Source organism: Triplophysa rosa, unplaced genomic scaffold (genome assembly GCF_024868665.1).
Source record: "Triplophysa rosa unplaced genomic scaffold, Trosa_1v2 scaffold193_ERROPOS471461, whole genome shotgun sequence".
NCBI lineage: Eukaryota > Metazoa > Chordata > Actinopteri > Cypriniformes > Nemacheilidae > Triplophysa > Triplophysa rosa.
Genome location: NW_026634209.1, coordinates 1 through 72,089, shown reverse-complemented (window position 1 = coordinate 72,089; position 72,089 = coordinate 1). Strand labels below are relative to the sequence as shown.

General features: G+C 37.1%; 4 protein-coding genes across 6 annotated transcripts; all 4 read left to right on the top strand.

Annotated features, from left to right (window-relative positions):
- The first annotated feature begins 7,297 nt into the window (after positions 1–7,297).
- Positions 7,298–9,690, top strand: LOC130549906 (C-reactive protein-like). Of its 2 annotated transcripts, XR_008962297.1 has the most exons (3): positions 7,298–7,697; positions 8,698–8,768; positions 9,265–9,340. XR_008962297.1 is itself a non-coding variant. In XM_057327251.1 (2 exons), exons 1-2 carry the CDS (start codon positions 8,702–8,704, stop codon positions 9,588–9,590), a joined length of 393 nt encoding a protein of 130 aa, XP_057183234.1. In that variant the 5' UTR covers positions 8,565–8,701; the 3' UTR covers positions 9,591–9,690. The 2 variants fall into 2 exon arrangements, 1 of the variants encoding a protein (XP_057183234.1); XM_057327251.1 differs by lacking the exon at positions 7,298–7,697 and having other exon boundaries at positions 8,565–8,768; positions 9,265–9,690.
- A 6,585-nt stretch (positions 9,691–16,275) lies between these two features.
- Positions 16,276–19,049, top strand: crp1 (C-reactive protein 1). Its single transcript, XM_057327250.1, has 3 exons — positions 16,276–16,364; positions 16,987–17,059; positions 17,129–19,049. Exons 2-3 carry the CDS (start codon positions 16,999–17,001, stop codon positions 17,743–17,745), a joined length of 678 nt encoding a protein of 225 aa, XP_057183233.1. The 5' UTR covers positions 16,276–16,364; positions 16,987–16,998; the 3' UTR covers positions 17,746–19,049.
- A 19,955-nt stretch (positions 19,050–39,004) lies between these two features.
- Positions 39,005–46,535, top strand: prr35 (proline rich 35). 2 transcript variants are annotated; one of them, XM_057327244.1, is made up of 3 exons: positions 39,005–39,058; positions 42,624–44,188; positions 44,775–46,535. In XM_057327244.1, exons 2-3 carry the CDS (start codon positions 42,837–42,839, stop codon positions 45,442–45,444), a joined length of 2,022 nt encoding a protein of 673 aa, XP_057183227.1. In that variant the 5' UTR covers positions 39,005–39,058; positions 42,624–42,836; the 3' UTR covers positions 45,445–46,535. The 2 variants fall into 2 exon arrangements, with proteins under 2 accessions (XP_057183227.1, XP_057183228.1); XM_057327245.1 differs by lacking the exon at positions 39,005–39,058 and having other exon boundaries at positions 42,430–44,188.
- An 18,529-nt stretch (positions 46,536–65,064) lies between these two features.
- Positions 65,065–70,183, top strand: metrn (meteorin, glial cell differentiation regulator). The gene is made up of 4 exons (XM_057327243.1): positions 65,065–65,407; positions 66,054–66,487; positions 68,089–68,148; positions 68,399–70,183. Exons 1-4 carry the CDS (start codon positions 65,307–65,309, stop codon positions 68,710–68,712), a joined length of 909 nt encoding a protein of 302 aa, XP_057183226.1. The 5' UTR covers positions 65,065–65,306; the 3' UTR covers positions 68,713–70,183.
- The last annotated feature ends 1,906 nt before the right edge of the window (positions 70,184–72,089 follow it).

Sequence of the window (72,089 nt, the reverse complement as noted above, 5' to 3'; positions counted from 1 at the left end):
ATGTTATTTGATTATTAACATTCTTCAAAATATCTTTTGTGTTCTGCAGAAGAAAGTCATACAGGCAGAGTCGGTGCCACGAGGGGGCACTAGGGGGCATGGCCCGTCCACTTCAGTCACCGTGCCCCCTCACTTTTTAAAATGATAAAAGACGAAATCATTAAAAAAACATTTGGAAAATGAATTTGGTTTATATTTATTAAAGAAACAACAAGAGTAGAGGGTAAAAAATAATATATTTATTCATTAACAGATTTTAAAGACATGTCTTGTGCTGTACTTTCATGTGTTGTTAAAAACACAAGCTAAAGGGCTGCTTGCTTCCAGCGGCAACGTTTCTGTATGCATTGCTTAACAAGAAACGAGCATTACTATTATGCAGACGGTGACAAGTGGAGATACAGGCTGTCTATCAGAAAGCAAGAGCTCGCTCTTTAAGTGTTGTTATAATGATGCGATCGTTTTGTTAGACATAAAGCTCTACTGGGGAACAGTCCCCTGAATACTTTTTCTGTCACTTTTTCTTTAAAGCCTGCTTTTGACATTGTTCTATATATATTTTTTCTATATACAGTGGCTTGCAAAAGTGTTCAACCCCCTTCATTTTATTCACATTTTGTTATGCTGCTGCCTTATCTTAAACTACTTTAAATGATTATTTTTTTACATTAATCTACACTCCATGCACAATAATGACAAAACAAAAAAATGATTTTTGACAGCTTTGCAAATTTATTAAAAAATAAAAAACAAAAATAAGTACATTGCATAAGTATTCACACCCTTTTCTGGGACACTTGAAATTTTGCTCCGAAGCATTAGTTTTGCTTGTTAATGTTTATACACTTCGAGTGGAGTTGACCTGTGCCAAATTCAATTGAATAAGTATGATTTGGAGCGGCACATACCTCTCTATAAAGGGTGCAACAGCTGAAAATGCATATCAAAGTAAAAACCAAGACAAGAGGTCAAAAGAACTGCCAGTAGAGCTTTAAGACAGGATTGTATCAAGGCACAGATCTGGGGAAGACTTCTGAAAAAAATCTGCTGTATTGAAGGTTCACAGAAGCATGTAGCCTCCATTTATCCTCAATAAAAGAGGTTTGGAACCACCAGATCTCTTACTTTAGCTGACCTCCTGTCCAAACTGAGCCATCGATGAGGAAGGGTCTTGGTTAGAGCGGTGACAAAGAAGCTAATAATTACTCTGGTTGAGCTCCATGATCATATATGGAGATGGGAGAAACTTACAGAAGGACAAACATCACTGCAACACTCCACCAATCTGGGCTTTATGGATTAGTGGCCAGACTCAAACCTTTGCTCAGTGAAGACACATGGAAACTTGAAATATGCAAAAACATACTTCAACGAATCTTTCAAACTGTCAGAAACAAGATATTCTGGTCTGATGAATCTCAGATTCATGCATCATGACTGGAAAAAAACAAGCACTGCACAACACATATAAAATAAAATATAAACAGTAAAGTGTAGTGGAAACAGCATCATGATGTGGGGGTGTTTTTCAGCTTCAGGGACTGTACTTCAGGGGCTATAATCTAAACCACATCGACAAAATAAACAGTGTTGGACTTTTAAGGCAGTCCTGCATGTTCAGAAATTTGAAGAGACAATTTGCTCAAAAGTAATATAAGGTTTTATTATCAGATGTAAAAAGTAGTTAACAAAGCTTTGGGTTGTCAGACGACCTCTCAAAAACCAACAACAACCCAGATCATTTCCTGACATCCATATTTATACAGTATGTAACGCCGTTCAATCTTCAGGGGGTGTTCTCTCCCTTCAGGGTGGGGCACCGCTCTTTAGTCAATCTCTATCTGCCACGCCCTTCTGACTCCGTTATCTCCTTCACCAGTTTCTGTAAAACATATTCTTACAACACTTCTCTTCGCTAATTTGAGGAAGTGCCTCCTTTGGCAGTTTCATATCGCAAGACAACATGTCAAAATACTTTCAGTAAAAAACACTCAATCATCTAATGCTTTTAATTATGCAGCATTGTTTCTTAATCCTATAATTCAATAAAACACATCAAAACTCATGATTATACTTAAAACATATGCAATGGATTAATTCATAACTCTTGTGTGTTAGTTGGTTAGACTGTCAAAACGAGCTGTGATGATTCTGCACGTACACACAGTTACTTCCTCTTCTGCGGTTAAGATAGCTTCCTGTTTTTCTGTCACACACACTCTAATATTCGACAGTAATTTTCACTGAGCAACACAGCAAACACATTTAAACAAACACAATGCAATGATTATTAATGAAATTCACTTATTGATTATATAGTAATTCCTTCATACTCATATTCTGAATAATATTTCCACAACAGGTAGGATGATTTTACAATGCAAAATACCCTGTCAGATAGTCACTACCAGTTTAAAATGAACACATTAAATACATTTACATCGTAAATACCCTGTCAGATTACCATCATAAAAGAAACATGTATGATTAATTTACAGCGCAATACCCCATAATTGTACTACCAGTACTAAATAAATATGTAGGCATAGAATGATTTAACAACGAAAATACACAATCAGATTCCCGTAGCAGTATAAAATAAACAAGTAGGATGATTTTATAGCGCAAGAAAATGACGTAACATTGATGTGCGCATGCCTGGTAGGATAATCTGACGGGTAGAATGAAATTTCGGGACACCAGCCCATTCTAAACCCCTAAACCCTGGCCCCCCCACTAAACATAGCAGCCCCCTCACTTTGTGCACCCTGGCGCCGACTCTGCATACAGGTTTGGAAAGAAATCACATATCACACATTTTAAAGGAGAGGTTGTTCGAATGGTTTTACTAGATGTGAAATAAGTCTCTGGTGTCCCCAGAGTGTGTATGTGAAGTTTTAGATCAAAATACCCAGCGGATCATTTATTATAGAATGTTAAAGTTGCCCGTTTTTGAGTGTGTGTAAAAACGCACCGATTTTGCTTGTATCTCTTTAAATGTTAATGAACTTTTCGTCCCAGCCCCCTCTCCAGAGGAGGGCGGAGTTTCAGGAACTCATGCTAATGCGTAAAGTTACCGGCCTAAACAAAACATCAAAATGTCAGTAATTGTTAGTGGTGTTCAGCCCTATATGTATATGTGTGTGCGCTCGAGCACGTGCATTCTCCGCTCTGCCGCACACTCCCGTCATTTAAAAATCAACGGTCATTTCGTTTTACCTCACCGACTAACACATTAGTTTAGCGGTTTATTTATTTTAATTTTTTATTTAAAACCGTACAGATTCGAGAGTAGACTTATATTTTCGTGATTTTCGATTGATTTGACACATCTAAATCAACAGACCATGATGAAAGGACTGAAACTCAGGGCTTTTGATTGTTATATCTAAAGACGGAGCCGCGCTATACTTCTGTGGTGAGACAAGAATATTGTTAGCCTGAAGATAATTAAATGTTTATTCTTCTGTCAATAAAAATCTGCTTTAAGTATTGTGTTGAAGTCATTGGTTATTTTATTTCGATATCTATAATGTCTGATGATGTATTTTACTTATTTTAATTAGATTAACGTTAGACAAGCGATGGATAAAAACACAGCATGGATGTATTCATTACTGACGTATAAACGGACCGAGAAAAATATTTTAGGCTAACGTTCTGGGAACGTTCCCGTAACGTTAGTTTCTGGTTCCCAGAAAGTTTTTTAAGGTTTGTTTTTGGTTTTTGGATCTTTACGGAAATAAAACCTTAGTTTCATGGTTTCTATAACGTTAGGGTAACGTTCCCCTAACGTTAGTTTTTGGTTCCCAGAACGTTATGGGAACCAGAAACTAACGTTGTATTAACGTAAAGAAAACTTTCCTGGAGAACCAAAAACGAACCTTAGAAAATAACGTTCTGGGAACCAAAAANGTTTATTTATTTTAATTTTTTATTTAAAACCGTACAGATTCGAGAGTAGACTTATATTTTCGTGATTTTCGATTGATTTGACACATCTAAATCAACAGACCATGATGAAAGGACTGAAACTCAGGGCTTTTGATTGTTATATCTAAAGACGGAGCCGCGCTATACTTCTGTGGTGAGACAAGAATATTGTTAGCCTGAAGATAATTAAATGTTTATTCTTCTGTCAATAAAAATCTGCTTTAAGTATTGTGTTGAAGTCATTGGTTATTTTATTTCGATATCTATAATGTCTGATGATGTATTTTACTTATTTTAATTAGATTAACGTTAGACAAGCGATGGATAAAAACACAGCATGGATGTATTCATTACTGACGTATAAACGGACCGAGAAAAATATTTTAGGCTAACGTTCTGGGAACGTTCCCATAACGTTAGTTTCTGGTTCCCAGAAAGTTTTTTAAGGTTTGTTTTTGGTTTTTGGATCTTTACGGAAATAAAACCTTAGTTTCATGGTTTCTATAACGTTAGGGTAACATTCCCCTAACGTTAGTTTTTGGTTCCCAGAACGTTATGGGAACCAGAAACTAACGTTGTATTAACGTAAAGCAAACTTTCCTGGAGAACCAAAAACGAACCTTAGAAAATAACGTTCTGGGAACCAAAAACTAACGTTAGGGGAACGTTCTGGGAACCAAAAATTGTTAGCTGGGATCCTAATACAGAACAACTGTAGTTGCCTCCGTGGCGCAGAAATTGTGTAGCTCCAGTGACGATCTAACGATGGCGACTGTTGTACTTCCCACATGGGACTGTGTCTAAGCAAATAGGGCAGATCGTCACCACTGCTGGGCGGGCTTTGCCGTTGAGTGACCACATTAAGGGCAGAATTTAAATCTTTGCTTTTACCAGCAGGGTTTTTGAATTACGCAGATTATTAAAAAAGGAGTAAGCACATTTTTAACTGTTTAGACTGCTTGTTTACAGACACTGTGGACACGTATTAATGTTTTAACACATTATAAAAGTGAAATTTGCAAAATATGTGCCCTTTAAAAAGCAGTTTATGCAGGTTTAAATCTGTCAATGATTGAAGAGAACAAAATAAGAAGCAAATAGACTATTTTTAATGAACACACAGGTTTAAAGAGTTACCCAAAAGTGGGTGAAAGTATGAAAGAGGCATTATGAACAACCAATTACCAAAAGTATTTTTTAACATGTAAATAATTCATGCAGCCAGTTGGATTATACTTACACTTTTAAATAGATAATAATGAATTATTCTGCCGCACCATGCAGAGCGCAAAAGATGTTAACAAAACAACAGAATAAAAGATGTTATTTCTCGAAAGAGTTTGTGTAACATTAAATGAATGTATTAAAATTAAAAGTTTACAATGCCACATGTTCTGTAATTAATGTAATTAAAGGGCTTCAAAACTATAGGTCTCCTTTTTTACTCTGAAATAAATATTATCTTAAGCCCATTGCACATTGAGTCCGAAATTTGCGTCCGAAATTTCCGCACGTTAAAAAATAAATACGACCTCACGTTGTGTGTCAATCACATTTACACACTACCTCCGATATTTTCGTCCGTCATAAAAAAATTCGGACCGGGTTCGATTTTCTGCGTTTTTCGCATCCGTCAAGCATTTTGAGTGGCCTTTTTTAACAATTCAGAGACACCGTACAAACGAGAGGCAAATAAGAAAAAACGCTTACGAAAATTTCGGACTGTATGTGCAAAGACCTTTGATGATTATATGGACCTTTAAAACTAAGATAACAGCATCTAACAACTGAGACGTTTTAATCAGGTAAAAGGCTTTTTCATTTTTAGAAGAGCCAGTGAAATTTCTTCTCAAACCATGTCAAGGATTGAAATCATATAGCAAACTCAATGATTAAAATCAAACTTACAACAAAATAAGACTCCAGCCTTGTTTTCACAGGCAGGGTCACCTATTTTAAATAACTTACAAAAAAGTTCAAGTAAGATTTAATGTAAAACATGTTGCCATGAATATGCTTGCAGTGTGTGTAAATACAGCTTTCTGTACAACAATCTTCTGACATCTTGTTTCAGATAATTGTTTGCATATAAATGATGACTAAATGGGCATATAATTTAATTCTTGCAACATTTATTTTACTAAGGCAAGAAAAAGATACTTTACTGCTTAAATTAATCATATTTATGAAGTTTAACTTTTGCCCTTATGACAATTAACCATGATTTTAGTGTTGTTAAACCATAATATTTGTAGTAAAACCATGAATAATTTTCTGGGAGGATTCAAAAGTCATCCTGTTCGTGATGAGAGAAACGAAGCTTTTCAATGCTTTGAATCAACTGAACCACTGAACCGATTGCTTCGCAAAATGATTCACGGCTTCGAAACGTTCGAAACACGGCCTGCTGCCGCCACCTACTGGTAAAAACGTTGTAAAAGCAAAGAGATCTCAGGCCAAACTCAATGTCAGTTTTTACAAAGCAATTGCTGATAATTTTGTAAAATTGTAAGGTTTTATAAATAAATATTAATCAGTAAATACGATGAAATATTAGTGCCTGTATTCAGTGTTTTTAGTTTAAGGCTAATCAGAGCAGTAACATATAAATAACTATCACCGTTCCCTTTTTAACTATACAATTGTTTGTCATTAAAGCTGTCTAGAAAAACATGCAGGTATAAGGTATAGTGATATCAGTATATAGAAGGACAATGTTGAAATTATTTTGCTAGCATTATAGAAAAAACAGTTCCATTTTAAGTCCAGATATGTTTTGTAAGAACTCAACAAGATTTTCTCTTTTTGTTTTAAACTAAAAAGGCTTATCTGTTAGAGTAACATTATGTTTGACAAGAATGAAAGTGTGAGAAAAGTAAAACAGACAAGCAAGACGTGTCATTGTGATTTTTGAGATTATAAATTGTTCAGCACTTAATTATTTAGCACTTAAATAATTATCTTTTTGCATACAGTTTCCTTTTGAAAAACATCTTTCAAATGGCACAAATGTTGCTGGGAATGTGCTTTGCTGTGTTTGGTCAGAAAACTTTAGATCTCCCATCACTGACCACAGACCACTATAAACATGGTTGATTCGTTTTAGTTTTACAAACCTGCGTACAACGAACTGACCAATTATTAGGCCTACTATTAGTTAAAACCACAACAGACATCTGTGGGTTCACTTTGAGAACACCCCCTAGTGGCGAAACTTTGTATATATATATATACACCTGTATATACCTGTATCTATAAAACATAACGATAAACAGGGGATACACAACATATATAAAAAGTACACAATATTGGCTAACAAATAAAAAAGTCAAGTAATAAACAAAGACATCCACGAGTTTCGAAACGTTTTGCAAAGACGTTACGAAGTTTGTTGAAATCACGTAAAATGGCCAGTTTTATATCACTGATTCGAAACAAGGGATCCGTCAAGGTTTCGAAGCTTCATGAAGCAGACGCCATGTCTCGGACGGAAGGTCTGGTCGGAGGTCGCATTTGCCATCAAGCCTGGTTTATTTCAGTTAACTGATCACAACATTCACAAGTCATAAACAAATTACAACAATTTACGCCTAACTAAGATTAATGGTCAAATATACGGTATATTTGATAATATTCTGAAATAAGACATTCTTTAATTATGACGTAAAGAGGATGCAGCCTTCCGGCAAGAGTTTCACAAAGCAACCATCACTGTCTGTCTGCGTGCGGAAGGAATAAACCGGCCGCAGTGACGGAGATCGCGCGTGAGTGTTTATTTAATTTAATTTAATGAAACAAAAAGTAGTATATAGGCTATTCAAAAAAAATCCATGTCTGTTGCAAATACAGCTGCGGACAAAAATTAAGAGACAATTTTCATTTCAAATCAGCATTGCTAGATGTAATGCATTCCAGTCCAGTCTTTTAAATTGCAATTCAATCAAACCTCACGAGTGACAAAGTCATCCAACAATGATCCAGGTTATCACATAGCCTAAAATAAATATTTTTGAACTTTTTCTAAGTACATGACTGTCGTATTGCTTAAAAGTGAATATGAACTTGTTTTTGCAAATGAATTCAAATAGAAAATATATTGTTTTATTTTTATTTGAAATTCGGGAGGAATATTGTTAGTAATTCACAAAATGAAACAAATATGATCACTTTACGTAAACACATATAAATAGTACATTTTACACACATTTACTCACAGTCTCTGAAATGGTCTCTTAATTTTTTCTGCAGGTGTATATATACTTTTGATCCTTTTGATCTGTTTCAAGATATGGGGTGAGAACCAGATGGGTGTAAGTGACATTTTGGGTGAAAAATCGATAAGCTCTTTCTACTGCCAAAAGTGAAATCTTAATCAATGAGTTATTCATTAGAAGCAGAGGACTTATCACTGAACATATTAAGCCAGTTGGTACCAAAAGGGCTTGTGGAGAAAAGCCTGTGGATAGCAGATGATTCAAAATGGCTAAAACATTGGTGCCAAAAAGGCACATGTGACATTTTTTATTTAAAAAAATGGTTCTTGTTTTCTTCTGAATAAATGTTTAAATACTGTTCAATAAGGATACTGTCATCCATGTGTGTAAGTCTTTATTATAAAAGATTGAAATCAATATACAAAGTCAGATATATACTATGACATTTTTTATTCTGGCTGTCCTGTAAAGTTGATGAAATGTCACTTACGCCCCTCCGGTTCTCACCCCTCGAATTAAAAATCTAGCTTTGTTTCCTTTTGATCTGCAGCAAGATGCTGATGCTGTTGGTTTTCATCCGCTGTTTGCTGTATGTGGGTTTCACCGCAGGAACTGCTAATGGTAGCACATTTATATTAGTAAACCACATTAGTTCTCAGAGAAGAAGTTTGCTTGACTATTCTACTCAAGTAATGACTGCACTTAAAATTGCACAAAAAATACAGAACCAAAAATGCAAAGCAGAATTTAACCATTTTTGGGTCCCAGCTGTAAACTGTATGTTGACGTTTGTCTTGTATTTGTTTTGCAGTGGGTCTTGGTGGTAAATCACTTCTGTTTCCAACTAAGACCAATTACGCCTATGTTAAGATCATTCCAGATAAACCACTGAGCCTTAAGGCATTCACTCTTTGCATGCGTGTCACTGCCAAGCTAATAAGAGATAGAGAGGTTATTCTCTTTGCCTACCGCATACCCTATGATGATGAGTTTAACGTTTGGGTTGAGAGAAATGGAAAAATTTCCTTCTATCTACGTAGTAGTCATGAAGGAGTGATTTTTGACTTGCCTTCTCTCTCCACTTTCCAAACCCATCTGTGTTTTACGTGGGAATCAGCCACCGGTGTCAGTGCCGCTTGGATGGACGGACGTCGCAGTGCTCTCCAGGTGTACAGAAAAGGTCACTACATTTGTCCTGGTGGCGTTGTGCTGCTCGGTCAAGATACTGATGCAGATGTGGGTCAGTTTGACGCAGACCAGAGCTTTGTGGGTGAAATCACAGACATGAAATTGTGGGATTATATTCTGCCTGCAAACCAGATTAAGGCGCTGTGTGATAGCGATGAAGTGCAAATGGCAAATGTGTTCGACTGGGACACCGTCAAATATGAGATATACAACAATGTGCTTGTGATGCACCGATATAAAATCTTTTGTTTATAAATACTGTTAATTATTGGTTGACGAATAAAGCTTTACCACAGCGTTACTACAGTGTATTTGCATCAGAGTACAAGTATTATTGGGCTTCCAGTGAGAAGGGAACAAATATTAAAGGGATAGACAAAAACGTAATTTCTATCATCACTTATATAAACTCACATGGTTTAAAACATGACTCTTTCTTCTGTGAAACACTTTACATACTGTAAGAAAGAGTCATATGCATGTTTTAAACCATGTGAGTTTATATAAATGATATAAGTATATACAAAAGAAGTCAATAGGGGTCTTTAATTATCAACCTTCTTCAAAATATCCTCTTTTGTGTTCTGCAGAAGAAAGTATATAGAGAATAGTTAATGAACACAGGCATGTTTAAAGTGTTGTGCCGAAACGAGTGGGAGTATGAAAGAGGAATTAGGAACTTTTTTTTTCTAAATATATCTTACTTTAAAATTTCATCTTACTGTTCACACAGGCCATTTATGTGCACATTGAAAAGAAAAGTAATCCCCATTGTACACCATGATGTAGGCTCGCATTGTATTGTATGGAGGACGAAACCTGCAGAAACAATAAATATATAAATCCGCAAATAAATAAATATGTGTATAAATATACATGTTGCTGTTAAAATACGTATACAAATTATTACATTTGTGAGAGGCTAAACTCAAAGTATTTATTTTTCTTTAATCGTTCATTTATTTCTTTAATATGGTTGTATATTTATTTTTCCTTAACATAACATGCTGAGAGGACATTGATCATGCATCAGTTGGCGGATCTTGCTTGCTCATGCGCATTAACTTCAGGCTCGATGTTGCCAAGAAGCATGATGTCTAAAGCATAAAATGTTGTGAATACAGGACAGGGCGATATAAACAGACATAAATAGCTTAAAACATATACAGACAGATGATAGAGAAATGCACAGACACACACATTGACACCTGCATGTCTTGTGAGTGGAGCAACCTGGGGCCTGTACCATGAAGCCAGTTTAGGTGGCTAGTATGGTAGTTTTTCTAATATAGAATGATACATTTAGTTAGTTATAGGTCTCATGTATTTTTCTGATATAATATGGGCTATGGGCCTCATGAACACCTGCACGCACACCAAATATTTGATGACACGAAGACAGGAACTGCACGTATACACACACATACTTTTGTATTACAACAAGTCTAATTTATCGCATACAGTCACGGACACTGTGTTGCTCATTATTACACTAAACCATGAGCTCATTATTACACTAAATCATGTGCCAGAGTAAAACTGATTATAAATCATGTATAGTCCGAAAGCCCCAGATATATGATATATGTGTTTTTGAGAGGTGCTCGCCACGAAAATCCTAATAAGGTAAACCGGAAAATCCTAATAAAGTAAGCCGGAAAATCCTAATAAGGTAAGCTGGAAACATAACTGTAGGCGAGCGCAATATGGATGGGCCAGCTAGGCATGAGTGAAATATAATAGTGGCAGATAAGAAGGGGACGGGCTAACAAAAAGATGATATCATGTGAAACCTGATTGGCTAACACTGTGAAAAACCACCTGAGATTTCTATATAAAGCATGGGAGTCAGATGTGTATTAGTTAGATCACTTCAGATGAACTCTGAATATCTCACTTTGCTTGCTCGAGCAAATAAAGATTGGACACTTGGCATCTGGAACCCTTGTCTCTGAGATTTCTTTCTGCATTGGAAGGTCGATTCGCTTCAACACTAGCCAGGTAAGTTTAGGATCAGTTTGCACCAACCCTGGGTTTTAGGTACCATGAAAGTAACTCAGCTTTAATCGGTGTTCATCGCCATGGTAAATTACGCTGCACGGCTAACCTGCTCCGGAGCAGGTTATGATCTAGATTAGAGATCTCACACCGAAAGTGAACCAATCAATGGCGAGCAAATTCACATATAAGTGACGCAACTAACTCACAGTGAGTGTTACAATGGCTAGTTATTATTAATAATGTTTAATAAAATGAAAATTATTAAAGATAATAAAAAGATGAAAATATATATTACAAATATAAAATCAAATAATGGTTACTATATAGGTAAAATCTGATTTTAGAGATAACATTTGCAGGCTTTCCCTTACACTCACATGAAACTAAATGTATTTATATTCCATTCTTTTATTGTACTACATACAATATGTATTTCTTTGCATTGCATTTTTTACATTCTTGTCTGTGGTACAGAACATCTAGGAAAACTTTCAGTCTCACTGTGTTGGGACATTTATCTTCTTTGTCCACTAAAGAAACCTTCTATTTAACAGCTACAGTAAGATACTCAACTTAACTCAACTTTATTTATATAGCGCTTTTTACAATTTTCATTGTTACAAAGCAGCTGTACATGAGACATATTGACTATAAGCAAAACATAAAAGTTGTACCTGCAAAAACAAGAAAAAGGTGAAAACACAGAAGACAGACATACCCACATACAAAACAGTCCACACACAATATGCACATGTACTAACACACATACACAAAGACACACACACACGGATGCGCACGCACACACACACGTACACAGACAAGTACACGCACACACACAGACACGCACGCACACACACACACACACACACACACACACACACGCACAGTGAGAGCACACATTTAAGATAAAGGAGAGAGAAGCACAGGTCAAATATAACAGACTATAAATTCCTATATGCAATATTAATTAAGTAAAACTTTAAAATTCTAAAGCAGCCCCCCGGCCAGGCAAATAGTGTAAAAAACAGTATGCAAACGGTGGCGAGGAACCCAAAACTCTAATCGAGAAAAAAAACCTCAGGAGAACCCAGGCCCAACCAGGGGATTCCAGTTCCCCTCTGGCAAAAGCTGCTGCCTCTGCACAAGCTCCAGAGAGCTTGCACAACAAGGCTAAATAAAATAAATAAACTTAATAATAAAATAAATTATAGTTTAAGATTATCATTAATAATCTAATAGCATTTGAAGTTTTGTGGTGAAGACATGTCAAGAGACCGCGTCCTTCTTTATCCAGCTCTATCATCTCAGCTCTTGTCAGGTCCCCACTTCCCATTCTCCGCTCTACCATCAGGTCAGGCCATGAACTGCATCCTGCTCGCTGTGGTAACCTTGGAACAATGAGACAAGACTGGCTGAGAGTAGAGTACTGTTCTGTACTCTTTGATGCAACAAGTACATCAGTTGTGTTTTTGGTTCCGGTTGATCTAACTAATGCAGCCTAAACCCTCAAAGGATTTATATTATGGAAGTGTAGTGTATGCAAGATTAAAAAGATGCATCTTTAGTCTAGATTTAAACTGACAGAGTGTGTTTGCCTCCCGGACAGTGCAGGGAAGACTATTCCAAAGATTAGGCACTAGATAGGAAAAGGATCTACCACCTGCACTTGATTTTGAAATTCTAGGTATTACCAACTGACAGGACGCCTGAGAGCGTAACGTTAAGGACTGTAATATAAGAGGAGTTCACTCAAGTACTGAGGAGCTAAACCATGTAGGGCTTTATAGGTAATAAGCAAGATTTTAAAGTTAACGCGATGCTTTATAGGTAACCAGTGCAAGGTTGACAGAACCGGGCTAACATGTTCATACTTTTTTGTACGTGTAAGAACTTGAGCTGCCGCGTTTTGGACCATACAGACAAAACCATACATTGACAGGTGACATCACATATCTTTTAACACAGCTATTTTAATCTTTATCAGGTTACATTAAGAATTCACCTAAATAATGTATCATACAGTAGGCCTACATTTTTAAATGTACAAGAAGTTTTTAATACTTTAATGCCTACTAGTTTGTTCAGCAACATTCATGGTACAGGCCCCTGTTAGATACTGTTCTTTTCTGACTACTACCGGATCTAAATAAATGTCAAACGTAGCTGTTAACTGACCTAATTCGTGTAAACATGCATACTTAGTAAACATAGCATACGCATCGAACCTAAGTTAATGCTCATGCGCAGTCAAACGCGCAAGACCCGCCTACTGATGCATAATCAACACCTTCTTATAAGCCTGTTGGGAAAAATAAATAGAGAAATACATTAAAAATAAGTGAACGATTAAGGGGAAATAGTTATTAAAAGTTTAGCAGTTTGTTAAATATTTTTTCGTTTCTTCAACCATTTATTTTATTTATTTAAATCATTTGTTTATCTCACCAAACATTCAATTATTTGTATGTATTTTAACAGCAATATGGGTATTTTTACACATATTTATGTATTTATTTGCGCATTTAAATATATTTTTTGTTTTTGCAGTTTTCATCTGCATAGTATTGATGGGTGAATGGACATTGCAGTATATGTACTGTTGTGAAAAAGTTATGTTTAACCTATAACGGGTGAGGCTGAAAAACAAATCGAACTAAAGAATAGATCTTTTAATCATGCAAGAAGGTCATCTGACATACAGATAAATGATGCAGTGAGACTACAAAGGAAGTAAAAGCAGAGGTGGGTAGTAACGCGCTACATTTACTTCGTTACATTTACTTGAGTAACATTTTGGAAAATATGTACTTTTTAAGTAAAATTAAAAGTGTGTACTTTTACTCTTACTTGAGTAAATTTCTAATAGAAAATCTGTACTTTTACTTCGTTACATAACTTACATTGCGTGACGTTCCTTCGTTCCTTCATTTTAAAATATGCTTTTTAAAACGCGTTGTTTATTTCAAGGTTGTCGTCTCTTTTTACGGGCATTCCCGAGTGATCGATTCTTTTGAGTCGATTCTTTTGAAAGCATTAATTGAACAATGGGCAAAACCATTTGAATAGGCTAATGAATCAGTTCAAATGATTTGTTCAGTTCGCAGCACGATCTGAATCATCTGAAGCAGGATTACTCACTCCTCGTAGCGCGAAACTTAAGAACACGCAGAACACAAAGAGCGTTGGATGAAGTGGATATTAATCTATATCTATACAATCAAAACTGCAAATGTGTCATATTGTTTGCCAGCAATGATAAATGCCCGCCATATGCGCGCACCCGCGCGACCTGTTCGTCAGACACAGCAACATGCGCGTTACCTGTCAGACACAGAGACGTGGGCTTGCAGAAATATACATTTGAAGAACAGAAGGAAGAAAACGTGTTGATGGGCGTGTGGTTCACTGTTTACTGTTTGTTTACAAGTAAGAGCGTTTCACAACACACACGTGACACAACACGAGAAAACATGAGCTTTGTTCAAAAATGTGTATTTCATTTAAGAGAGCACTGCAGATGTTCTAGATCATCTTAGGAAATGCTCTGAGTTTAGTTCATGCTTTAGTTTGACATGGTCTATTATTCTAAATAAGTTGTGTAAACTACATTGACATCAGGACTAGATGAAATTTACAGAAATGCTTGTCTCTTCTGTGTTTGTCTATTCTTTAGTGTCTCTAGTATATTGCAAAGATATCTGCTTATGATAATTAAAAATATTGATTAAAATGTAATATTAAAATATTGGCGTTAATATTAATTTTATGTAGTAGGCCTATATAATCAGATACAAAGTAACTAAGTAACTAGCTACTTGAGTAGTTTTTTCATTGCATACTTTTTTACTTTTACTCAAGTAATTTTTAAAATAGTGACTTTTACTTTTACTTGAGTAACAATTTCTCTAGTTACTTGTACTTTTACTTAAGTAAAGATTTTGGCTACTCTACCCACCTCTGAGTAAAAGCACACTGTATTTATGTCCTTCTCCGAGACGGAAGAATGTCACACCTAAAGCAGAAGTCCCCAATAAAGCACCCTAACAACCAGTTCTGACTAGTCAAAAAAAAGGTTAAATAAAGTACGGACACAGTTCTCACCTCTCTCACATTCAAATATATAAAGCACTGAGGTGCTAACCAACGCTTCCGGAAAAAAAGATAACACAGAATAAAGGGGTAGTTCATCCAAAATGTTTCTAATTTTCAAAATATCTTCTGAGTTCTGCGGAGCAAAGAAAGTATATAGATTTGTAATTATATGAGGATGAGGAATTAGATCAGACATCATAGATGATGACTATATTCAGTAGAATTGTCACAAAACTGCATCAGTTCAACACATTAAATCACAATATATAATAGCCTACAAATATTTTACAATACATTAATGTCAAGATGTTCACGTAACGAACAGAGACAGTGAAAGATGCTATCAAGTCTATAGGCTACTTCTGAGGTTATTTCTCTAGAGACATTTGTTTTAAATGGTTTGTCTGACGTTCGATGTAGTCAAATTTAAAAATGTATAAATCCACTGTTTTTGTAATAAAATTCTATTGATTGCAATGATAAATGTGCTTATGATGTAAAACCTTTTCTGGTATAGTGCTCCAAAATCATACTTTTTGCTAAAAACTCTCAAACAAATGTAAGCTTGAAATGTCATGAACTAAGATAACAGGATCTAACTGAGACCTTTAAAGTCAAGAGGCAAAATGTTATGTATTTTTTATATTTTATTAGAGGTAGTGAAATATTCCAAAGCCAATGATCATTTATTCACTACTGATTCACATTAATGTTCATTTAAAGTTCAAACTTTTGGTTTTCTAAACTACCATATTAATTTATGATGTATGTTGAGTCAATACATGAAAGAGGCTTTGTGTTTTTGGTCTCATGACTGTTTGAACACACAGCATCTTTTCTTTGGTTTGTTTGAGGTGATGTCATCGTGTCAGGAGGGAAGCAGACCGGCAGCATCACTTTACTCTGAGACATAAACTAACAACCATCTCATAGACAGTAAGTCGTTTAGAAGATTTATTTTCGTTTTTTTATTATTATTGTCATTACTTCATAACATTAAAATATTTCAGTTTTGTGAAATTAAATGTCAGAAATGTTAAAGTGAAAATGATTGATGGTAATGATTGATGTTCTCTTTAGTTTCATGGCTGAGATGTACTGACAGGGTAGAAGCAAAACTATGCTATTTATAATATTTGAAGTTATATTATCAATCAATTCATTACAGCAGTTCTTTAATTATTTTAATTTTTTTGTTTTAATATTTATAAAGTGGCATTACAGGAGGATATTTTAAATCGTGTGGTCAATTGACATGAAAAGTCACAAAATAAATATAAATATTTGTAATTTACTTCATGCAAAATATAATTTCTAAGTTTATACTTTTGATTTTAAGCATGAAATATTTTTATGTGATTCAGATACAGTGTGATTTACAGGAATTCATTTACAGGAAAATTGATAATTGAATCAAACTGTCTTTAATATTTATTGATAATGGTTTTCAAACAGGACAAACTATTTGTTTTAAATTATTTTCCCACTTTTCAGATCTGACACACCCTCTAAGTCAGTTTTTCTGATATCATTCTTATTCTTGCTCTGTTTAATTTAGACCTGCGGCAAGATGCTGGTACCACTGGTATTACTTCTCTTTGTGTTTTCACCGGCCTCAGAAGCTACAGAAGGTAAATTCGCATTGAAAGTTTAACATTCCATTCTTTTATTTTACATTATTCTTCACATCTCTTTTGCAGTGGGTCTCAGTGGCAAAGTCCTTCTCTTCCCTTATGAGACAGACTTCAGTTTTGTTAAACTCACACCTCAGAAACCTCTGAGCCTTTCAGCGTTCACCCTGTGCATGCGCGTGGCGACGGAGCTGCAGGGCGAGCGTCAGATCATCCTGTTCGCCTACCGCACGCCCGACTACGACGAGCTGAACGTGTGGAGAGAGAGAGACGGGCGTGTGTCCTTCTATCTCAGCGGCGATGGGTTGTTTTTCCACTTACCTCCTCTCTCCACCTTCAGGGTTCACCTGTGCCTCACCTGGGCGTCACGCACCGGGCTCACCGCCTTCTGGGTGGACGGGCGACGCAGCGCGCTCCAGCTGTACAAACCGGGTCACAGCATCCGCCCGCGGGGCACCGCACTGCTCGGTCAGGACGCGGATAAACATCTGGGCGACTTTGAGGCGGTGCAGAGTTTTGCTGGTGAGCTCACAGACCTGAACATGTGGGATTATGTCCTCACCGGGAATCAGATTAAAGCCTTGTACTTCAACCAAGCCCAGCGTGTGCCTAAAGCAAACGTGTTTGATTGGAACACCATCGAATATGAGATTCAGGGAAATGTGTTAGTGGTGCAAGATGATTAAAAATTCAAGGTCATTCACACATATGCACACATATGAACTAAAATGTTTTTTTTCAGATGATGTCTCTTGAGCTACATTACTCAAACTGCTACTCTGCTGAAAAAATCTACATCATGGATTCTATTACCATTATGAACCATCAGCAGTTTACCATTAAAGCCACTACAAATGTAGTGTTAGGGGCCATTCAGACAGAACGCAGCGCTCAGATATGTTTTTAAAAAAAGTGCAGCCAGAACGCGATGGTCTCGAGACGCGGGTATCCCTCACAGCCACCATGCGCCTCCTCCGCCTTGTTGCCGTCAAATAAAACAGTTGTCATGCCAACTTGCTACTGTAAACAGAAGCTCGCAACGCTTGCCCCGCCTCCAAATTCTTCTGATTGGACTGCTTTTGGAACTGACATTGATAAGCAGCGCTGCATCTAAAAATTGTTTTTTTTTAATTGAACATAATTGAACACATTACCAGTAGAGATCAACAGAGATTATTACAGTTCCCATTAAAACCAATAATCCATTGGTAGCATCTGTAATGCTCTCTATTGTTCTTTAGCAGGGTAGATATTAAGCAGGTAATGAAAAACTCACGTGAACCTTAAAAAAATACTGCTAGTTAATACTAACATTCTAAAGGTCACAGCAATAATAGAAAATACTTGTTATTACCATGGAGGCATGGAGATGCTCTGGAGGTTAAGGAACTTCATGCTCAACTTCGAGGGGCAGAAGCTCCTCCGAAATTTGCGCTGATGATGTTTCAGGACGGCAGTAAATCTCAACATTTCCTCTGGTTGAACCCTCTTTCCTTATAAACACATTACAGATATAAATGAGTTTGAATTAAATAGTGTTTCAAACATACAATGTAAAGAAACGCGGGAATTAACAGGGCATTTTTAAAACAGGTGTTTTAAATCTCAGTGTTGTTTCCTCAAGACTGCATTGCCTAAATATGACCACAGGGTGGAAGCACTACATTACACAAATGCGTCAGATGCCCTTCAACGCATTCAATTAGGCCTACTTTGCAAAACAGAACTGTGCTCAATCGTGAATTTAGTTAAGATTATCCTTGCTTATTTTGGTATTTAAAGTGTAAAGACTGTATAAGTTAAATGCATTAGTATTTTTAATAAACCCGAATAACAAATATTAAAGCGGGGAAATGTGTACAAATAACATAATAACTTGGTATCTTGGTTTTCATGCAATTAAACTGTGACTAACAATAAAAGGTGTCTAGTTTTGCAACTGGTAAAAATAAACATGAGATGATCAACTATAAACCTTTGTAAGTTCTTATACTTTTATATATTTGGCAGACAAGTGCATTCTGGTATTAAACCCAGCACCTTGCAAGTGCTGAGCTTACCAGTCCAGGCACACGAGTACAGGAACATGTGATTATTATTATCAAAACCTTCAAACCTGTGGACTTTACATTGACTAAGCAATAATAACACATCTTTATCTCATTAACAAACATCACACGAAACTCCAGAATGAGAGTCGAGACCCTGAAAACAGCTGTGTGACTCTAAGCATGACTTTATTTTAAATCTGCCTGTCACGAGGGTTTAAATAATGATGGATTGGAGGATGATTTATGAGGTTATCACACTGTTACTGCTATTCATGGAATATCAACAACAGAAGAACTGTATTATGTATGAACTGTATAAACAAGTATTTTTTTACACCAGATGTGTGGCTCTTTAACGCTGTTCTCTCTGGTGACCACTAGATGGCGCTACAAATATTTGTTCAAAAACGTTGATCATTTACATGTATGCATTTTTTTCTCAAAGTGACTTACAAAATCAATATTAACAAATATGCAAAATAACAATTTCAATACTTGCACATGGTTTTAATAGCTACGCTCTGAATAAATATTTGTAATTTTCTAGCACCTAAGGTATACACCAAGTAAACACAATAGGGGCTGCTTTTGTTTGGATACCAATGTTCTTCAAAATATCTTCTTTTGTGTTCTGTAGAAGAAAGTCACACAGGTTTGACATAAGGGTAAATAAATGATAAAATAATTTTCATATTGGGGTGAACAATCCCTTCAAGATTTTCTGAAAGATAAAGTGTAAGTAGTCAAAATTTAAAAAAGTAATCTGTTCTCTCTCTTTTAACATTACAAAATCACAGCAGCAGGAAATAATAAGTATGTTCTTTTGAGGATGAGACAGAGAGATGGGGGTTATTCTGGGCATGTGTCTGCGTGTATGTGCTGGTAAAAAGTTTTCCACATGACAGAAGAGAGGCGGAGCAGGGGCAGGCCGCTGGGCCAGACAGCAGGAGTATGTGTGATTGTGAGTGTGCGTGCGGTGGGACAACAGCAGGGCAACATTCTGGACCCTTCAAGCAACTCCAAATAGATTTCAAGGCAAAAGATATTTGCATAAGACGAAGCTCAAAGCCGTGGAGGAGCGAGGCATGTGCTCACTGAACAGATGGAATAATCTCTGGGCTGTCCTGCAGAAATTACAATTTATTAGAACATGCAAGTGTATGTGTGTGTGTCCTGAGAAACCCGAGGTCTGACTTGTGTCTCAGAGTGCCACTTTGAAGAATATAAAATAAATGGGCGACCAATGAAGGTGGTGTAAAACTCAAGCAGTATTTGGAAAATGTATAAACCAATTTAAACACATAACTTGAGTTGTCATTATTATGTAATTTTTTTGCAAAAGTCAAAGGCATCTCTCAAAAAATGAATGTAGGGTAGAGTGGGGTAAGATGAGCCAGTGCGTAAATTGAACCACCCACTGTATCTCAGCGACAGAACACCTTTGTTGTCATTTGACCACACATTTTGAAATCACCCGTTATTTCTGCGAGAATGTGAAAATGTGAAGCACATGGGAGAATTGGACAGCATAAATTTACTTTCAAAACTGTTTCTGGCTTGTCAAAGTAACATTTTTGCATATCAGCTGTAATGGCTGGTAAATCAAAGCAAATGTATCCAGGTCTAAAAATATTTATGATGCATGTTGGTGATTTACCAACATATAAAACCATGCAAATAATTTGGCTAAATAGTAACCTGAATGTGTAATCTAGTTTTTTCCAAAGTGACAGCTATGGGGCAAAGTGAGCCACATGCTGGGTTAAATTGAGCCAATGTCGACACTTAAATTAAAGGAGTCATATGACACGGCTAAAACAAATATTATTGTTTGTTTTAGATGTAATGCAATGTGTATACATGATTTAAGGTTAAAAAACGCTGTATTTTCCACTTACCGTGCATGTTTGTATCTCCTCTTTGCTCCGCCTCTCTGAAACACACAGATTTTTTACAAAGCTCATAGCTCTGAAAAGCGAGGTGCGCTATGATTGGCCAGTTAACCAGTGAGTAGTGATTGGTCGAATACTGCAAGCATGTGACGGAAATGTAACGCTTCTTACCATATTTGGAACATTTGGTTCCAAAGCAATTGTGCTGATAGGTACGTCCACCTTACTTACATTTGGGCGGTCTTAGTCAAATCAAACCACGAACTGACGTAGATTTGTGGGGGTGTGGTTACACGAGGCATTTCAGGCAGGTCTGGGTGAGCATTTGCTTTAGATAGAATGCATCTTTCATTCCGAAACTTTAATTTGTGCAATTTTACGTGTCTAATACATGCATGGGCAACTTATAACACACCAAAGACACAGAAAAACACGTATTCACGCCATATGACCCCTTTAACTTCAATTTCTAATTTTTAAAAATAAAAAAATAATTTCAATGAAATATCATATAATTTTCTAGTTTGTCATGTTTACTTTAGTATAGGCTACCGAGTTTATACATTTACATTTACATTTATGCATTTGGCAGATGCTTTTATCCAAAGCGACTTACATTGCATTGCATTGTATTATACATTTGTTTCTGACGATGTGCAATCCCCTGGGATCGAACCCATGACCTTGGCATTGCTAGTGCCATTATCTACAAGACCAGTTATTTCAGAAATGCAAACTGAAAGATATTGAAAATTAAAGATATAGAAATTTAAAGTTTATTTGGTTGTTTTTTGTTTAAGTTAGCTTAAAAAACCTATTAGTATTTGTAAGGGAAAAAATATTGAATTACTTTTTTAGAAGGTAAATCTTTAAAAACATGGTCTTTATTCAAATTCAGTTGCATGGTCAGTATATCCCCATATGGTTCAACTTACCCCCTGATTCAGATCAACTTACCCCTATCATGGGGCAAACTGAGCCACAAGAGCACTTTTTTTTATAAGAAGCAATATTTTTAAAGCCATATGTCATATATGTGTTCTAATAATTTAGATAGGAAACATCTTGAAATTAGATTAAATACTTTTATTGCACGTATGCATCATTTTGTTTCATCTTGAGGACCACATATATTACCCCACTCTCCCCTACATGGGATTTGGGACCGCCTCCAAAATGACTTAAAAATCACTCAATAACACAATTAACAGTAGGACACAAAGCAGAACATAAACTTGATTAGGTTATAATAGAAGTGATGTAGTTTTGTCCGACTGCTTCTACAGTAGATGAACTGGACATAAATTAGTGTTCGCTGGTGTTTGCTTGCTACACTGTACATGCATAAAATGCACTAAAGAAGCCAAGTGTCTATTAAAAAAGTAATTTCTGTATCTCTCGGTCTGTCTCTCTCCGCAGCACGATGTTGCTTCCCTCTGGGCAGAATGAAAAATTCACCATTGGGTCCCATTACAGTCAAACTAGATCAGGACAAAAGAGAAAAACACCAACACACAGAGAGAGACACACAGACGCTTAGCAACGCAAATGTAGCATTTAAAAGCGCAGAAACCCGGCATCTGTGACGCACATCACACCCTTCTCACACCGATCTCTACAGAAACATCTGAGAAACTATCTTTTCTCACACCTTTACTGTTCCGTGAACTTTCAGAGGTCTCATATACTGTAACATGTGCCTGTGAGATGCTCATTCATTTTACAGGACACTGTAACCATAACAACCTGTGTCAGAACAATGTGTTGAATCCATAGCATGTCCATGTACAGGGACAGAACTTCACCAGAAACTGATAAAGTACTGATGAATGTAGCTTAGTAGTAGTGACAACTTAAATAAGTCTTTTCTGTATGGGATGACTGACCAGAATAAAACTAATGTAGCTTATTAAACAATCATTATAGCAATATATAATAACACAAATAATCATAATAATTAAATAAAAAATACCAAGATAGTTGAATGTGAAACCAAACTGGAAGCTTTTGTCTCAGCAGTCAGAGCCCCGCCATGATTTCTGAGGTGTTGTCACTCGCCATTATGAACATATGCAAGCTGCCAGTGAACAAGAGAGAGGGTGAGACTGGGGGTGAGAGAGAGAGAGAAAGAGAGAGAATGAGATGATTAAAACTCACATGTAGAGAGATTATTCACAGTGGGAATGCAGTGGCTTAATATGCCCCATGGCTATGGGACGGCAAACACGCACACCCATAAACATGCATATAATAATAGAAGTTTTATGCAGTAAGCATGCATAAGTGCAAAGAGAAAGTAATTAACACACAAGTAAGAAACACAGTGTTTTTTTTACAGTGAGCAACACTGTAAAAAAACGCAATTATACAGAATTTGAATTTTACAGGTTTTTTTTACAATTTACAGAATTTGTAAGGTTTTTAGTTTTTTTAAATACGGTCAAAAATGTAAAATTACAGAAAAAGAATGCAAATTTACAAGAAAAACATGTAATTTTACAGGGAAAATCTTTTTACTGTTTATTTATGTTGCCCCAGGTGCCAGAAATTCTTATTTTTTACCATTAAAAAACTGTGAAATTACAGAAAAAGACAGCAAATTTACAAGGAAAACAGGGGAAAGTATTTATTATATATCCTAACATCCCGTAATTTTACAGGATGAACTATTATTTTACAGAATATTTTTGTCGCTCCAGCTGACAGAAAACGTCTGTTTTTTTGCTGAAGGTCAAATCAAACATATGAAACTGTCTAAGGTGAATCATGGTAAATCAAAATATATCATACACTCACAGTAATGGTTTGGTTTCTAAAAACAGCAGTTACTGAATTTTTTTTGTCTTTATCCATTTCCAATCATGTGTCATTGGAATACATAAACTGATTCATGTAAACCAAATAAAACTGAAATTTAAAATGATGTTCAATTTTGTTGCATGAGAAAGACCAATTTAGATGCCATGAGTAAAATATAAAATTACATTTGAAGTTTAAGGCATACCTATTTATTACATACCTAATTATTTCAGTTACTGTACATTTTATTGTTACAGCTAACAGTCCATTTGAAATCTTGCTATTTATCCAACTTATACTGTAGAAGATTTGCGATAATTCTGATGCAATATATCATACAATGCGCTTATAATTTTCTTGATTTTTCTTATTTTTTCATCAGTTTATTTTCTAACATCTCTTTTTGTTACACAGTGTGTTTTCTGTACAGCTGCTTGCAACAATGCAAAATCGTGAAAAAACTATACAGACATAAACTTGAATTCAATTGAATTTTTCAATAAACACTTAACATATCGTCTAATGAAATGAAACTTGATAAAAGGGTTTTATCCACACAAACAAAACAAAAATGTTTCATTTTTACTTCTGCTGTCATTTTACCAGAAGCATCACGATAAGAGATCATAGATGAGCACACGCGCACACAGACACACACGCGCACAGGCACACACACCAGTTCTTGGTGCCAGTAGGCAAGGACTTGCCTGAAAGATTGAAAGCAATTAAAACTATCATCTGCAATGGCTTTAGGCAGGCCTGTGGCTGCAAGCAAGAGCTGCCAGCCTGCATCAGACTCCAGAGAGAGAGAGAGAGAGAGCGAGAGACAGAGACAAATGAATGAGATTTTTATTTTGACACTAGATGGCCACCAACACTAAACAGTGATGCTGTGCAGTGATGTGTGTGTGTATCTCCAGTATAGAGAATAAACTCTATTTGAAATACAGAAATACGTTTTTCTATAAAACAGAAATAGAGTCAGCACCGGATCCACCATGACTTCATGTACAATCTAATCTGGATTCATATGAAATTTGTATGTTATGGTATGCCAGGTCAGGTTTAGGGGTGGAGCTTCATTGTTGCTAATACTCTTATGCTTTTGTACAGTTTCACACAAATTCATACAAAATAGCCACCTTGTATAGTTACAAATTTCCTTGAGATCAGGCTGAAACTTCAGACACAAACATTTTACTCTTATCATCTCTTATTTGCATTTGTTTTACATTTAGGTTTTCATCTTTATGCTTCTTGGCAGATGCTTTAATCCAAAGCCACCTAACAGTAAACCGTTTCTTTAACACCCTGTTCAATTCCGTTCTTGGAATTCTAACTTTTGTTTCTCTAAGGCCATGCACACACTACAGAGTTTTAGTGGTGATAACCATGTTTAAATAAAAGCGTCCTTTTATCTATAAATAAGGTTTTTATACGATTTCATTGAAATTTCTAACTATTTTATGAGGTAGTTAGTTCGTATGAACCCTACAATAATAAAAAAAACAGTAATGAAGCCTCATCTCTAAAAACATTCTTGCAAAAGCAAATAGTAATAGTAATTGTGTAATAGCGCCTGCCAAATGCTTAAATGTAAATGTAATTGTAAAATATATCAAGAACTAGTTGATCAGTTTGTTTCTACAGATTTAATGACAATACGAATGTCAACTGTCAAGTTTTTGTTTCATTTTTGACTCACAATTTATTCATTAAGCATTCATAAGAGAGTGATGACCATACAGCCCTATACACATCCAAAATTCCAACTCTTGCTCTAATTCTTCATCTTCTCTTCTTTTTTGTTCATTTATTCTGTCTTCAAAGTTGTCATACTAACTCAGTGTCTACATTATTTCATCTGATTCTTCTCTGTCTCTCTCTCTCTCTGTTTCTCTCTGTGACAGGTTGAGTTGTTCAGAGTGACAGGCTGAAATCACAGTCCTAATCGCTGTCCGTGCCACCAGCCCAGCACCAGTCGACCCGGCCCGCGGGTGCCAGAACCCATCACATACACACACACTCACTCATCTCAGTGTAGCGGCGGTCAGGACGGGCCCTGCGGTGCCGTGCCACATCACCGTCCACATATCCCGCAGCAAACAGAGACCAGACAGCAGAACCAACCCGTGTGTAAGGTGCACACGCTTCCACATGCGCATACGACCGTCATAAGCCATCACCTCGCCTGAAACACAGACACGTATAGATTTCAGCGCAGAGACTATGAAGGACAGCCCCGTGTTGCCACGATACATCACTGTCTGCATCTGCACTGCCATCCAGGGGTCAGACAGGAGGATCCAACACTACATCCATACAAAAACACAGAAAAGAAAATAGAAAATGAATTGAGAAAGAGATGTAACTTTTGAAAGCCAAAAAAGGATTTCACAGTTGATGATACAGAAGAACATTTTTTAGATTCAATTTATTTCTATTGTGCACTGTTACTTCTATAGTTGTAGAACAAACAACAGAGACAGAAGGAAAAATATTGAAAGAAGAAATAAAGGAAATTATAGAAAATAAATATATACAATTTGTGGTATTACTTCAAATTTTGATAAGACATAGCATACTACATTAGCAAGCTGTAAAAGTAATTGTCTATCCATCCATTTATCTATTTATGATTAAATGCGGTGACAATTTTGACCATTTTGTGTGCCGCATAATGTTTGACAATGTCCAAATACTTACTTTTCTATTTTCTTCTTTTTCTTTGTCAATTATTTCAAACAAATTCAAACTTCATATGCTTTGTCTTGTTCTCTACCTAAAATGTGCTTTTGCTGTTTATCAATGAAATAAATCTTTTGTTTTTGAACACGACATTTATACATTTTTATAATGTGCTTTTTATGTCCACAAATTTTGGGGATCTCCACAGGAAGAGATAAACAGACAGACAGACAAAACAGAGACTGCAAACTAGAGACAGAGATGTGCTCATGGGCTGGTGAATTATTAACAGCTACTAATATCTCCTAAAATGTCTGTTTGAACTGTCCATTAACAACCTGTCACATCCATTCTATCCCCCTTCACACACACGCATGCACACGGGGTCAGTGATCAGAAGATGCTGGCATCTATAGGAAGTATTAGTACATATATAAGTGTGTGTGTGTGTGTGCGCGTGTGTGTGTGTGTGTGCGTGCGTGCGTGCGTGCGTGCGTGCGTGCGTGCGTGTGTGTGTGTGTGCGTGTGTGTGTGTGTGTGTGCGTGTGTGCGTGCGCGTGTGCGTGCGCGTGTGTGTGTGTGCGTGTGTGTGCGTGTGTGTGTGTGTGTGTGTGTGGAGGTTCGAAAACCTCTTGAGTTCTCTACTTGAGTTTTCTGCCTGTTATTGCACTCTCTCATTCTCTCTCTCTTTCTCTCTCTATTTTTCTCGCTTGGCTTCGTGCCTGCCGGTCTATCTCCACTGCCGAGCTGGTCATTGCCGCGAGCGAAGAGAAGCTGTCGTTTCTTGTTAACATCTTTGTGGTGACCATGTTCCTTGATTAGAGCTTGTGTGTGTGTGGGGGGGGGGGTGTCAGTGGTGATCCCCCACACACAAACACACACAACCCCCAGAGGTAATCTTAAAGATCAGTGATTTGGTCAATTGGCCTGGCACATCCTATAGCAGTCAAACACAGCAACACGCCGACAGATCAGTCACACACACAGACGGCCACAGAGCGCTCGCGACCGCTCGTGTGGGGGTGAGAGACACACTCACCAAGTACAAATGTGTTAATAAACATTTAACATGAAACAACAGATTTGAGGAAATAAAGGCCTGACAGATAGAGACAGACAGAAAAAAATATGAATGACAGACAAATAGACAGGCAGATAGACAGGTAGGTAGGCAGGAAGACAGACTGACAGGCAGAGAGAGAAGCAAACAATTAGAAAGATGACTGATAGACAGACAGATATGAAATAAGAATTAAAGACCAGACAGATATATAAAATAAGTATTAAAGACCAGACCAGACAAACAGGCAGGCAGAGACAGACAGGAAAGACAGACAGATATATGAAATAAGAGTAAAAGACCAGACAGACAGGCAGGCAGAGACAGACAGAAAAAAAACAGACAGACAGATATATGAAATAAGAGTAAAAGACCAGACAAACAGGCAGGCAGAGACAGACAGAGAGACAGAGAGACAGAGAGATAGAGAGACAGATAGACAGACAGATATATGAAATAAGAGTAAAAGACCAGACAAACAGGAGAAAGACAGACAGGAGACAGACCTAGACGCAAATATAGAAATAGGAGTTAAAAGACCAGACAAAAGCAGGCAGAGACAGACAGGAAAGACAGACGAGAGACACGATAGACAGACATGATATTGAAATAAGAATAAAAGACCAGACAAAAGACAGCTAAGAAGAATCAAAGACAGAATAGACAGATATGAAATAAGAATAAGCAGCAGATCAGACAGACAGAAACAGCAGAATATATGAAAATAAGATACAAGACCAGACAGATAGCAAAGAAAGAACAGATCAGACAGTATTATGTAATAATCAAGAGTAAAAGACTCAGACGACGAGGCAGACAGAAAAAACAGAACATGACATTGTATATTGAAATAAGGAATAAGACAGACCAGACAGGACAGACGCAACAGAGACAGACAGAAAAAACACACAGACAGTTATATGAAATAAGAGTAAAAGACCAGACAGACAGGCAGACAGAAAAAAACAGACAGACAGATATATGAAATAAGAGTAAAAGACCAGACAAAAAGGCAGGCAGAGACAGACAGGAAAGACAGACAGAGAGACAGATAGACAGACAGATATATGAAATAAGAATAAAAGACCAGACAGACAGATATATGAAATAAGAATAAAAGACCAGATAGACAGATATATGAAATAAGAATAAAAGACCAGGCAGACCGAGACAGACAGAAAAAACAGACAGACAGTTATATGAAATAAGAGTTAAAGACCAGACAGACAGGCAGACAGAAAAAAACAGACAGACAGTTATATGAAATAAGAGTAAAAGACCAGACAGACAGGCAGACAGAAAAAAACAGACAGACAGATATATGAAATAAGAATAAAAGACCAGACAGACAGGCAGACAGAGACAGACAGAAAAAACAGACAGACCGATGTATGTAATAAGAATAAAAGACCAGACAGACAGATATATGAAATAGACGGACAGGCAGACAGAGACAGACAGAAAAAAACAGACAGACAGATGTATGAAATAAGAATAAAAGACCAGACAGACAGGCAGACCGAGACAGACAGAAAAAAACAGACAGACAGATATATGAAATAAGAATAAAAGACCAGACAGACAGGCAGACAGAGGCAGACAGAAAAAAAACAGACAGACAGACAGATATATGAAATAAGAATTAAAGACCAGACAGCAGGCAGGCAGAGACAGACAGAAAAAAAAAAATAGTCAGATTCTCTCCCTCAAATGTACTTTCATTAATAATTGATGTCACTGAAAGCAGATGAATCAGAATTGCCACATTTTTACATTTATTTAAATTTAATACATAAAACTTAATATGATGCATTTAGCTTTTTCATACACACATTTTAACATGACATAAAGCAAACGCGTCACACTAAAACATGCAAACACACTGTTTCCTTACAGCAGGGTAACAGCATCAGGTCATGTATGAAATATAACGTCATGGTGACTAGAGAAACAGCAAGGCTGTGTGTTTGTTTGTTGTATTTTATTCCAGCAGTCGGTCCAGTAATGGTCAGTGTTGAGCCTGAGGCAGACACAGAGCAGACTTACTCAATGTGATGTCACTTCCTATCTTTAACACCGGCAGCTGTCAATCACACATCTCCCATAGAGGTTTATATATATATACAGTGCAAGTATAAAGTGACTCTCACTTTATACTTGTGTTGCACTGTGACATTTGCTCCTTTAACAAATCGTTCTGATTTTATAATTAAATAAAAACATTTTAACCACATATGGCATGTTCCTGGGTCAATGTTTACCCTATAGTAAAGAAATCGTTTGATAATGCCTGTCAATTTATGTGATTTTTTTTCTTGACTTCCTGTTGTTTTACAAATCACCACGACACCCTAATGTCAAAATGTTTGTGTCAAAATCAGGCCAAAACTTAACATTAGCGCCAATTCGAACCTTAAAATTTGATTGGTTGTCAATCCAGGACCTGCAAATTATGATAAAAAAAACATTTCTTCATCCAGGGCAATTAGTATAATATTAAAATTACATTAGATTTATTCTATTATATTTTATTTTATTATATATATGTTCTTGTATTATATTTGTATCTGCTAATATATATTAGATAAAAATAATATATATTATTAGAAATAAATAATAGATAAAATATACAAATTATGTAATATAATACAGTATTTTTCATTTATTATAACACAGTCTTGGTACTTCGGAGAAAATATGATTTCTAAAAGTTGAACATAGAACCTTTTCAAATGAAGTGACCCAACAAATTAAAGCAAGAGGATTGAAATAAAAGCAAGAGGTGAAAATAATCATAATTCTTTCAGCAGACATCTAACAACTTGAAGTTTACTTCTAAACTTATGTTTGTGGATTTAAACAAAACAAAGTGACAAATTTACAAAAAACACTTTCTCTGTTCCTAATGACGCTATTAAAAGAGCAAATCCAACCTCTCAACCAATAATCAACATCCAGGCTTTTAATAATTGTTGTAAGCATTGTGCCACACTGTAAGATACAGAAACAGGACTGGCGAAAAACTCAACTGTAAAATAAGGCAAAACTAAAAAGAGCAAAGGGAAATGATCAAGAGACATGAAGTGAGAGAGACAGAGTGAGTAATATTGCAGCATGGCTTCCCTCTAGCTATGGCTTCTTGACTTGTTTATGTATGGCGGAGAGAAGGGTGAACATATGGTGTACTAAAGCGTGGACTTGTCTTCCCCGCACCCACAGGGCGGTCTGTCTCACTGCATAACTCACAGATGAACACACAGGACCGGGCGCTGGTTCATCTCTGCCCTGATTCTCTCTTCTGCACCATTCTGCATTTTACTAAAGTCATTTACTCAGTCGCTCGTTATTTAAGGCCAAAACCTTTAAAACTCGTGACATTACATCAGATGATGAAATCTGACAGACATCTCGTATCTTCTGAATACTTTCAGTCTCAACCTTTTGAAACCTACGTGAGCAAATAAGATGCACTGATGATCCATTTACTTTTATTTTGTGCAGGATGATTTAAAAAAACATTTTGTCTTGCTTTATATAAAAAATATCTGAACTCTAAAGTCTTAACTTGATTAGAAAAAAAATAAAGTTTTCTGAGATTTGTACCAGAAAATACAAAGAATGCTAAATGATATTCATACTCCATATTGTTATTTTTGATTTCCGGTACAAAATATTGATTGAATATTGAAGATATGTTAAGTCTTGTTTTCTAAGGAAAAATGGCAAGGCAAAATAAAATTGTGTTTATGCTCAAAAAAAGAAAAATATCTAGTGCTTTAAGTAAAATGTTTATTATTGGCAGGTATTTTATTTTTTAAACCAAAGATCACTTAAATGTGACAAGGTTGCCAGAAAACGAGACTTAAACGGATAGTTCACCAAAAAAAATCATCATATTTTCACTCTCATGTCTTCCCAAAATTGTACGACTTTCATTTGCAGAACACAAAACAAGATTGAAAACAGCATTGTACCCTATTGACTTCTTTTGTATGAACACAAAACCCACAAATTTTTTTCAAAATATCTTCTTTTGTGTTCTTCATAATAGGTTTTGAACCACAAGAGGGTGACTTTTTAATATATCGATATACTTTATATAATAAAACAAGATACTGCAAATACGGAGACATTTTTTTTTCCTGCAGTGACTGAATGAATTCTATTCGAATTGAACAAAAAATACTGTTTCAATATTACTACTAGAGTACATTTATTGTTTAAAAAAGTGTATTTTTCTAGAATATAAGAAAATGTAAAAAAACAATTATTTTTTACAGTATTTCAATACATAAATAAAGTGAGAAGTATTTGAACCAGACCAACACAAGCTGACACACGGGAAGATGCAAGATCAAGAAATTGACAGGATCTCACACACACACACATACACACGTCCCTGAAGGTCGAAGCATTTACAAACACACACACATTTACTCCCTACAGGTCAGTGAATTCACACACAGCAGAACCCTGCAGGTTGTTTGCAGCGCGCGCACACATGCTCATGACAGCGACACACACTCTCACCCTGCAGGGAGGGGTGATTGACAGCTCTCCTGATCGCGGATGGCAGCAGCTGATGTTTCCTCTCATTTCCTCTTCCTGTTGCCTAGGCCAGGTGACACCCACAGGTGCAATGGTGAACAGCCCTACAGCACTGGCGGTCCACTCTCATATGCCCTGTGTATGTGTGTGTGTGTGTGTGTGTAGGTGTGCGTGCGTGTGTGTGTGTGTGTGTGTGCGTGTGTGTGTGTGTGTGTGTGTGCGTGTGCGTGTGTGTGTGTGTGTGTGTGTGTGTGTGTGTGTGCCGCGCGCGCGCGCGGTGTGTGTGTGTGGTGCGTGTGGTGTGTGTGTGTGTGTGTGTGTGCGTGTGTGTGTGCGCGCGTGTGTGTGCGCGCGTGTGTGTGCGTGCGTGTGTGTGTGTGTGTGTGTGTGTGCCTGCATCTGTGTGTGTGTTTGGGGGGTCAGTTACTCATAGATCAGAATCACAGAGGCAGAAAGCAGATGTTCTCCATCACTGTCACATAAACAGATACACTGACATTAACAACACACCCGTTAAAGATCTAGTGCCCCGAACGCTCCTGGCCACATATACACACCGACACAAATGCCATCGTAGATGTCAAGTGAAGTGATGTTGAGAAGAGCACACTACATACTACACTATTTCTGATGGATATACAATATCTGAGTAAAGCGAATATCCTATGTTTTCTAAAATGTGCAGTATATAGAGAACAAATAATATGATATACCATAATGCAACACACTCGACTGACGTTTGATTATCTATCGTGATTTTTCACAACTCATTATTGCATGACAGCCAAATGTCCCGTGAGTTTCAGAAGAGATGTCAACAATGTGTCAAACTGAGCTCAAATTTGTCAAGTCTGCAATCAAAAGTCAATATTATTGAAGATCCCAATATCAACTCAAAGATTTCTCATCAAATTTACTCAAATCCAGATTATTTTACCTCAACAAGCTACATCATTTACACCTCCAGACTCTATGTATTATAACACAGTCTCATTTGTCTGTTTTTATTTCTCCGTAGCTATTTTAAACAGAAACATCTGAGACTAAGTTGATACTTAAGAAACACAACTGAGAACTCCATCAGATCTCCTGAGCTAAACCATTCAAATAATCACATATGATGAATTCTAAGAAGAAGGAAACACACATGAAGAGCAAAATTGAATTATTGTACTTTTACCCATGAAAACTACCTCACAATACCGAAAATACATTTTTAATAATCGCATAGAAAGCACACCACACATGCACCCTCTCTCTCTCTCTCTCTCTCTCTCTCTCTCTCTTTAAATGTAGTATTGATCCAAAACATGAAAAAAGAGAGAAAAAGAGAGAAAGAGGCAGAGGATGGAGGAAAGAAAGTAGGGTTAGTTGAATAATTGATATTTGCTGAGAGCGATATGAGTTTTCCTAATGTGCCTCACAGCATTAGCTAAGAGTGCTGCTGTTAGCGTTCAACATCACAGGACTCAAAACACACCACGCTTAAGTCATACATTCACACACCAATTCAATGAGAATTACTGTTAACCCTAACTGTTAATTAGGGCTGTCAAACGATTAATCGCGGCCAGAATAAAAGTTTGTGTTTACATAATATATGTTTGTGTACTGTGCATATTCATTTTGTATTTATAAACACATTCTTGTACACATACACATACATGGATACATATTTAGGAAATATTTACATGTATTTATTTACCAATAATTTAAATTATACATAAATGTTTATTAATTGTATTTATTTATTAAATTTATATTTCTTAAATATATGCATGTACAGTATGTGTACGTGTTTATAAATACGCACAGTACACAGACATATATTATGTAAACACAAACTTTTATTCTGGATGCGATTAATCGTGATTAATCGTTTGACAGCCCTATTATAAATATATATTTTATATATGATTTTTTCCCAGTTAAGGACTCCACAGCTACATTTAGTTAGAATTACCATCTAGGAAAAATCTTCTCGCTAAACTGGAAGTAACCTAAACCTTCAATTAAAATCTTAACTTGCCAAATCTGCAATCAAATACTCCACTCAATTACAAATAAAATGAATTTTATCATTTTTTACTTTTCATTATTGAAAGTAATATTATATAAATCTACACACTGAAAAGTCACACACAGAAAGAGAGCATCATCTATAAATGAGGACTAAGTGTCTAATTCACTGTAGCACCAACCTGTGTCTTTAGTCTTAAGTATTCTCTACGAGTGTGTCTGAGTGTAATGTTGTTTGATGAATGTGTTGATATTAAAGTAATGATGTAGCCTGTGAAAATGTATGACTGCACAGCTGGATCGCTGCATCGGCCCAGCGGCCGCAGTGTCTGCGTGTGTGTCACGTGCCTTGGGTTGCTATATCTGACTCATAATGAAGTCTAGCTGTCAGGCTCACAGATGCCTCGACATACGGACACACATCGTCTACTTTATCTTCAGACACACATGAAGAGTACACAAGCACTTCAAGGATGCTTGTTTGTAGCTTGAGAATGTGAACATCACAGTAAGAGTCGTTGTTGAGATCACACAAGATGAGATTATTGAGATGGTTTTTTTCAGGAGAAACATCTTAACAGGCAGGACGTCTCTGAAAAGTCAACAAAAGTCTCAAAAATCTTGTTTAATTTGATTGTTGTCAATGATTCGCTTAATAGGACTAGGTGTTATAATCCCACTATTTCAGCACAGTTGAATTGCCCAATAGGACATTTCCCACACCTTATGTAGGGGGAAGCACTCAAGAATATGAATAGAGGAAATGAGGTCCGAGGTTTCACTGGTTCGTCGGGTAGGCATCCTCTGTGTTTGGGGGATAACTGATTATAGAAAAACATAGCATACGTACCTTTCCTTGCCATTATCAGAGAGACATCTCATGAGTTGTGTGTCCCAATTTCATCACATTATCCTGAGTGAAAGATGCCTTTTGGTGAGATGCTGCTGATAATGCCCTTTGTATGGTTCCCATCAATTCGACACATCGTCAGTTGTGCACCTCAGCCTCATTGGGTGTTTCGGCCCTTTATCACAAGACACCCACAGCCAAGGGAGGCCCACCGCAGGTTGATCAGACCTGAGTGTGTGTAGCATTGTTACAAGGTCATCTGGCAGCCCATGCTGTGTCCATCCGCCTAAACCATAGCCATTGGCTTCTTCTTTCTGCACCACTTGTCAGTTCCTTATTATAAAAAGATCTCATCAGTGATTTTGCTGTCCTGTGATCCGATTATTTCTTATAAAGAAGCATGTCAATAAAACACTATTTTTTGTAGATTTGAGAGCAAAAGGACAGAATTATTTTTTTGTTTATAAATCCATTACCTTTAGTTCTAATACAAACCACACTTCTCTCTCTCTCTCTCTCTCTCTCTCTCTCACCTCATCACATAAGTCTCTGGATCTCAGTGGGTCCTTCCCTCCCCCCGCACCTCTCTTTCTACAGATGGTTAGGCCCTACGGATCATGCTGTCACAGTTCATCTTCTCGTATGTGTGTGACAGCACGCCTGATTCTCCAGGAAGGGCTCACCCCCCCCCAACAAACACAATGACATTTCTCTGAGGACCCGCACATCTCTGTCTCTCCCCATTCACAAACAGTATACAGAGGCATAAACGTATGGTATATCGGTCACTGAGACCCTCTGATCTTCAGTCACAAGATTTTATGAAATAACTACTGCACTTAAAACTTTAAGGACTTTTATTTTGTACTGCATACAATTGTTTTCCTGTAATGAGCTGAAATCTGATAAAAAATTGAACAAACAAGATCACTTGCAGAACTGCGTAAAATAAAACTTGTTTTCAAGAGAATGTGTCGAAAATTTGTTAGATTTTTCTCTTGTCATAGAAACATTTGAAGATATTTTTGCTTACAACAAGAAAAAACGTCTGGCAAATGGGGTAAGAAAAAGAACTCAGAGATGAAAAGACCTAGGCCCGGTTGCATATTAAGTGTAATTTTCCCTTAAGTGTGTCCTTAAGTATACCTTAAGTTTTTTAGTAAAGGGAAATCACCCCTTAAGTGTCATACTTAGGGGAAAAACTTAAGGTGCTTTATGCAACCTGGGCCTGGTTGCATAAAGCACCTTAAGTGTAATTTCCCTTAAGTGTGTCCTTAAGTATACCTTAAGTTTTACTTAAATTATTCTCCTAATGTCATTGGTAAAGGAAAATCATCCCTTAAGTGTCATACTTAAGGGAAAAACTTAAGGTGCTTTATGCAACCAGGGCCTGGCCCTATACCTAAAATAAAAAAATTCCATCAGGTTTTCATATGTGGACTGAATATCAAATCATGTTTCCTCCGAGACAAACCCTGAACTTCTCTGAAGTGATGTCGGGTTTAACTCTTAGTCATAAGTGAATTTTGCGGCGGGTTTGTGTTAAAGATATTAAATTATGCAGGTAGTGGAACCACGGACAGACAGACCTCACCACAAAAACACAGATGAGGAGACGATCAGAACATCTTTAGTACTTCAAATGGATATTTCCAAGCTTTCTCCATCTAAACCATATACACGTAATGAATGATTGATGTTTATTTACCTGCACTGAGCCATGCGCATGAAAACTTGATTTTGCTTGACTTTATCCACTCTTAAACTGGGTCAAACCGCAAACGCAGAGAGAAGGAGAGGTCCGCTGAAAGAAAAAAGCCTGTAAAGGAAAGATTCCTTCAGTGACTGTAAACTACACCACGACTAATTAAAGCAATAGTTCGAATTTTAAAATTTTACTTAATTAATATTGCATATAGGAACTTATAGTCTGTTATATTTGACCTGTGCTTCTCTCTCCATTATCTTAAATGTGTGCTCTAACTGTGCGTGCATGCGTGCGTGCGTGTGTGCGTACTTGTCTGTGTACGTGTGTGTGTTTGTGCATGTCCGTGTGTCTTGCGCGTCCGTGTGTGTGTGTGTCTATGTTTATGTGTGTTAGTACATGTGCATATTGTGTGTGTGGAGTGTTTTGTATGTGGGTATGTCTGTCTTCTGTGTTTTCACCTTTTTCTTGTTTTTACAGGTACAACTTTAATTGTTTTGCTTATAGTCAATATGTCTCATGTACAGCTGCTTTGTAACAATGAAAATTGTAAAAAGCGCTACATAAATAAAGAGTTCAGCCAAAACTGAAAGTTCTGTCAATGTTTACTCACCGTTACGTCAGTCCAGAACCCTATGACTTTTGTTTACACTGTAGAACACAAAAGAAATTTGTATAAATATATATATAAATATATATATATATATATATATATATATACAGTAGTGACCAAAAATGATGTCCATCATTTTGCATGTTTGTTGTGTTGTGTTTGGAGTGTAAACATAACCAAAACTTGAGAAGAATGAACACTGGTCAAAAATTAAAGATCAGCTAAATATTAATAACCGGTTAAACTCAATGCTTTGTTACCTGTGAGCTTGTTGTTTGTCTATGCATTTTGTGTATATCAGAATAAAATCCATATTGCCTGATCTGCCTTAGATTGTCAAATAGTTTTGTAAAAAAAATCTTAAACAGGTTGTAAATATCTTAATATCTGTAAATATCATCTCAGTTCTCTCTTTTTTGTACCACACGCCTGATACTATGATGGTTTAATGGAACCTAAGGTGGCAATAAACGCAAATACTGTACAAATGTTTCCCTTCTTTTTTCCAAATTGTTTAAATTGATTTATCAGGAAATGCATAGTTCTTGTGACACAAAGACATGAATTCAGAAATGAGTTTATAAAGTGCAGCGTTCAGATTCCCATAACTTCCACCAGTGACTTTAAATTGCACCCCGGCCCAATTAAATAAACTGTCCCATTACACTCTTCACGTCTCCTGTAAGCACTGTACCGGGACACTTTCCTAATTTGGAGCCACTTGTGCTTGTGCCAATAGCAGCGGAGGCAGGAGGGGCCTATGCCTGATTGTACTGCCCCAAGGCATCCCTCCTAGAGAATATATATATATCTGCCTCTCTCTCTCGTTCATCCATGTGTGTGTGTGTGCATCTCTCCCCTCATAAAACACCAGAACGCACATCATCAGCCGCCTCTATGGATCATGACACAGACACACATCAGGTAGGAGAACATTATCATCTGTGGATAAAAGTTATACTGATGTAAACATATATGTTTAATGTGCGTTTTGAGTTGTGATGCTAAACTCGTCTGGTTGACAGCTGTTTTAGAATTCTCATACACTGTTGAAAATAATGCGTGCTTTAATTTTTTTTATATGATTTAATGTGAGATTAATTATTTTATGATAAAGCATTGATCTTTTTCTGCAAAGTATGAAACTATGTTACGGGCTATACAACTATGTAATCTCTATATAGAAATTCCAATGGTTTAATTCCAGTTTCATAAATGTTAGATTTCTCTGCAGTGGTTTTATTGGTTTTACAATACCTGAACCTATTTTAAAAAATGATATTGCTACTGTATTTTACGATGACTATGAAATTAGAGTTCTTGTGCTGAACATATTGTTTATTTATGCGAGGTCTAGAAAAAAATCAATTACCTCCTGTTTGCAATGTCATGATAAATGTTATGCAATTAGTAACAAAGACCTTTTTCTTACTTTTTTTAAAAAGTGCTGAACAAATCATCTATCATCTGCATCTTATTATAATGATTTTCCTTCTAAAAACAGGATTTCTCGATTACGTTTTTTTTTACGTTTGACTTATGATGCTGTCATGGTAATAAAATTGAAATCTGAAAATCTAGAACAGGCTCAGTTCAAAATATATCTTTCTAATGTGATACTAAAGTGTTTAAAAGCTAATGAAAGCTATTAAAACACTTAGAAATTGACATAATTTTCTATATTATTACTGTCATTCTGTCGATTTCCAGACACTTCAGTGGAATGAGAAGATTGCGTGAGTCATGACCAAAGTCCTTCAGCACCGCTTTGGAGGTATAACACATTGCACGACACAACATAACAGCACATATACATGATGACCTTCACTATAAGTCACACAGAATAATGTCAAACAAAAACTATATCACAAAAATAGATTTTAAAAGACAGTTTACTTTTTAGTCGATATGTTTTCCAAACCGTTTCAATCTGTTCATGTGCTTTGTTCACAGCTGTAGCTGTTTCATATGTGTGTTAGATTTGTCCTTTATGTCGATGCTTTTAGTCTCTATTTAAGTGAGACAATACATGAACAGAAACTGATAGGAGCGATTGCATGAGGGTCATTATAAAACCCTGAGGGCCTTAAAACTTAACACACCACAAAGACTGTCCCACAGTGAGAACATCTCTAAAATAATTCTATTGATTAACACTAACAGTAGCATTTCATGTCAATTTAAAACCAAAAAACAGGGGGAGGGGGACATACCCACAATAACCACAAACACACACAAAACACACATATAGCTCTGTCCTGGGATGTTCCTGTAAATAAACTATAAAATACACGGGAGAATTAACCCAAAGATTTGACATTCTTTCATCATCTACTCATGTCATTTCAAACTTGTATGACGTTCTTTCTTCTGCAGAACACAAAAGAAGATATTTTGAAGAATGTTGATAACCAAACAACACTGAACCCCATTGACCTCCATTGTAAGAACACAAAACCACTGAGACATTTCTCAAAATATCTTCTTTTGTGTTCCACGTAAGAAGGAGTCATGATGATAAATAAATGATAACAGATTTTGTGTTTTTAGGTGAAATATCCCCTTAACGTTAAACTCCAAAACAAAACACTTAGTGACAACAGACATGAAGTTGCAGTTATGAGCTCCGTCTTGCACTGACTGTTGTAATAGATGAAAGTTTGGTGAAATTTGTCCTCAATCGTCTTCTTTAGAACTAAATGACTGTAGGCTGTAACTGTACACAGTAAGTAGAAACTCAAGCCTCACAGCGACAAATTTTTCTGAACCTCCAGTATCAAGTTCTATTTCTTTCTAGCCTTCTACCTGAAGGATAATGCCAGAAGCAAAAAATGAATCATCAAGAAAAAATATTTTCTACAGAATATTTGGCATAAGAGAGACCTGTTTTAAAAAAACGCTCTCAGTGCCATCTTTAATTACACTTTAATTACTTACTTAATTACACGTTTTTTGTGTCCTACCTTAAAAGAGAAAAATAACAGACATGTCTGTAATATCTCAATGATTTCTCTTGGAGATCAATGAGAATAAATGAAGAGCAAATTGAAACGTTTGCTTAAATATCATCTGCATCTCAGATATTTCTCCTGAGATAAAAAGAGTAAAAAATGTCACAAATGTCTCTGTCATTAGAGAAGAGATATCAATAATGTGTCAAACTGAGCTCAGATTTGTCAAGTCTTCAATCAAAAGTCAATATCATTGAAGATCTCAATATGAACTCAAACATTTCTCATCAGATTTACCCAAATCCAGATTATTTTACCTCTGCAATCTAACTTTTTTCACAACTCCATACTCTTCATTAAAACCTTCTGAGCTATGAAAGAGCAACGTTTGAGAAAATTTTAAGTTTTTGTAAAAAAAACAAGAATTTTATACACAATAATACATTTTGGTGTTCAAATAATTAGTCATTATTAATAAACTGTAAAACAATATAAATGTAATAGTGAAATACTGAATTACTTGAATGATAAGTGATTTGTGAAGTGAAAGTGACCTATTAGTCAGATATGGTGACCCATACCCGAAATGTGACCTCTGCTTTTCCATCCAGAGAGTAGTGAACACACGCACAGCAAGTGGTGAACACACGTACACCCGGAGCAGTGGTTTGTGCATAAGTGATTTGTGCATCAGATTTACTGTATTTGTTTTGTTTTAAACACCGATTAAAAGTAAGTTTCTCCGATACAGAAACAAATTCAGTATAAAATGAATTCAGTGAATCAGTATAAAATGTAAATGGGTGCATTCTTTAATTCAAGGAAACGCAGGACAAAAGCAAATCCTTCAGAATGTCTCAGAACAAAAGGAAAGTGCAGAGGAATGGACAGATATCTAATGAATGAGAAGAGTGGTGGATTGTTGGTGGACGGTCTGATAGAATGAGAGTAACCGCAGTCAATCTGTCTTGACCCACATTCTTTCACTAATGATGCCTCACGGGCATTATGTCAATCTCTCATTAACACACATATACACGGACACGCTCGAGTCCCTCTGCCCTTTATCAGCGTGTGCCTACAGCTGACCTTCAGGGTCCTACACTCATGCACAGGTGCAGACCCCTCATCACACACGCACACAATAGCACATCACCTGTCTTTGCTAATATCGATATGTACACAGACCTGGTATTATTGAGAAAAAAAATTCTACTTGTGTATCTCCATCCACCTGTCATGGGCAGTTGAGGCCTAATGGTTAGCGAGTCAGACTCGTGACCAGAAGGTTGCCGGTTCGATCCTCAGGGCCGGTGGGTAACGACTGAGGTGCCCTTGAGCAAGGCACCTTACCCCTACTTGCTCCCCGGGTGCTGCAGTGATAGCTGCCCACTGCTCTGGGTGTACGTGTGTTCACTACTCTCTGGATGGGTTAAAAGCAGAGGTCACATTTCGGGTATGGGTCACCATATCTGACTAATAGGTCACTTTCACTTATTTTTTATTTATTTCATATAGAGACCACCAATCAGAGAACACCAGATTAATATTTATACACCGCCAAAAATTTACTTTTACTTAGTATTTTTTAGATACATTTACTTGACCAGGAATGTAACCTAAGATATTAAAATGTATTGTTTTAAAAGTTTGTTTAAAACAAGCAAAAATAAAAAAATAATCTGGCAATATGGTAAGAAAATAAACTTGAATGAGTTCACTGCAAAAAAAATCTTACCAAACATTTTTTCTTGTTTTTGAGTACAAATATCTAAAACATTAAATCAAGATACATTAATTAGATAAGGAAGGTGACTTAAGAAATGTAATCTTGTTAAAAGAAAATATAAGAAATAAGGTTGTGTGTAAAACAACAGAAAAATCTGCCAATGTGGTAAGAAAAATAAACTTGAATTTAATTTTACGTTTTACATCATTTTTCTTACAGATGAACATTTGTTTTAAACATAAACGTCTTATATTTTCTTTCATAAAACAAGACTTAATATCTTAGGTCACTTTCTGAATCAAAATTTTAAGAAAACAAGACAAAAGATATTACATTTCTGCATTGTACAAGCAAAAATGTTTGCCAGTGGGTTAACCTGTATGAATAAAGAGGTCATACTAAATTTTATATTTTCTTTCAGAAAACAAATTTACAGTAAGAATTACATTTTTTGTCAGTGTAGATTTATTTTATATTTATGCATTTGGCAGATGATCTTATCGAACCCAAAACTTTTGTGTTGCTAACCTCAATTGAACCCAGATTTAATCCCACATTTTTCATGTTGATTATCCACATTATCTTTTATCAGATTCTGATATTTTGAATATAAACCTGAATACTCATGTTTTAACCAATAACTTTTTTCTTCTCAACAGCTGACATGGAAACTTTGGCCATCTGATGGTTGCATCCCTGCATGACTCAATTCTGACATGCTAAAGTGCTCACACTCACAACATACACATTTTTTATTCTTTATCCAAACAGCACGCACACAAATCCATTCAGCCACACAACACATAGAAAATCTCATTCTCCTATAATACATATACACCTAGACTCTCTATCTCATCTGTCCACGCCCCACCATGTCGAAGGACGACTGTAAAGTGGGCTGTAAACACAAGGAACGAAAGCCCAAAAAGCCGCACTACATCCCTCGACCATGGGGAAAACCGTACAACTACAAATGCTTCCAGTGCCCCTTCACCTGCATGGAGAAATCCCACCTGTACAACCACATGAAATACAGCCTGTGTAAAAACTCCCTCTCGCTGCTCATCGAATCTGACTGGCCTTATAGAAAAGGCAGCCCGCTTCATCCGGACCAACTCCGGCTCCAGCAGGGAAACCCCCACTCACGCAGTCCCGCCAAGAGTCAGTCGGAACGGGCCATCGTGCCAGAGGAACCTCCTCATTCAGGCTCAGGGGATGGAGAGACGGGAAATGCAGAGGGTGAGACTGAGCGAGAGGCTGAGAAAGACAGCGAGGGAATGGAGACAAAAGGATCCAGTGCAGATCCGGCGGAGACGTGTTCCAGAGTAGGAACCAAACGGTCCAAACAAGAGGCGGATTTGGTGATGGCCGACGTGTTCTCGCTGGAGGAGCAACTCTTGCGAGCGCGCTCCGTTGAAGTTGAATCCAAACTGAGACACTACAGGCTCTCCAAATCATGCCTTGCTGGACCGGCCGCCATGCTTTCGGAACAATGGCGCATCCTTAGCAACCAGATCTCCAACGCCAAACCTAAATCAGACACCATCCCGTCGTCTCTGTCCTGTTACCCCCCACCATCATCAACAGGACAGCTAGAATGTTCCGACACTCCTGGTTTCAATCTGTCTTTGCTCGGGGTCGGATACCCGCTGGCCCCCGGACTCCTCTCATATCTAAACCCTGCGCTGGGCATCCCGATGGCGAGCACGGCAACCACAACAGCACACGCTCAGATCTCTCCGCTGCCATTCTTAGGATCTAGCGCACAACTCGCTCACACTCAAAGACACTCGGACAGACATATGATTTCTCCTCACCTCTATTATCCATTTCTGTGTGAGCACAGCTTTGGAGCTTCAAGCACGACTTCATCCGAGACGGGTAAAATGATGAAACCCGCCGCCGTGAGTCTGCCACCCCCTTCGTACCCCTCCAAACTCAACCTGTGGAAGGTCCCGGCTTTGCGGCCCAATCAAAGCTCACCTGCGGCCTGGGTGTCTCACACCTGTTCCTCACCGGAACCGAGTATTGGCGTGAAGGAGAGGCTCTGGTCGAGAGAGGGGAGGAGCGGATGGCAGCAGGATGCTTCCACAGAGCAAAGTTTGAAGAGGACAGCAACGTCACTGGACTCCCACGGTGCACCCGTGGAGAAGAAATCAACATTTGAAATTTCCCTCGACTCGCTCAAACACTCTCAGAAATCCAGTCAACTATCAGTACACAGGTAAGACAGAACATTTGAAAACACTTGAACACAAGACACATTGCTCAAAGGTTGCTCTTTTATAGCTCAGGAGATAATCGATGAGATTTCTTTAATATCTCAATTATTTCTCCTCAATGAGATTAAATGGAGAGCAAATGGAAATGTTTGCTTGAGTCTCATCCGTGTCTCAGATATTTCTCCTCAGAAAAAGAGGCCGATATCTCACAAATGTCTGTGTCATTAGAGTTTCAGAAAAGATGTCAACAATGTCTCAAACTGAGCTCAGATTTGTCAAGTCTGCAATAAAAAGTCCCTTTGTTTGGAGTAATATAATTGAAGATCTCGATATGAATTCAAACATCTCTCATCAAATTTACCCAAATCCAGATTCTTTTACCTCTACAATTTATCATCTGAGAAACATCTGAGATTAAGTTGATACTTAAATGAAACACAACTGAGAACTCAATCATATCGTTTGAGCTCTGATAGATCAACATCTGTTCAGATAGTCTATTATCTCTCTCTCTCTCTCTATTAATGTGCACACTCAGGTTGGAGTTGATAAATGGTGTTTAGATTCAATTAAACTGTCTTTCCCCAGCGCCCGCAGTGAAGCCGCCTCCCTGCTGCATGTGTCTGAGCAGCTGGAGGTGAGACAGAGAGGAATGGAGACGGAGACGGACCCCGCGGCTGCACTCCTGCAGGATTTCACCACCCTGCTGCACGAGTACCAAAACACGGAGCAGCGGGCCGCGTCGCTTCCCGAGCAGAGCCACCTGTGGGCTCATCTGGGAAAGATCCGCTCGGAGTTGTCACACATTCAACAGGCGCTGGAGCGGACGGCTCGCTCTAACGATGGACCCCTCGACCTCTCTGTCAAAAAAGACCCGACAAGAACCACAAACGTGCCGGGGCACGGCAGAGAAACGAAAGACACGGCCAATGAAAAATACACGGAAACAGAAGAGGAGGATGAGGAGGAGGATGATGATAGCGGACAGACAGTGAGAGACAGACAGAAATGTTCTTTGGACACATTGATGAAGCTTCAGTCGCAGGGGCCGGCGGTGAAGACGGAGGTGATGTCTGACGGAGGGCTCACGATACGCTCCAACAGCACTGACGTTCTGTGGCACAGCAGGACCACGAAGTGTGAAGCCGACTCGAGTGTTCTTCTGTGTTCCAAAACCACAAACAGACCTTCATCCATACAGCACATGGACACACTATGTCCTACCAGCCCGCTCACAACCACTGATACCATGGTGTAGCAGACAGAACCGCAAAAAATAATGACACAAAAAACTGCACCTGTCGGAAAACAAAGGAAATGTTGAAAAACAAGAACTTTTGCACACATACAGTGAGGTTCAAAGTCTGAGAACACTCACTCAAAAATAGTTTTTATTGGTTTGATTTAATCACATTTAACGTTTTCATTGTTATGTTTCATACAACAAGTGAAACATTGAATTAATATTTGACATGTTTGCTTTTGCTGTAATGTGTACGAAACCTGCACGTTTTATTAGCACGATATGAGAACGTTCAAGAGCATCTTGTGTGCTTCAATGTATGAAAAACTATCTGAACTACGGTGCAAACGATTTAACACAAATCTGCTTATTGTGGCCAAAATATTTCTTATTCATCTAAATATTTCTTTGACATTTTTAGAAATCCTACTTTGTTGATTTCTAAAGTAAAGATTGTGAACCACAGGTTTTTCAAGAGGTCTCAGACATTTTAACTCCGCTGTATACCAAAGCTCACTGTAAAATAACTTTAAACTTGTATACTTTATATATTATCATCAAATGTAAGATAAACACATTCATTTTTGATTCTCTGATATAAACCTTGCTTTCACAAGAGTACACAAGCAGCTCTGAACTAAAGTGTATTTAATATCTGTACATGAATAATTGATTCTCCATCACACCTGTGCACAATAATTGAATTTAATTCTTTAATTTAATGAAGGACAAAATAAATTGAAGTATCATCATACTTAAATGCCTTACAACAGAGAGAAATTAAAAACAACAACTAAATACATGACTATTGACCATTACAGTTCTCTCATGTAAATAATTTTGATAACTATATTACAAATTATTCAATTACAAAATATCAAACACAGATTAAGGATCGATAAACTATGAACTGTATGTTTTAATATTAATTATGTGTGATATATTAATGAATTTTTCTCACTTATTTGACACATTTGTTTTATTTCACATTGATTCACTTTATGTACTTGTGTAAATATGCTAGGATCTCTCACAGAGACATTTCAACTGTGATATTCCAAAGAGATGAGTTTGACAATAAAACAAAACATGCCAGAACATACTGCTTTAATCTGACATTACTGCTTCATCTGTGTGAATTTAAAGTGTATTCAGAGATGAATGATTCAGTTAATAAATAAAACACACAGTAATAAAATGAAAAAAGTATGTTTTAACTTGTTTGGAGAAAACTATTAACCTGTTTTCAGTACTATGGAGTTTATAGTAAAACAGAATAAATGCAGGCAATAGAAGTGTTCAGGTCTGTCAGCATTAAGTAAAATGTGCTTGAAGGTAATTATTTTAAAGCTAACATATGTGCTTACAGGTGTACTGTATGTTTATTGGTGTTGACATTGTTTTAGTGCTTTGATAAAGGTGAACATACCTGAGCAGAGAGGTCTCCAGCGCTCAAAGGTTAAATCTCCAGAGGGTGGAACAGAAAAGCCGGTCAACGAGCACTGTACAGAAGCTTTGAGCGGCCCCACACCTTTCTCACCCGCTTCCACACACACCTCTGAAAGGTCACCTGCCAAACACAGGTGACAAAATGCAGCGTGGTCACACCAGACATGACAAACACAGGAGATTTCTCAGATTTATGCAAATAAAGTCCGTTCAAGTTCATATATTTAATTTGACCAACCAGTTCTGTTAACTGTGGAAAATGTCATCTAAATGAACTGATTTAACATTTTTTCAAATAAAATACAAAACAGTTCAAGTGGTTAGATGCATTTCTGGACGCACAGACTTTAAAATGATTCCCTCAAAAAAACATAATATAGCCTATCTTAATTCTATTTTTAATATTATAACATTAAGGATTATCTTTTTGTTAGGTATATATATTTAAATGTTTCTATTTTAATGTATAAACCAAGCCAAACACCTACAATACAATTGGTAAATAAACTTTATTTTCTATTAGCGTCTTTATGAATACATTCCCTAATATTAAACAATGTTAATAGCTTGTTCAACAATATAGGCTAATGTTTGCGAAACAGCAAAACTGAATTCATACATTTTTTTAAAAGTAACCAGAGAAGCTAAATAGCTAGCTACAAAACGAACCAAAATCTTTTTAAAAATGCAACAACAACTTCAACATTTCATGTTCAGTAATTATTGTAAATAATGTTCAGTAAGTAAGGGTAAAACGAGTTAAAACATTAGGCGTTCACACCGGCATCCAGCGCTAGCGCGGTTAATATGTTGAAGCTCAATCGCGGACTCTAGTGAGCGTGAGTGGAAGCGCTAACATCAAAGACGCCGTTTCAGTTGTATTTCCTGCAAAACATCACCAAACAAAGGGTTTTATAGTATACATGTAACACTATATGCCAGAATATGCAATCTTAAATAGCCTATCTTTGTACGACTATATCTTCAAAAATACAAATACATCAAACAAAACATATCAGTCTAATTTCCATCACTTTCAAATTTGCAACCACGAAAGATGACAAACTTCCATTAACACATTTCTGAGAGTGACGTTTTTTGAGTCTTTAAACAATCACCTCATGTTTACTGCATGAGCAGATCAACGCGACGCTTGCTGTCTTGTGAGACACCGGGGATTTAGTTGTCACGTGACTGCAGGGGGCGCTAGAGATCTTTCCTGCACTGCTGCTGAAAAACATGGACATCAAAGCAAGAGTTTTAATTCACAGGCCAATTATGAATTTGGTTTGTAATCAAAACATTTTCTGATTACATTTTTTTGTTTAATTAATATTTTCCCTTGATTATTAATTTCTATACAAAAATTATAATTATAAGAAAAAATATAATTTGTAGCTCTAGGCTGTGATTACAATAAATTCCTCTTAGTATGTTCGTTGGTAACAAGCTTTGGAAACTAGTGCCTATTAAATGTAAACAAATATTAAATAAAGAATATCCGAATATTTCCCCTGACCTGTAAAATCTTCCAGAGCACAGGTTAAAATTATTCAGAATAACAGAAAAGATTAGAAAACATGAAGACTTTAAGATTCTCTAGAATTTGAGGCAGACATCTTTCTGGCCAACATTTTACTTTACAAAACAGCTTAACAGCCACCAAATCTAGAATGAGCGAACTGAATCACATCTCTAAAGATCACAATCAGATCCTGTGCACAAAACAATTATTGTGTGTGTGTGTGTGTGTGTGTGTGTGTTCAGTTCAGCATACCAGGATTAAGACTGATCCTATAGATAAACATATAGCTACACAGACCAAGGACGTAAACACAGACATGCAGTATTACTGAGCTCGACACAGCTGTGATGGCCAATCCCCAACAAATCCTGTGAAACGAGTCTAAACCCCACATTTGCTTCCGAGACTCCACGTCAGATGGGATATATAAACATAATCAGGGACAATTAAACTTTAGTTTATTTTGTTTATGAATGATTTACAGATGAGGTATTTTTAATATCTTTTTAATATATCAATTATTTATCCTAGATGTCAATGAGATTGAATCAAGAGCAAAAGTAATTTTAAATGTGCTTAATTCTCTTGTGTCTCAGATATTTCTCCTGATAAAGAGTAAAAAATCTCACAAATGTGTCTGTCATTAGAGTTTCAGAAGAGATCTGAGTCAACAATGTGTCAAACTGAGCTCAGATTTGTCAAGTTTACAATTAAAAGTCAATATTAATGAAGATCTCAATATGAACTTTTTTATGAACATTTCTCATCAGATTACCCAAATCCTAATTATTTTATCTCTAAAATCTACATTTATTTTACACCTCCATACTCTTTTGTTCTAACAACTAAACTTATTTAGCACTTTTTAACAACTACATTTATTTCCCTTTCTTCCCCTTGAGCAAATTTAAGAGAAACATCTGAGAGACTAAGTTGATACTTAAATGTAACATCCATCAAATCTCATGAGCTATGAAGGAGTAAGAACATTTAACAAGAGAAAGTTTTTCTGTCTGTTGGCACAGATTCAGGTAAATCTCATCAGAATATCTGAATGAGAGGAGTGTGTGTGTGCGTGCGTGCGTGCGTGTGTGTGTTGGCAGTCTGACAGAATGTGAGGAGCAGTTCATTCATTAACATTCACTCATAAGAATCATTCTCACTCATTAAATCAAAAGTGTTAATCCACTTCAGTTTCCATTCACGGTCATCACATACTAAATGTTGTCTCTAAGTTCGCATTGGGTCACATTCAGGCAACACTTTATGCTTCCTGTAGTTCGGGTCACTGTTGCCCTCAGCTGTGGGGTCAAAGGTCACACACACCCTCTAATGAATGTTTCCTGTTTAAGGAGATATAAAAAACTCCCTGCCCTGGGGAGACACTTTTAGTCAAAGCGTTTGCGCAATGACACTGGCTCATTAGAGCGGCTATCCCATCCAAGAATCACTATTATTACTGCTAATACATCAGTGAATGAAACATGATCTCAACTCAAAAAACAACTTATCTCATACTGTTTGTTCTGCAAATGATACAGATGCTGTTATGTCTCTAAATGACTGAACAATTTGTTATTCAGACAATAAATTGGATTACAATTTTTTTTTTTTTTACTGATTTACACTGATGGAGGGACCCGAGCCATATGTACAGAGCAGAATGATATGGATTTGACAGTGAAAACGCATCTACCAAATGCATAAATGTAGTAAGTAAAAGGTATGCAACTTTAACAACCCAAAACAACCTTGGTAAGTTTTGCAAATGCAAACATAACTTTCATTTGCAAAAAATGTAAACGTATAGTATTTCATGCACTTAATGTTTTCATTGCCTAGACACAAGCTCTGCTGACTCCAAACGCATAGTAGGCAATCAGTCATGAATAAAGAGATTTCCCTCTAAAACCTGAACCCTAAACCCCGCCCACACACACCCCCCCCCACACACCCACGCACACACGCACACACACACACACACACAGGGAGAGACAATGGCTGAAATTAACTTGTGCACTTAAAGTAAAGAATCCAGTAAGAAGCAAACCAGGGTTTACAGTCTAATCTCATTGGAACCTTTTAAACTCAACAAAGAGGTTTTAATTCTCTTCAGAATGTATCTGAGCACCATCTACAGTATACACGAATGCTTTAAAGAACACACATATTGCAAAATAGCAGCTAAGAAGATAATAAGAAATAACTGAAGAACTAAAAGTAAAAATCATTAGGAACAAAAGATTTACAAATGTACAATTTAAGATGTACACAAATTTAAAAAAAATGATATTAACTTGTGTGTGTTTACAGCTGAGGTCATATAATTACATGCCGAATCAGCAAAATGTTAATAATAAACATATCTCCTATAACTCTTATTTGTGTAAGTATTCACATTTTACAGATTCCGAAATAAGGGCAAAGTGACTTTCTATAAAAAAAATAGTTCTCTTAATTTTTGTCTTGATTTCAGATAATTGTCACAAAATGTTATTGTTTTGGCTTTAAGCAAGAAAAAGCTGTTTGCTAATGGGGCAAAATTTTTTTTACCTATTATGAAACAACTTTTTCTTGTTTTAAGCCAAAACATCACCAAATTTGGCCAGATTTTTCCAAAGCAAAAAAGTAAATAACAAGTAAGAGAACTATGTATGCAGTTAGCCTACATATTTGAATTAATATATCTTGTTTTAAGAATGTTTATATAATTATACACAGACAAAATTATAGACCATTTTATAGCAGTAAACACTTGCCCAAAAGCCCTTCCATTTCAGTTTCTCTTTATCCACATTATAATTTATGCCACATTATTATTAATAAAGTCTTAAAGTTGTTAATTTAATGTTTTATATAGTTGTAAATGTTCTGTTGGTTGTGTTCTAAGGTTTATATAGTGTTAAAAACAAACAAAACAGAAAGTGTTTCTGGGCCAGCGTTGTTTACGTCTTGCAAAATGATCTATAAGAATAACTTATGTCAGTTTGCTTCTGAAGTAAATGTATCTTGATTTAAACATGACAAAAATAAGAAAAAGATCTTTTGCAATTTAAAAAAATTAAGAGGAAAAAATTAAGAGACCATTTCAGAATTATTTTCAGTTTATTGGCAAAATGTATTTTGTGTTTAGGTAAAATTATCATTTTTGTTTCATTCTGTGAACTACTAAGAATATTTCTCCCAAATTTCAAATAAATATATTGTTTCTATTTGCATTTATTTGTAAAAAATAAAACTGGTGAAACAGGTGAAAATAACAGAAAAGATGCTCTGTATTTTTTCAGACCTCAAATACTGCAAAGAAAACAAGTTCAGATTCACTTTTAAGCAATACAATAGTTTATTTATATATAAATATTTTTCTTTATGTGCTAACCTGGATTTTCTCACAGTTTTCATCGGTCTCATCATGCTGTCAGTCTTTCACATTGCTGTTGGATGACTTTATGTCACTCCTGTGGTTTGATTTTGTTGAAAATCAACAGAGACTGGACTGAAATGACCACAATACATCTAGAAATTATGATTTAATGAACATTTGGAATGGTCTCTTCATTTTTCCTGTGGCTGTATGTTTATATATATGTGTGTGCGTGTGCGCGTGCGTGCATATATATTCACAAAGTGATATACAACCTTTTCAGAAGGATATTCTGAATATATAATTGAGTCATGAAAGCACTTTTCCTAATTAGTTTGCAAATCAGCTGTTTGTAACAAACAATTCAAAGCAGACAGTCAATTGAGGCTTCACTGTTATTCACTGTAGATCTCACAAAAGAGCCTCTTTTCACATTACAATCTTTTCTCTCTTGTGGTCAGTAATACAGGTGACTGCATCTCTCCCCCGCTGTGACTGTACTGGTGAACCCCTGTGAGGCTAAACACACAAATACACACACAGCACAGCCTCAAGCAGGCAGTGTAGTTGTGTGTGCACGTGTGCATGTGTGCGTGTGTGTGTGTGTGTGTGTGTTCATGTTTGTATATCCCGGTGGGGACCTAAACCTGAATACACACCAACACATGGGGACTCGTGTCACCTTGGGGACCAAAATTGAGGTCCCCAGGGGCAAAACAGCTAATAAATTGTACAGAACAATATTTTTTACAAATCTAAAAATGCAAAAAGTGTTCTATGATCTTTAGGTTTAGGGATAGGGTTAGGGATAGGGGATAGAATATACAGTTTGTACAGTATAAAAACATTACGCCTATGGACTGTCCCCACGGGGATAGTCAACCAAAGCCTGTGCGTGTGTGTGTGTGTGTGTGTGTGTGTGTGTGTGCGTGCGTGCGTGCGTGTGTGTGTGTGTGTGTGTGTGTGTGTGTGTGTGTGTGTGTGTGTGTGCGTGTGTGTGCGCGTGTGTTTGTGTTTGTGTTTGTGTTTATCCCCCGAGGGAATGAGATGAGCTGATGAATGAGAAAAGAAATTTTGGAGGGAACTCGTTGTCGAGTCAGGGGACACAACACACCCCCTCACACAAACACACACACAGTGTTTCATCTGGCCAGACGGGGTGTGTGACCCTAAGGACACAGTCTTTGGTGTGATGGAATGGATGTGTGTGTCACAGATGTGCGATCGGTTTCCCTCCAAAACTTACTGATTTACAATGTATCAATAACAAAAGAGTCACACAATCAGTCACACAACACAGACAAGACGACGTCATAACAATCACAAACAGGAAATTCTCCAAGAAGCCAAATCTCATGTCAAACTTTGTCAGTAATAAAGTCCAGCTGTCAAGAAATTCATGAACATCATTTTGACATCAGACAGGACTTTTGGGGAATCGTTTTAAGTGTCTGGCATTTGTGGAGATTTTGGTAACAGTATATTATAACAGGTACAAGTCTTCACCTGTAATTTAATACTGTTGATGATGACCCTTTTGAAGAGCTTCAACTACATTTAGGCTCAGACTTTAGACAATGGGTCTTAGGAGGAAAAACGACTCATCTTTGTGAAACTACTCATTTTACAAAAACGGTTTGTCTTATAATACAAAAAAAGAGAAAAGAAATAGAGACACATCATTGTTGTGACGATATATATGACAAGCAGTCACGAGACACTCAAGAACCAATGAGATTTAGAGTTATCGACATGGCGGTATATTTGAATTTAGTGCACAGATGGGTTTGTTTTGGGTTCATTTTTGCTAAATAAGCTCAAAATAAGAATAATTATTAACTACAAACACTAATTAATTACAAACACTGTTTGAATTCAGATGGTCATTTGGGTGATTTTATTAATGTATATATATGTTTTTTGAAACAAACTAGGACTTACAACATAAAGTCACATGCATTTTTATAAAATACATTTATAGAAAAATGATTGTTTGACCGAAGAAATGCAGTCATTTATATGAGGGATGGCATGAGAGAATTAATTATGAGAGATTTTTTTTGTTTTCGGGTGAACTATTATTTTAACTCAAACTTTCAGATTCCTACACTGTTAACGATTTCCCTGTATTTTTAAAGTAAGTTACTGACAGCACGGTTGCCAGCAAGTTACTGTATTTCAATTTACAGTACCTGTACTGTAATAGATTATACGGTACACAAAATATTACTGTATGGCTACAAAACGGTACTTTACTGTATTTTAACTGTATTTTTGTATTTTGGTCTATTTGTACTGCATTTTTATAATGCTGTAATTTACTGTAATACCTATATTGACACATTACTACTAATTATTACTTATTGCAATAATTACAAATGATATTATATATTATAATATAAACGTTTTATATTTAAACGTAGTCGAGAAACTGCATGACTTGCAGTCGTAGCTGGACATCCTAAACCTGAGATGACTTGCCTAAGAACATTACAGATAACTCAATCCAGCTAAACAAGCAATGGTCAGACTGTAACACAAAAAGACACATAATAACAAAATATGTAATCCAAAGAAAATTCAGTAACCCTATACTATAAGGTTTTATTTAACATTTGTTAATGCTTAAGCTACTATGAACTAACAAAGAACAATATTTTTGAGCTTTAATAATATTTGTAAATGTTAGTTAATACATGTGAACAGAGACAAATTGGTTTAAAAATGTATTAGCAAAATTTGAAATGTATTAAGATGAATACTGTTAACAAATGAAATCTTATTGTACATTTAAAAGGAGATTCAACTAATATATTTAAACACAAACAGGCATTTATCCAATAAAAAATACAGTCATTTTACCTTGCTTACCTTTGTAAACACACTTCAAACAATTTGACAGAAAACAAACTAACTAAAACCCTCATTTGGTTAAAATAACCCTATATCCATTGATTAAGATGCGAAAAGCGGGTTTAAGCAGCAGATATACTCTATAGGTTTCATTTCTGAGGGAGATTGCAACTTTCATTGGCAAACTTTTCTGTCTCAGTCCACATTTAAAACAATACCGTGACAAACTATTGCACAAAATACTAAAATCAAATGATTTAAGTTTGCATGAAACACATAAAATAAACCAAACTTACCGAACTACCAGAAATCTAACTGTGACGAGGGAGGCGGGAAGAGGGAGGCGGGACGAGAGCCGTGAGACAACGAAGCGAAGTCTCGCATCTCTCACGGAGGAGCTCCAGAAGCATAAGAGGAGGAGCGACAGGAAGGCACGAGGAGAGAGGACCAGGCCTGGACATTGGTTAAGTTTGAGTTATGTTTGTGTAGCCGCCAGTCGACAATGAGGTGGCTGCCGGCCCTTTTACTTTCGTTTTGTTGTGTGTTTATTTGATTAAAAGTTTGTTTAAAGTTCGCCGTTCCCGCCTCCTTCCTCCTTTTAATACGAACATTGCTACACTAACGTCCTCCTTCAGCTGCAGCCAGGAGTTGTGCTCTGTGTGACTTGACGATGGGTGGGGCACTTTCATGGTTTACAGCAATCCTGTATTATTGCCATGCATATTACAGCAAGGCTACAGCAAGGTTACAGCAACATCAAAATTTACTGTAAAATATTCCCGCTAAATCAAAATTACCCAGAATGCATTAAGAACTGCAGTATTTTACTGTAATGTAGAAATGCGGTATTGTACTGTGCATTTTTAATAATGTGCTGCTAAATCTACAGCAACATCTAACAGTGTATAATCTCAATTTAATTTAATTTAAAGATCCTTGAAATGATGCCAGTCATCTTCAGTGCCTTCTCCAGGTCAGAATAAACAAACTGTCTCAAATTGTGCTCAGATCTGCCAAAATACCAAAATAAAACTTATAAACTCAAACATTGCCAAAATATTATAACTCTATAGACCCCTGAAGATGATGTAAACAATGCTGGAACTTCCTGTTTAAGTTCTTTAACACTACACAAACATTTGATCCAAATACAGCCAACAGAACATTTATACCCAATGTAAAATATTAAACCAATATCTTTAAGATTTAATTATATGTAAGATTGAAAAACCGCAGGTGCTTCTAGACCAGTGTTTATACATCTTGCAAAGTGGTCTATACTCATACTGCATGTCAACAAGCAAGACAGTAGATAGCAGACAACATTTTGGATTCTCACATTTTAAAAAACGCGGTCTTTTTTCTGAATGGTAAATTATTCGATAAATGAAACCCACTGACAATGATCTTTGTGCAAGTCGGCCAATGTGTGTGTGTGAGCCTGTGTGTGTTTGACTAATGATCTCTGACAACACAGATTCAGGGGTCAGTCGGGGTCAAAGCAGGAGGTCAGGGGGCAGCTTTTCACAGTCACTCAATGGCACTGTCATTAAATTGTGATATGCTACCATTTACCTACTGTGAGCGAGTTTGGGTGTAATTCTTGCAAAATTGGTTTCTTTATGAATTCTATTTTAAAATTACTGAAATCCAGAGCGCTGTTCTAACTTTACCTTCTCGTTTTCATCCACACAACCTCTGGTCACACAGTTCTATTGTGCTTTTATAGATCCAAGACACCCAAACCCCCAGGGAAATCTTATTTATCCTGGAACTCCTGAATTCCTCCGGAACGCTAAATGGCACTAAATTTGTCTTTAGGGCTGATATTCACTCAGACTGACTCTTTATGTGTCCCGTCTTTGTATCTGAACCCTTCCATATGCATTACCATCACAAATGTCAGAACCTCACTGACCCCGCACAAACACAGGCAAAACCAAGTCAATTAGAAAGCACATCCATATGCAGACACATACACCAGCGAGGGCTTGCTTTCTGTATAGAGGGGACTTTTGACGGTAAATCTGGTGGAAAGTTATTTGGACTGGCTAATAAGAAATGCAGACACAGAGGTGGGCCGCCGTTCATTCAGGATATAAACACTGATTTGTGTTTATGTGTTCAAATCTCTAACCATGAGCAAAAGTAATAGTGGCGCTTGCATTAGTAAACATTAGTACAAACATTGCATTAGTAAACATTAGTAATGACAGTCTCATGGGCCACAGGACATAATGGCTCATTTGAGAAAAGATCTCTCCCACCTGTTAGATGGTCCCGTCCTGGTTAGTGTGTGTGAAAAAGACCACCAACTCGAAAGGAAGTCCTTATTAGGAAAACAATCTGATAAAAGGATCTATGAGAAATAAAAAGAGAAACAAATGTCACTGTAATTGTGAAATCCACAGAGAGTACAGAGGTGTAAAATGAATGAATGAATAATCTGGATTTTGGGTAAATTTGATGAGAAATGTTTCAGTTCATATTGAGATCTTCAAGAATATTGACTTTTGATTGCAGACTTAGGCAATTCCAGCGTAATGGATGTGACATAAAAACGCTTAGGGAATGTGTTTGTTACCAATATACTGAACCATTTGTTGTGATTTTACTGAACCCTTGTTGATAGACTTTAAACATCAGAAAAATATCAGTCTATGTATGCACAAGTTTTCATTTAAAAAAAGGGAAATAAACACGCGTTATGGGTGTGACAAAAATTGGACAGGATTATACCCAACAAATGCAGAAGAGATGCCTCTTCACAGAACATAGACTAGTTTGTTAATTTAAATTTCCATGTGCCCATTCATGAGAAATATGTACCGTTATGGATGTGAATCCTGAAAACGGCATTTATCTGATTATGAAAAATAATGCACTAAAAACAAAACAAATGCTTTGTAATAATCCCTTCTCCCAAACATCACAAAATAGAGACTGTGTCTGTCCCCCGGATTAGCAAACATAAAATAATGAGTAAACCTCTCGAAAATAATTTAATAAACGTTAAACAAATTAAACATGAACAAAATACAGATAATCAACTGTTACAACTCGGATTGCTAAATATTAGATCTCTCTCCAATAAAGCACTTTTTGTTAACGATATGATAACAGATCATAAAATAGACATGCTCTGTTTGACAGAAACATGGCTAAAACCAGATGATTATATTACTTTAAATGAATCTGTCCCCCAAGATTATTATTATAAACATGAGACTCGTCTAAAAGGCAGAGGGGGAGGTGTCGCAGCACTTTACAATAACTCTTTTAGCATTTCCCAGAAGTCTAACTCTAAATATAATTCTTTTGAAGTCATGGTACTTCATGTTTCAACACCTAATACTAAGGATAAAACACTTTTAAAATTTATTCTAGCTATTGTATATAGGCCCCCAGATAGGCACCACACAGATTTCATTAAGAATTTGGTGGGTTCTTATCAGAACTAGTACTGGCCGCAGATAGAGTCCTTGTCATTGGTGACTTTAACATCCATGTAGATAACGATACAGATGCCTTAGGAATGGCTTTCAAAGACACTCTTAACTCCATGGGCGTTAGTCAACATGTGTAAGGACCCACTCACCTTCGTAATCATACTTTAGATTTAATACTGTTTTACGGTATTGGCAGTCCCACAACGTGGTATAATGAACACACTCAGGCTCTAAAGAAAGCGGCCCGAAAAATGGAGCGCAACTTTAAGAAAACTAAATTAGAGGTATTTCGTACAGCATGGAAGGATAGTATTCGAAAATACAGAAAAGCCCTAAAAACTTCCAGATCCGCTTACATTTCATCACTAATAGAAGAAAACCAGCACAACCCTAGGTTTTTATTTAACACAGTGGCTAAATTAACAAAAAATAAATCAACAGTGACTTCTGATCCTGTATATCAGCATAACAGTGATGAATTTATGAACTACTTCACAAATAAAATCCAAGATATTAGAGAAAAAATTATAACAATGCAATCAGAAGTGAAACCCGCTGAACAAACTAACTACAGCACCCTTAAGGAGAAAATGAAATTATTTTATACCGTAGATCACGATGAGCTGTCTAAAATCATTAGATTATCTAAATTAACAACATGCATGCTAGACCCTAAACTTACAAATCTACTGAAAGAGATGCTCCCAGAAATTATAGATCCTCTTCTTAGTATTATTAACTCATCTCTGACATTAGGACATGTGCCTAAAGCATATAAGGTGGCTGTTATAAGGCCCCTTGTCAAAAAAACCCAACTCGACCCGAGAGAACTAGGGAACTACAGGCCTATATCGAATCTACCTTTCATATCTAAAGTTCTGGAAAAAGTAGTTTCAACTCAATTATGCTCCTTCCTCCAAAGGAATGACATCAATGAAGAATTCCAGTCTGGATTTAGAGCATGTCACAGTACAGAGACTGCTATGATCAGAGTTACAAATTATCTGCTATTGGCGTCTGACAGAGGTTGTATCTCGTTATTGGTGCTGCTAGACCTTAGTGCTGCATTCGACACCATTGACCACAACACACTCCTACATAGACTCGAAAATTACGTTGGCATTAAAGGAATAGCTTTGAAATGGTTTAAATCTTATTTATCCGACCGTTTTCAATTTGTAGCAATAAACAATGAGGTGTCACGCAAATCGCAAGTCCAGTACGGTGTACCACAGGGCTCAGTCTTAGGGCCTCTGCTCTTCGCATTATACATGCTACCTCTAGGAGATATAATAAAGCGACACGGAGTTAGCTTTCACTGTTATGCTGATGATACTCACCTTTATATTTCCTCGAAGCCTCATGAAACACAGCAGTTCCATCGAATAATGGAATGCATAGGCGATATAAAAAACTGGATGAGTAACAACTTTTTATTACTGAACTCGGACAAAACAGAAGTGTTACTTATTGGACCGAAAACTGCTATAAGTAACAACCAAGAATACTGCTTAACTATTGAGGGATGTTCCATAAAACCCTTGTCGTTGGAAAAGAATCTTGGCGTTCTATTCGATAGTAATCTGTCATTTGAGAGCCACGTCGCCAACACCTGTAAAATTGTGTTTTTCCATTTTAAGAATATATCTAAACTACGTCATATGCTGTAGTTAATTCATGCATTCATGACATCAAGACTAGATTACTGTAATGCTCTGTTAGATGGTTGCCCTGCAGGCTTATTACAAAAACTCTAACTGGTCCAAAACGCGGCAGCTCGAGTTCTTACACATACAAAAAAGTATGAACATATTAGCCCGGTTCTGTCAACCTTGCACTGGTTACCTATAAGGCATCACATTAACTTTAAAATCTTGCTTATTACCTATAAAGCCCTACATGGTTTAGCTCCTCAATACTTGAATGAACTCCTTTTGTATTACAGTCCTTCACGTGCATTACGCTCTCAGGCGTCCTGTCAGTTGGTAATACCTAGAATTTCAAAATCAAGTGCAGGAGGTAGATCCTTTTCCTATCTAGCACCTAAACTTTGGAATAGTCTTGCCTGCACTGTCCGGGAGGCAGACACACTCTGTCAGTTTAAATCTAGACTAAAGACGCATCTTTTTAATCTTGCATACACTACACTTCCATAATATAAATCCTATGAGGGTTTAGGCTGCATTAGTTAGATCAACCGGAACCAAAAACACAACTGATGTACTTGTTGCATCAAAGAGTGCAGAACAGTACTCTACTCTCAGCCAGTATTGTCTCATTGTTCCAAGGTTACCACAGCGAGCAGGATGCAGTTCATGCCCAGACCTGATGGTAGAGCGGAGAATGGGAAGTGGCGACCTAACAAGAGCTGAGATGATAGAGCTGGATAAAGAAGGACGCGGTCACCTGACACGTCTTCACCACTAAATTTCAAATGCTATTAGATTATTAATGATAATCTTAAAACTATCATTTTCCTTATTAGTAAGTTTATTTATTTTTATTTAGCCTTGTTGTGCAAGCTCTGTGGAGCTTGTGCAGAGGCAGCAGCTTTTGCCAGAGGGGAACTGGAATCTGAGACACAAACACAGACACACTGAGACACAGATTAGACTAAAGCAATTTCCATTTGCTCTCCATTTGACCTCATTATATTGGAGAAATAACTGAGATATTAAAGATATCTCATCTGTGATTTTTATTTCTTATAGGATATTTTATGTATGTTTATGTATTATTATAAAATGTTACAATTTAGGACACAGACAAACATTTTTTTTATTTTTGAGCATTACCAAAATATACAGTATTTGTAATGCTCACGTATTGCTCTTTGTTGCTCAGGAGACTTGGAAAAAGAAGTTCTCAGATTTGGTTTCTTAAAAAATTCTATAAAGAAACAAAAAAACAAACAATTAAGATAATTATCAACACACAGTAAAGTTATAGAACATATAATACTGTTGGGTTAACATGAATGGCACAGTTTAGATCATTTGGTTTCTAAAAATAGATCTCTGACTTTTGATCACAGACTTTGGTATCTCACAAATCTGCTCAAAGAGTGAGACTTGGCTAAGATGAATTTCTACATGAAACACACGTGACGTTACTGGTGTCTCATGCTCAGCACAAAAATCTGAGCGGTTGGAAACTCAAGCAAGAGTCTCCATTTACTCTCAATGCTGTCTAGGAGACACAAAAGAGATATTAATGAGATCTTGTGATTTTCTTCTCCTACTTGGTCTATTCTTGCTAACGCAGCCTGTTTAAAGAATCCTCTTTGACTTTAGGTCTGAAAGGATGGCAGATATTTTAGACGCTGGTGCTGACAGCAGGGGGAGGGGCGACTCGCAGGGGTCAAACTGCATCGGCATGCGTTCATTGTCCGTGAATGCGAGCGGGTGAACGTGTATGCGAGAGGGTGCGAGCTAATCACACTTAATGCAAACGGACACACAATGAGAGAAGAGTCCAGACTGAGGGAGCGTCGCAGAGACAGAGAGACAGAGAGAGAGAGTGAGAGTGTGTAGATATCAGTTTAAGTCGATGATGAAGAAAAGTGATTGTAGTGGGGGTGTGATAGAAGATGGAGGATGGGTGGGCACACTTAAAATGATGAGATGCAGAAATACAGCTTCAGACAGACAGACAGAGAGAGAGAGAGAGAGAGAGAGAGAGAGAAAGATGGGTAGATTGAGAGATGAGGGTGTGAAATACAAGACACAAAATTAAAAGTTTTCAAGGTTTTCCAAGTTTTCCATACACCACAAACCTCATGGGATGCATCCTGATATCTTTTTAATCAGTAAGAACCGTAAAGTTTTGTTCTTAAACAAAACAAAACAAAACAAAACAAAGTTCTTCCAGCATTTAATTCCTTCAAATCAAAATTTTATCAAATGTTTTCCTCTTTTTTAGGAGATGCACTGCAGAAGTGTGTGAAAAAGTTTCTTCATGCTTGTCGGTGTTGTGCTAAAGATAAGTCAAATATTCTTACAACATTTAGGAGGAAAAACAATAAATAAACATGACTACAGAGATGTTGTGTAACTGTGACAGTACACTGTGATAAATGTGTGAGGATGAATGTGTGTGTGTTCATTGTCGCTCGTGTTTACGATAGATTCACTTTCACGTTTCTCCCGAACTTTCGCTTACACATTCGCTCATTTTCACAAAACATCACAGGACCAAAACAGTGTTCTCAAACACTACCTCAATGTTTCCTAAATTTGACCTGGGCCGGTAAGCGACACTATAGAAACTCCCACACCAGCCCAACCTACCAATTCTGCACAGCTGAGCATCGCTAACATCAAGAAATGTATTGTTTTTTTGTGTTCATGTGCGTGTGTGTGTGTGTGTGGTTTAATTAAACTATACAACTACCTAGAAATGATCATAATAAAAAAAAAGTTTTTCTAAATGCATGGCTTGGACTGAATAATAAAAAACAGCCAATACGATGTCAGAATAAATGTGAATACCTTCAATATTGCTTAAAAAGCATCTTACGGTGAGACCTCAAGAATCTGCTTCCTAAAATCACAACATTTCTGGAAATTCTACACAAAGACTGATTACACAGAATATAAGTTTTAATTTAATTTGGATTTTTTTTAGTCACAACATTATTCTTAAAGTTACATTTGTGTTTTTCAATAGATTTGATTAGTTTACTATTATATGAAAAAAAGTGATTCTAAACTTGACCGGGGCTGGATAGACTAGATGTGCTGTCTGTTTTATTCTGTTTTGTCTGTGAAGAAGCATTTTTTAATATACTTTGTACACCGTACACAGTAAAAATAATAAAGCACTTTGAAGCTAAATAAATAATTTTTTAAACAGAAACTAAGCTCAGACAAAAATATAGTACTCGAGCTAAAGCTAGACGTTTGGCAAGAACTTTACACAGACTGAAAATGAAGATATAACATTTCACTCTTTCAACTCTAGCTTTTCTGTCTTTCTCACAATGTCACAGTTTCTGTGTTCTTTCATCTTACCATGGTAATAATGTAAGAAGTGGCTCATTGAGGAAACATACACAATGCTGTATTTGCAGGCAAACCCCTATGAGGGAGCTGTGAAAACGACACTGTTTTTCTCAAGGCCCTTTCACATGTGCGTGTGTTGTGTGTGTGTCAAGAGGAAAGACTGCAAACACAGCTGGATTAAGATCTGAGGACACCAAAGCTATTCCACCCCCAAATACAAACACAGAGAAAGCAATAACCGGACTGGACCTTTAATATCCATAGAAACTTTTTGTTACACAAAAGTTTTTTTGTGGTGATAAAAGTTTTTTTCCGATTATATAAAGGTAAGAAATAAATGGTTCTTTTAAGAACCGTCTGAATGGTACTTCAAATAGTTTTGCTATGGCATTGCTATACCTTTATTTTTAATGAAAGGTATGGTTGATATTTTGCAATTCCTCAACCAATTTGAAACTGTTTAGCATGTTAATAAAGCTAATTGAATCTTTAATGGTGTCACACACAGAAGTTGCCAATATGTGAAATGTCTCATTTGCCAATGAATCGTTCTCTGGATCTTTTAAAGGATTCAGTCGATTCGCATTTGCGAAACATGTTGGACAAAAATGTCAAGCAGGAAAAATCAAATTCAAACTTCATTTTCAGTACAGTTTAAATTGCTGTTCTGTCTTTAAAGTCAAGCATCACAACATCATCACATTTATACAAGGATTTATGGCATTCGCATCGCTTTTGACCTTAAGAAAAGATATCAAGTCAACACAACTACGACTGCAAGCAACACTTGAAATACAGTTGCATGCAAAAATCAAATGCACACACACACAAACAGGCACGTTCACTTTTGCTTTCATGGCTTTATATTCTTTGAAGTGGCCAGCAGAGAACAACAGCCTCACTTTACACACACAACACGGGGCTACTGGACACAAGAGTTTGACTGTGTCAAAGGTCCTGTCATAACCACATCAAAGACACACACATACACACAATCCATAAAGATAGATTGCAATGGCCATACAAAAGAATATTTGATTTGCTTCTAATGCAGGGAGATGAAAGAGAGCCACAGCATGGGCCAGAACGAGGGCAGGGCAACACGCAGAGAGCTCCATTTACCCCCGACCACCGCACCCTTCCCCCTCAGCAGTTTTATCACCGCTGGGGATTTATCATGCCTTCAGATAACTTTAGTGGTGTGTGTCACCAATCTTATTTTCCAGCTTAATCCTAACCTTAAAACTAGATTTTACAGACATTTGTTCATTTTAATGCATCTTCTGACATCTGCCCTTCAGATTAACATATTGCTATTAAAATGTAAATGAATGCACTTCTGACCACCTTAACAATTGCACCAATTGTATTCAAATTAAGATTGATTAGATCACAATAATGACTTTTGACTACATGCACTTTAAATGCTGGGTTGTTTTACTTCGTGGTTGGGTAAAATACGGCAAACCAGATTGTTGGTTAAAATTAAGATAGAAATGTCCGTATTTGCCCCAACCAGAAAGAGCCCAGAATGTTTTGGGCTTTGTTTCAGTAGGATTTGTGTTCTTTTGGTTCCCATTCGCCAGATAACATCCCACCAATAGAACCTAAGTAGAGACCCACATTAAAGTTTCTATTAAACTATTGAAGTTTAAAACCATTAAGCGTCCCATTCCAACCAATAAATCCAACAGAATTTCTGTAATAGTTTCAATTTTTTACCAGCAACAGATGGTTGCATCAGATTTTAAAACCGGTTCATCTAAGCGTCCAATCGAATCTAATTGGCTAAATTAAACATGCGTCCCTAACGACACAAACCCATGTTATCTTTCAAATCCTTTCCATAAATTCAGTGGAGGCTGATTAAATATTCTTCAGTCGTCTTCACCCCATGTGAATAGAAGAGATGCCATTCATTAGACTCGATCCCCACGCCTCCAGCTCAGTGGGAGTGGTTTAAAGTTCTGTCCAGTCCTCAAACTCTTGCTGGTCTGCGGCGAGACTTCACTTCAGTCTGTAGCTGCACACAAGGTGTCCATCACGCGCACCGGTCACGCGGTACGGACTTATCGGAGGAAAAGAGAGGGAACGTTAAGTGTAGACAGATACTAAAAGAGTATGGGACCAGGAAATTTGTATTGTTTTTAACTACAGAGTTTTGAAAGTAGGGGAGAGAAGGACTCGACGCGCGCTCGTCTCTGGATAACTGGAGTGTTTCTTTACGCGCAGTTATGGAGGTTTCGGGTTTTCAGAGTTTCGCGGTTTGGATTTCATTTCTGACGGGGTTTACGATGGCAAATTACTCAGAAGACCAGTGCAGCTGGAGAGGAAGGTAAATATCTCAGACAAAAATAGCTTAATTCTGGATTTGCATTCCGTAATGTTTAATCTGATTCAGTCTTTCAATCCCCTGCGCATTTTTTGTATGTTATGATTTTTGTGCAATTTAAAGTGTGCAAATTATGTTAAGAGGATAAAAATACTTATACATTAGTGCCATATGTTTTCAACTTTCTGTATCATGTCGGAACGGTGCAGCATCTAAATGCATCTTCAGGCCATATGAATTGGGTGCAGCATCTAAATGCTTGCGCAAATGCGCGCACGAGTCAAACACAAAGCGCAAAAAAGTTAACTAAAGGGCTTAGTTTGTAAAATATTAGAAAAAACGCGGATCTGTAGGAAACATGTTCCGTTTCCTCAGTCTTTAAATGGCTGAATGCGCATTTTAAGTAGCCAGTAGGGGGCGATTGCATTTCCTTCAACTTTACGCATCAGCCAATTACTCACGTTTTGGAGTGACTATGATACTTGAATAAATAAATGGCTTTTTCAGTTTCTGTTTTTAGACTGAATACTTCACATATTGAGTCAGAGTTTTTGGGTGTTGTTTCTTTAATGTCTTTCCATGCCTTTAGGTATAGATATTCTGTAATATTCCCTTAGTTTAATCTCTTACTTCTACTCTTCTTCTGCAGTGGTCTCTCTCAAGCGGCCAAAAATGTGGAGCAGGTTTGGTTGAGGTGTGCAGAGGGCTCCGTTGAGTGGCTGTACCCCGCCGGAGCTTTACGTCTTACTCTTGCGCCCCGGCTGCCATGGAGTGCCATGGGACCGGGCGAGTCCAGCAACCGCCCAGTTTCAGCCTGTATCAAGCCGGATCAGCACTGGGGTGGTGCACAGCTCTACCTGGAGCGAGATGGTGTCCTGGAGCTTCTGGTGGGAGATGGTGAGGAGAAACCCCATTCGGCACACGTGCGATGCTTCAGTGCCGTGCCTGGAGAACGACCGGCCCTATTCCTACAGGCGACACCTCACCAAGACATAAGCAAACGCATAGCGACGTTTCGCTACGAGCTGAGAGGTGATTGGACGGCACAGTTGTCAGTCAACACGGATCTGATCAGCAACGAAGGTGAATTTTCTGCAAGCATAAAATATTGAATCTCATTGCAAATTGATTGCATTTCACAATTTCATTACACTTTCATTGCATTTTACAGTTTGGTATGTAGAAAGTATTTAATAAGATTCAAATAAAAAAATGAATATGCAAGACCTAAACTATGAAACGTCCAAGGTTGGAAGCAAAGATCTTTTAAAATTAAAATTGCTAGTGATCTTTGAGTAGTTGGGGGGTGGTAATCTGAGGAACCAGAAAAGATTTAAAGGACCCAACCCATCCAAACTTCATGAACAGAGGATTCATTCAGTCTTTGGCTCGACTTGAACTCTTCATGAGTTTAGATTTAATCCATCACACAAAAACAACAGAAATGGCAACAAAGTTTCAGAACAAGCATGAACGAGTTACAAAACTTTTACATTTAGCCGGTGAATGCGATTCTTTACATGTACATGTTGTTACAACATGTTTGTAGGTCATCTTGGCCGTCCAGCGACTTCAAGCCAGCGGTGAGAAATGGGGGTGGGAGTGTTTGGATTTGAAGAGAGGAAAAACGAGGGGGGGAGGAGGAGGGAAAGACGGACAAAGAATTGCATGAGAGCGCAGTCGCCGTGGTAACGGGGGGGTAACCGGGGGGGTGGGGGGTTTGGGGGAAAAAAAGATCTTTTGTTCAGAGTTTTGGGAGCAGAGAGGAGAAAGGAAAGGACGTTTAAAAGTCGACTTTCTCTCTCGCTCGCCCACACACACCTGTTGCTTTCTTTAAAAATGCAAGTGGGGCTGCACTTTTCACTTGGAAATAGTTGGAAAATGTTAAGAAACCCAGAGGGATCATATAATGCTCAGATGTTTTTCTTTCATGCCTCAGGAGATCTGACGGAGTTCGTTGTGTCTCAGATGTTTCTCTTAAAATTGCTTAGGAGAAATAAAAATGGAAAGAAATGTGACAATTGTTAAAATACACAAAGAGTATAGTGGTGTAAATGAATGTAGAAAAATCTTGATTTGAGTCAATTTGATGAGAAATGTTTGAGTTCATATTGAGATCTCTTGACCTTTGATCTCAGCCGTGACAAATCTGAGGTCAGTTTGAGACATAGTTGACATCTCTTCTGCAACTCTAACGGAGACACGTTTGAGGAGAGATTTCTGGCTCTTTACTTAGGAGTAATATGACGCAGGTGAGATTTAAGCAAAATGTAAATTTGCTCGCCATTTAATCTCTCACCGATGTCTAGGAGCAATAAGTGAAATATTAAAGAGACCTCATTTGTGAATTTTTATTTTTTGTGGGTGCTTAAAACTGCACTTGTTTAAACATGGGTGACATGCAAAATGTACCACCTGATACCATTACTTTACCATAGTACTGCAGTTATTTTTCTGTCACACCTCACAAGTTTGAGGGGAGGTGGTAGTTGTTGAAATGAGAGGATACACACCTCTCTCTCGGTCTTTGATCAGGTGAGATAGGTCACACCTAACAGGAGGTCTTTCCGCCCACACAACACTTAACAAAGCTATAAAGTAACAGCTGCACGTTAATCATCGTATCATGTTCTAATAGTTCTTCCATGCGACTGTCTGACGTCTCAGTCTCATTTTCTCTACAGGAGCTTGCAGGCCGTGCAACAACACAGAGATTTTGATGGCCGTGTGCACTAGCGACTTTGGTAAGTGCTTGTTATTTCTAAACACTTGTGTAATTGTTCAATTGACAAAAGCAAATAAAAAACCATGACAGATCAACGTTCACCCCAGGGCTTTTAAATTGCCCCTTGGGGGTTAAAACCAATCGATTTCATCACACGCCCAAATCCGTAACATCTACGCCCAAATTTCAGCGAGCTTAACAGCAGGTCATATCTTTAGATATATCAAATGAAAACAATTGCCTAACTTAACTTTCCTCTGTGTCTTCAGTGGTTCGTGGAAACATCCGTTCTGTGGAGACCGACTCGAACCTGAGAGCGACGGTGATCAAAGTCACCACTACGAGAGTCTACCGACAGAAGATTGCTCTTTTTCCCGATTCGGGTCGTCTGACGCGGTCCGGGGAGATTCGGACGGCACTTCAGTGTGGCGTTCGGCCTGGACCCGGGAGCTTTCTGTTTACTGGCCGAGTGCACTTTGGAGAGGCGTGGCTCGGGTGCGCACCGCGTTATAAAGACTTACTTAAGGCGTACGAAGACGCCAAACAATCTCTTACTATTCCCTGCACCCTGGTCAACGACTGAGCGAAGAACCAGGGACTTAAGTGGATGAAACTTGGCGGACACTTGAACGGTGGGACCGTTACGCTGTGTGAGAAGAACCTGAAATCTCTCCTGGATTTTGCTGAAAGAGAGAGGGATGATAATGGTTGAATGACAGGAGAAGGATGAAGAGAGAGTCTGAATGTTTGAGACACAGAAGGTCCCGGTTTATCTCTCAGTTTGGGGACCGTGACAGGACCCCTTTCTTAACTCAGGAAGTCTTCTCTTTGGACACTTTGTGATATCAGAAATATCCAAAGTCCTTGTGACGTAGAGGACAAAGTCGAACTCCACCTGTGTGTTGAGTTCTTAAATAAGCTGTACGCAGTGCATGTAGCGCAGAACGCCAACGAAAAACATTTTGATTTGCCATGCTTTATATGAAAAGAAACTTTTTAAAGTCAGAGTTTATATATTTTCAATTTCATTTATTTTCTAAATTTGCACTGGTATGAAGAAGAGGACGACAGGTGAGAGATATAAATGCTGCAAGCACTGAGAACCAAAATGAATTTGACTATATGTAGCATAGCAGAGAAAGAGATTTCTATACATAGATATATATAGAAATATATATATTCTATAATATTGAAAAGTTATCAACTATGATGTATATGCTAACATACAAGGAATAATAACAAAACAGATGAAACAGAAATAGCATATTAATCATTTCACGGTTAGACGGCGTGTCGATTTCCTCAAGCTTAACATCACCACTCCCATTTTCCAACAAAAGTTTTGCGGGTTATGCATTCAGAGATGGAAATACCATAAAAGTTACGATTGTGCTGGCCTAAAGTTGTTGTACATGGTGAAGGAGGCAGATGGAGCACTTTTCCCTAAAAAAAAAAAAAGAATTATTGTCTTTACTGTCTGTGAAAAAAAAAACTGTCAAAAATCACAATGACCTTCTGTGAATAAACTTCTGTCAGTTTACAGACACATCATCAGGGTATACTCAGAAATCTAGACAAGGCTGGACTTCATCTTTAGTTAAAATATATATGTCAGTCTTTACTGTGTATCTATAAAGATGATAAAGAGTCTTAAAACCAGATGTAATGCTTTGTAAAACGCAATACTGACGCTAATGCTGCTTCTCATTGTAGTTTCACCATCTGAGCGCTGCTGTCCTTCATCTCATTCTGTTCATCCACTTTTGCTTTTCGTTTCTTTTAATATCAACGATGTTTGTGCACTAAACGAAACAGCAAACCAAACGTGAGCGAACAGAAATGCAAAGCTGCCATATTGTATGCTTTCTATGTGTGTTCATGTCCGATACGTCTTTAACTGACTGCTGTACGTAGTAAATATATATATATATGTGAGTTTATGTGGATATTGATGTACATAAGATGTTTAAAAAAAAAACTGGACGAAGAAATATTCTGTTAACATTGTAGTTTGTACTGTTTGTTGTCTGTTTAAAGAAAAATAAATTATAAAAAGCAAAACTCATACCTGTTTGTCTGTTTCTGGTGAAGCGCTTCTCCATTTTGCCTACAGTGTGTGTTTCTGCACATTAACAAGGACACAAAACATGAGATTTTTGTAAGCATAATAGACTTAATTTACACTCATATAGGCTATGTGTCAAATCTATATTAGTTTTAGATTATGTATAACCATACAGTGTAGTTGTAAGGTGAATAACAGGAAAATGAGGAAGGGTGTTGGTTAGCTATCCAGTGTGTGTGTGTGTGCGTGTGTGCGTGTGCGTGTGCGTGCGTGCGTGCGTGCGTGCGTGCGTGCGTGCGTGTGTGTGTGCGTGTGTGTGTGTGCGTGTTCAGGTGTACAGTTTGTGTGTCTGTGTGTTTGGGTTTGGCCTTCCAGAGATAGAATAGGAAATGAGTTTAGCCCGACCTTCAGACAGCCGCCCTGACCTGCACACACAACACTGTGTATTTATATCCATACACACATCCAATTATCAGAGTATAACAAACTTAATTTAACACCCACACTTTAACCTATTTCTCTCATCCTTAAGCACTGAAAATTCTGTCCACACTGGATATGGCGCGACGCGACAATCCCATTAGAACAAGCTTTGTCGTGTCGCGTCGCGCTGGTTGCGTCCGGTGTAGACACGGTGTAAGGATGTAGAGAAGTGTAAATGTTTAAAATGTGATTAGTAAGTGAAAGGATGGATGTATTTAGCATTTTTTTCAATATATATTCATTTATCTATATTTATTACACGGCTCGTTGGAATGCTTGATTCGGATTGGCCAGTCGCAACATTTGCAAGTTCGTTATTCCAAGATAACAACCTCTCAAAACTAATAATACACGGTAACCCAGCAAATCATTTTGACAGGCTTTTTGGACAAATTAAATATAAATACTGCATGTCTTTTAATAACATATATGACATTATATTTACAAATGATTAAACCAAATTGCTTGTTCGTGACATTTGAACGTCGTTTCTTATCTTAAAGTCACCATGAAACGGAAGTTGCGATTGACTTTTCCGTATCGTGACGTATATCCGAGTGAAACGGCTTCTGAAATAAGAAAAAAATGTAGGGCGGGGCTTTATTTGCCCTTCCCTTTTTGATTGGTTTGTTGTACGTTGGGCCTGGAGGGGAGGTCTAAAATGCCATGCCATTGGACAATCAGTATAGTCCTACCTCTTTTTTGTTGCTTACGTCATGTGGTGAAGAGTTGTTGTTGAGAGGGGGAGAGGAGCTTAATGTTTTTGATTAAAGTCAAAATGAATTAAAAAAAAATGGTGTGCACGGATAAATCATTTACAGTAATCACTGCAACACTGTGTAAAACACTTCAAATTTTCCTGTTTGATTTCTTGGTGACTTTAAAACCGGTAAAAAATCTGCATTCGGTAAAAATGAGCTAATAAAATATTTAATGTCCAGTTTGTTCTCATGTGGCAAGTAGCCGTGTAATAAGCAGGATAATATACAAGCAGCAGGCTGTTATCGCAAAATAAGTCCCTCCAGTGTGATACAAGACCACCCGCTTTGCGTCGGGTCCGGCTGCCTGTACATTATCCTTTACATATACCACTGATCTATATAAATGACTGGATTGCTCAGGCTGCCGCGCCGCCATGTTGGTATGCCCTAACGTTCTATTGAATTAATAGAGTTATCACATATTAATAATAAAACAGTAACTTACCAGTCCCTGTTTTTATATCTAAAGTCTCACAGTACATTCTTACAACGCAAATGTCTTAAGCATGTAAAAATGGTTAATTATTTAAATTCAGGGATTTTCCCGTCTTATTGGAAATAGAGTGAGTTACATTCATTTTCATTACAGTAGCGTACATATCAGATCAGAAGACTAACGAGACACCTCAACATGACAAATGTGATTATTCT

Bases quoted from the DNA above. Each gene is read 5' to 3' on its own strand.
- prr35 (XM_057327244.1), top strand. From the start codon at position 42,837: ATGTCGAAGGACGACTGTAAAGTGGGCTGTAAACACAAGGAACGAAAG. The intron at 44,189-44,774 runs GTAAGACAGAAC...GTCTTTCCCCAG, and splicing joins AGTCAACTATCAGTACACAG to CGCCCGCAGTGAAGCCGCCT.
- LOC130549906 (XM_057327251.1), top strand. From the start codon at position 8,702: ATGCTGATGCTGTTGGTTTTCATCCGCTGTTTGCTGTATGTGGGTTTC. The intron at 8,769-9,264 runs GTAGCACATTTA...CGTGGGAATCAG, and splicing joins CACCGCAGGAACTGCTAATG to CCACCGGTGTCAGTGCCGCT.
- metrn (XM_057327243.1), top strand. From the start codon at position 65,307: ATGGAGGTTTCGGGTTTTCAGAGTTTCGCGGTTTGGATTTCATTTCTG. The intron at 65,408-66,053 runs GTAAATATCTCA...CTTCTTCTGCAG, and splicing joins CAGTGCAGCTGGAGAGGAAG to TGGTCTCTCTCAAGCGGCCA. The intron at 68,149-68,398 runs GTAAGTGCTTGT...CTGTGTCTTCAG, and splicing joins CGTGTGCACTAGCGACTTTG to TGGTTCGTGGAAACATCCGT.
- crp1 (XM_057327250.1), top strand. From the start codon at position 16,999: ATGCTGGTACCACTGGTATTACTTCTCTTTGTGTTTTCACCGGCCTCA. The intron at 17,060-17,128 runs GTAAATTCGCAT...TCTCTTTTGCAG, and splicing joins GGCCTCAGAAGCTACAGAAG to TGGGTCTCAGTGGCAAAGTC.